General features: G+C 38.1%; 1 protein-coding gene across 2 annotated transcripts; it reads left to right on the top strand.

Moving 5' to 3' along the window:
- Window positions 1-2,272: 2,272 nt before the first annotated feature.
- Window positions 2,273-14,565, top strand: PCDH18 (protocadherin 18). 2 transcript variants are annotated; one of them, XM_059698024.1, is made up of 4 exons: window positions 2,273-5,246; window positions 5,973-6,061; window positions 6,152-6,315; window positions 12,586-14,565. In XM_059698024.1, exons 1-4 carry the CDS (start codon window positions 2,772-2,774, stop codon window positions 13,251-13,253), a joined length of 3,396 nt encoding a protein of 1,131 aa, XP_059554007.1. In that variant the 5' UTR covers window positions 2,273-2,771; the 3' UTR covers window positions 13,254-14,565. The 2 variants fall into 2 exon arrangements, with proteins under 2 accessions (XP_059554007.1, XP_059554008.1); XM_059698025.1 differs by having other exon boundaries at window positions 2,274-5,246; window positions 5,976-6,061.
- Window positions 14,566-72,089: the final 57,524 nt, after the last annotated feature.

Here is a 72,089-nt window from a genome sequence, read left to right on the forward strand (position 1 = left end):
GCCCCTAATGGCTCACTGAGGGGTGGCCGGCTGGGGTGAGAGGCCGTAGTTGTTCTGGTCTCTAGTTGTTCTGGTCGTTCTGCCATTTCAGTCGCTGGGCTTTTATTCTATAGGATAATAATTTACAACCTATTTTAAATATTTCAGTAAGTTAATTGGAAGCTCTTTTGCATTAATTCTGTTCAAGCTCATTGTCAGAAATAAAATAAAAAATTAAATTATTTTTACTTTTTAAACATTAGGAAAAATGTCCTCTGCATTAAGGCAATCATGTCCATTTGTGCGGGGGTGGGGGGGGGTGGGGGGGGAGGTAGACTTATCAAATCCACAAAGAAAACTTTCCTAGAACCAATGGAATTAGATTACCTTTGAATTCTCACCCCAACCTTGAATAGTCACTAATTCCTTTCTTTGTTCTTTTGGTGTTTGCAAAGAGGTTCACTAAAGCCTGAATTGATATAATTATTGGCTCAAATTGTTCGAGATCTGGGCCAGATGGCTGTGGGTTTCTGAAGTCCCAGTAGCTTGTGGTAGTTTTCCTAGTTTGCCTATAGGGTTTGGGGATCAGCAGTTTGAACGGGCTACAAACTTGTAAAACAGTATTATTCATGGGGGCAGAATGTTCGTCAGCGTGACCCAGTACTAAATGCATTCACTATAGGCATTTCTATTCTGCACAATTTGCCACACAGCACTGGTTTCTGGAGGGGGGAAGACAATGGCTTATAAAATGCCTCTGAATGCCTACAAACGAAGGCGAGTTCATGCTGAGACTCCTCTGCTTTCTTTTGGGGAAAGAACCTTCTTAGTGACTTTAGCTGAGCTCTGCTGAGAGTAAGCAAAGTGGAAAAATCAGAAAATTACTTTTTTTATACATGTTTCTGGGGGGCAAAATAGAGGGTGGGAGAAAATAAGTGGGGAAAAGTGGCAGTGAGATTATGTGAAACAGCAAATATGCAAGTGGATCAAGACAGCTGAGGAATAATGCAAGAGGTATGGGGGAAAAAGCAGCAAGAATAGCGCCCCGATGATAAACTTAAAAGGAATTGCAGAGCAGAAAGAACATCATAAATAATCATATTTTCAAATAAGAATACCATCTCAGTTCCTGTGACCTGGATAGAGCACAGCCTCCCGTGATATTGCCTAGCATTTTGATGCACACAAAATGCAATTTTCAGCTCAGGCATTTTATTTTTCTCAATGTAAACAAGCTTTGGGTTTTAAAAAAAAAACCCACATATCTGAAAAGTGTTTTCATAAATAATGCATATTATTATAACAATTTGACTTTTAAACTATGGAGCCCCTGTGTCATCCCCCGCCCCACCCCCCCCCCAGGATTGTGAAGACTCACCATGTATACATAACACCTTGGTAGGCATTGGCATGCTAAAGCATGAAATGTCTTTAACCCAACATAAGAAGGAGGATTTTTTTAAAGTACAGGACAAAGAAATATCATAGCCAATTTTGCCCAAACTCAAAGAAATAAGTGATATAAGGTAGAAGTGCATTGTTAATTAATTTGAAATCCTAAGGTGCTCCTTTACGTCTTGCTAAGCAAGAGTAAAAAATAACCCTTTTCTTATCTTCAAAGCATAAAGATGAAAGAAACACAGAGAATGAAACATCTTGATTGGTTCTGTTCCTTAAAACACAGCCCCAAGACACTCTGCCTGTGTGCCTGTGCTCACAGAGAAGATCCAAGTATTTGGGGGGGGGGGGGGGCGGGGGGGAGGGGGGTGGAGAGGAGGGAGGCCGGCTGAGAAGCATAATTAGAAGCAAGTTTTCAAATGTTATTAAATCCCTCCACCAACAAAATGCACTTAGAGGTACTGTAAGTTAAACCAGTACTTAACGACTATGACTATGAAAAGCAAGATGATTACATGTTGGTGGAAGTAGAAAGCCAATTAAAAAAAAACCAAACAACAGAACCAGAACCATTTAAAATGCCATAGAAATACTGGCGACCAGAAGTTGATTTAAAGTTTTTTGTTTTTTTCTTCTGTAATTTGTCTCCCCTTTGTCGTGGCACGCTCAGAGAAAGTGAATGCAGGGCATGGAAGGGAGGAGGGAGCGGGAGGGCAGGGGAGGCGCAGTCTAGGAGCTGCTTCCCACCCTTCTCTCCTTCCCGCGCCCCCGGCCTTCGCCTTCCCCCTCCGCGCCCCCCTCCCTCCCCCTCCCTCCCCCTCCCTCCCCCTCCCTCCCCCGCCGCCGCCCTGGCTTTGGGGACTCCATCAGCTTTGGATTTGGAAAGCACGCTGATTGGCTGGAAGCGGTTCAACACACGCCGGGCAGGAGCGCTTTGTCTGAGTTGAAGTGAAGTTGTACAGATTTGAGACCGGAGCCGGCAATCACGGCTGTTTAGTCTGCAGCCGAGCGGGGAACGGGCGGCCGGATCGCCGGGTAGGACCCGCCGCGGACGCTGCCGCCACCCGCCCTGGATGGATTCCGAAGACGCGCCGGGAACACCGCGGAGGTGACACTCGGATCCGCCGGCCAAGCGGACGGCCAGCCAGCCAGCCAGCCAGCCAAGCAGATGCGAGCGCCGGCCTCCATGCCGACCGTATCTGGAAGCCGCGACACGGTGTGTATAAAACAAAAGTTTGCGAGCTGTTCATTGCTGCTGTGTTATTAAGAGCCGCTTGCAAGTCTCAAGTACCAGATGTAGCTTAGCTGTAAGTTGCCAGAGGAAGTTGGGGGAATTGCTTTGCTGTTTTAACTTGCTTGGTGAAAGGAACCTCGTAAACCGATCTGTGTGCCAAATGAATGCTAAGATGCACTCTAGACTCGTTTTTGCACTCCTGGTGGTGTCGTTCAGCCCCGATGTATGGGGCAAGAACTTGAAATACAGGATTTATGAGGAGCAGAGGGTTGGCTCCGTAATTGCAAGACTATCCGAGGATGTGGCGGATGTTTTAGCGAAGCTACCGTATCCTTACGTGCGTTTTCGAGCCATGCAGAGGGGGAATTCTCCTCTGCTGGTAGTAAACGAGGATACCGGGGAGATCAGCATAGGCGCGAAAATTGACCGGGAACAGCTATGCCAGAAAAACTTGAATTGTTCCATAGAGTTTGATGTGATCACCCTACCCACTGAGCATCTGCAGCTTTTCCATATTGAAGTTGAGGTGCTGGATATTAATGACAATGCTCCCCAGTTCTCAAGACCTCTCATCCCCATTGAGATATCAGAGAGTGCAGCGGTTGGCACTCGGATCCCCCTGGACAGTGCATTTGATCCAGATGTTGGGGAAAATTCCCTCCACACATACTCTCTCTCGGCCAATGAATTTTTCAGCATTGAGGTCCGGACCAGGACAGATGGAGCCAAGTACGCAGAACTCATAGTGGTCAGAGAGCTGGATCGGGAGCTGAAATCCAGCTATGAGCTCCAGCTCACTGCCTCAGACATGGGGGTGCCTCCGAGGTCCGGCTCGTCCATCCTAAAAATCAGCATTTCGGACTCCAATGACAACAGCCCTGTTTTTGAGCAGCAGTCTTACATAATACAACTCTTAGAAAACTCCCCCGTTGGCACTTTGCTCCTAGATCTGAACGCCACTGATCCAGATGAGGGCGCCAATGGGAAAATTGTATATTCCTTCAGCAGTCATGTGTCTCCCAAAATTATAGAGACTTTTAAAATTGATTCAGAAAGAGGACATTTGACTCTTTTCAAGCAAGTGGATTATGAAATTACCAAATCCTATGAGATTGATGTTCAGGCTCAAGATCTGGGTCCAAATTCAATTCCAGCTCATTGCAAAATTGTAATTAAGGTTGTGGATGTTAATGACAATAAGCCTGAAATTAACATAAATCTCATGTCCCCTGGGAAAGAAGAAATATCTTATATTTTTGAAGGGGATCCTGTTGATTCATTTGTTGCATTGGTCAGGGTTCAGGACAAGGATTCTGGGCTGAACGGAGAAGTAGTTTGCAAGCTTCACGGACATGGCCACTTTAAACTTCAGCAGAGTTATGAAAACAACTATTTAATCTTGACCAATGCCACACTGGATAGAGAAAAGAGATCTGAATACAGTTTGACTGTAATTGCTGAGGACAAGGGGACGCCCAGTCTCTCTACAGTAAAACATTTTACTGTTCAAATCAGTGATATTAATGACAATCCACCTCACTTCCAGAGAAGTCGATATGAATTAGCAATCTCAGAGAATAACTCTCCAGGGGCATTTATCACCACTGTTACAGCCACAGATCCTGACCTTGGAGAAAATGGGCAAGTTACATATACTATTTTGGAGAGTTTTATACTGGGAAGCTCCATAACTACATATGTTACCATTGACCCATCCAATGGAGGCATCTACGCCCTCAGAAACTTTGATCACGAAGAAGTGAGTCAGATAACTTTTGTGGTTGAAGCAAGAGATGGAGGAAGTCCGAAGCAACTTGTGAGCAATACTACAGTTGTGCTCACCATCATTGATGAAAATGACAATGTCCCTGTGGTCATAGGGCCCACACTGCGCAATAATACTGCAGAAATCTCCATCCCCAAAGGGGCTGAAAGTGGCTTTCATGTCACAAGAATAAGGGCAATTGACCGAGATTCTGGTGTGAATGCTGAACTCAGCTGCTCCATAGTAGCAGGTAATGAGGAGAATATCTTTGTAATTGATCCACGGTCATGTGACATCCATACCAATGTGAGCATGGAATCCGTTCCCTCCACGGAATGGGAGCTCTCAGTTATCATCCAGGACAAAGGCAATCCTCAGCTGCACACCAAAGTCCTTCTGAAGTGTATGATCTTTAAATACGCAGAGTCAGTGACAAGTACAGCAAAGACCCCAGCAAGCCAGGAGTCTTTGGATGTCTCCATGATTATAATTATTTCCTTAGGAGCAATTTGTGCAGTGTTGTTGGTTATTATGGTGCTGTTTGCAACCAGGTGCAACCGAGAAAAGAAAGACACGAGATCCTACAACTGCAGGGTAGCAGAATCAACTTACCAGCACCACCCCAAAAGACCATCCAGGCAGATTCACAAAGGGGACATTACACTGGTGCCTACCATCAATGGCACTCTACCTATCAGATCTCATCACAGGTCGTCTCCATCCTCATCTCCTACCTTAGAAAGAGGGCAAATGGGCAGCCGGCAGAGTCACAACAGTCATCAGTCCCTCAACAGTTTGGTGACAATCTCATCGAACCACGTGCCAGAAAATTTCTCATTAGAGCTCACCCATGCCACTCCGGCTGTTGAGGTAAGATCATACACTGCACCAATTCACTGACTAAGTAGCTGCTAGTGCACAGAAGTTATGTAAGTGTTAGTTCTGGAGTGTTTCCTTTAAGAAGTAACAATACTAACAATATGCAAATTAAGTAGGATACAAAGTTACATTATGCATATGTAGGAAGTACACACACCTGAGCATACTGTTTCAGGTTTTTCTTAAAGAATTTACTTGCATGTATAATATTGAAAAATAAATGAAGCTCACAAAGGACTGATTAGAATCCCCAAACTTCCAAGATTAAGATACTGGAAGCAAAAAATAAAGGGACTTGCTTTATTGTCATAGGTGTGGTCTCTACTAAAAAGACAAAAAAGGAACCCAAACAAACAAAAACCTGAGTTGAAATTTTTCTGACATTATTTTAACTGCATGTGTTACAATGTTGTATGTTAGAGTATTTTCTCTGCATTTTTATAACTGGTTACTTTAAGCTGAACTATAAAGGAAATAGACCTGTAATCTGTAAAGGAGTCTTCTTTCAAAAAGAAAAAGAAACCTGTTGTATTAGGTCATTCAAATCTCTCTGGGATATAGTCAGTTATATCCAGTGGCTAGCTGCATAGTCTGCCACAGCTCAGCACATGTAAGTGTTTAAAAGGGAGAGGACATGTTCATTGTTTTTCCTTGCTGAAAGCTTGTGAGTATTGGGGGTTTGTTTCCAGGAATCAGTTCTGTCTGTTTGGTTTCCAGCAGGTCTCCCAGCTTCTTTCAATGCTTCACCAGGGGCAATATCAGCCAAGGCCAAGTTTTCGAGGAAACAAATATTCTAGGAGCTATAGGTATGAATTACCCTTGTGTTGCCTATTAAGTGTCAAATAACATGGATGCTAAAGAATAAGCACTGTACCTTCCCTGACTTATCTTTCTAGATATGCCCTTCAAGACATGGACAAATTTAGCTTGAAAGACAGTGGCCGTGGTGACAGTGAAGCGGGAGACAGTGATTATGATTTAGGGCGAGATTCTCCAATAGACAGGCTGCTGGGCGAAGGATTCAGCGACCTGTTTCTCACAGATGGAAGGATCCCAGCAGGTAAGGGGATAGTGAGACATCAATCCTTATTTTCACATCTATTGTACCAGTGAGGTGAACAATTTCTCCCACTCTTATATTCTCTTTGTCCTTTGCACTGAGTCTCTGCAATCTGCACACTATTAGCAATGAACACAGACTGAAACACTTTCAAGTTATTTTCTTAAAATTCATGTGAAGCAGTTGGTAGAGAAGGAGTAAGTATGAAAGCTTAACAAGACAAGAAGAAAGGCGTGGGCAGAGAGGGATAGAAAACCACACTGCTTTCCTCCTTTTCCTACCCCATCCAATCCTGTCAGAGGACACTCTTGAGCAACTCTCTATAAAATTATGGGGTGGCTGTTTTCATTGAGACAGCCTGTTTTGGTGCATGGTGGTGAAAACTGGACTATAATTTGGAGGACACATTTCCTGTGATGGAAACCAACTCACAAAAATCAGAGATGAAAATATACTAGGAAATGGCATACTTTACTCACTAAAAATAGGAGAGAGAATACATCTTTGTAGGTGGTATGCATAGAATATTTTTCACCACCTTTCATTTTATGTCTACACTGGAGTGCAAGAGAAACAGGAATCCAAGAGAGGAATGTATAAGTATACAGCTGAATGGAGGAAATCCTAGTCAGTTATGAGCCACTTTCTCCTGAGCACCCCTTCTCTCTAATTGTGCAGTAGCAACTCTCTGAGCCAACCGGGTAAATACTGACTGTCATTGAAGCAACCCTGTGACTAAAGACTGTAATGTTAAATCAACTCTTAGGAACATACAGATGCTCCTTTGGCTACGTATGTTTCTAAACTCTACTGAGTGTTGATGTAGTGACTGCCATTTGGTAAATGAAAGGCAAAAGAAAACTATATTACCCGCCTGAGTTCCATAAAACATCTATTTTCTAAATATAGTTCAGTAAGAGAGGTTTGGGACTAGACATGTGGGCGCTTCAGAGAGCCACAGAAATTCAAGCAAAATTAGTAAATAGAAACTCTAGCTCTCATGGTTATAGTAGCAGTGGTAGCAGTAGCTACAGGAGCATTAGTCACAGCAGTCACAGTAGTAGTTGCCAGTGATGTCCCAATGCTTACACCAGATCCACAGGTGTTCTACACTTGCACTGCTGCTCCCACTTGGACATAGGAACTAGTAACAGTAGTTCATTGTCATTACATTAGTAGATACTGCATTTCTGGCAGGATGGGTGTATGGAAAGGACTTCTAGTTACATACGGGGCTACATGAGAGCCCGTTTGCCCAGGTGTCTTTGTTTTTTTTTGTGTGTTTTTTTTTTAATTCATAGATTTCCTTGACCACTTTAAAGAGAAAGCTCTGGAAATATAGTGGGATATATATGGCTTCATACAACTTGGTAAAAGAGAATCAGTTTTATTATTCTTACCCATGAAATGGATGTATGTGTGTGTGTGTGTGTGTGTGTGTATATATATATATATATATATATATATATATATATATATATATATATAAAATGGCTGAATTTCCATGATTTTATGACACTGACAGAACTCTAATTTTGAATACTGTTCTCTAATTTTGAATAGTTTGATTTACCAAATTATATTATTTCATAAGGCATAAAAGTAACTTCATGGGCACAATGTCAATATTTCCTTATGTGTTATTTTTTAATTATATGAAGTCTATTCATTGAAATTTTAATTTAGCAGCATAGTTAAAAAGAGAATAACTACCTCTACTTATATAACCTAGCCATTTGGGGGCCTAAATGCTGCCTAAAGTCTTTTTAAATCTGAAATTGTATAATTTCTAATACCTAACCATGGTCTAACTTTAAAAAAAAAAAGATCAAGACTTCTCTTTCACTCTTTTCTGTATTTTCCAAGTTACCAACATCAGATATGTTCATGACAGAAGTGTTATCTGGCACTTGAGTTAAAAAAAATAAAATTAAAATAAAAGTTAAAGAATAAAGACATTGAGGAACAATAGGTAGATATAAAGCCTAGATATTAGTGAGTCTTATATAGTGACTGACTTTAGATCTCTTCTAAGTTTACATTTCTTTTCAAAGTTAATAGCTCACTTTTATATTATCATTAATAATACCACTTAATATATAGGCAGCCTTTAAGAAACAACTCCATATTTACACAATCATACTAATCCAGGTGTGTAGTGGAAGAGCTATATTGCTGGTGTATGGCGTTGTATGACAACTGATTGTGTTACAGTAGATACATTTCTGCATGACTAGCTACCTGCCTCCCTGTGGGGTGTGATGGCAGGTATAGAGTGCCAGGATTTCACCAATGATACATAAATCTGTTTTAAGCTTTACTCATGTTTGGCTAGTAGGGAAAGAAATATGCATATTAAGTATCATACAGAGATAACCATCCTTTCATTATGACCATCTTCCTGATGACACTTCACCAACTTTCTGGTTAATTATTCACCCCAGAAGCTTCTGCCAGCACATTGGGGTATAAAACTTGTGTCTTGTGAACTTATATTCCCAGGAAATATCCGAAGTAGGAAAAAAGTAAGTCCACATCTGAATGCCATTAATAGAAATCAGTGCAGTTTCGAAAGCATGTGTATTTTTAGGCCTGAAGTGTCTTATTTCAACGTTTTTTTCTGCATTAAACTGTGATCAAATATAGATCATGTTGTGTTGCATTGCCTGCCAATAAGGTCGTTTCTGGTCATTCTTTCTGTTAATTCCCACAGACATATCCTGCATTCTGAGCAGGAAAATCAGCATGCATTTTTGTCTGTTAGCTCATGTTTGTCAACGTATTTTCTTCCTGATTCATTCAACTTTGAACTGCCGTACTATTCACATTCCTGCAAAATCTCCATTTTCCCAGTGTCTTAGCTGCACCAGGGTGATTTATAAAGGCTTTTGATTTTGTGATGCTCCTTCCTGGTTGAGCTCATTCCACTTTTCACCAATCTGCCCTCAATGATTATTTAATTCAAACAATCCTTTTTAATTCTGAGTTCTCTTCATTTTCATGGCTGCTATCCTAGTTCTGACCTTTCTGCATGGCTGAATTACTGTGCAAGCATATGAACTGATATTCTCTTTCTAGTAACTCCTCCCTTTGCTAAATCTTTCATAGAGTTTGATCACCTTTTTCATAGCATTTTAATTTATATTTTGGGTTCAAAATCAATAAATGACTTTTTTGGCCGAGCAACATCTATGAAACCTACTTATCTTGGCATTTTAAGGCCAGTGAAACCCACTCCTAGTTTAACTCTCAATTTTGGCTTTTTGGGATGTCTTTTGCAATAGGTAGGGTTACTGCTTAGTATAACACACCAATCCTTCGCTCATGGGCTTTTCTACCTAAAACACTGGCTTCTCTTCACTTTGTCTATCATCTCTCAAATTTCGTTTCATGCTTCTCTTTAACGACTTTAACCTCCATGTCCACTATTTTTTCTTTTCTTGACATGCTCTCAGCATCGTATTTTGGCATTCTAATTGGACATTTAGGGCCCTGTTTGCTACCGTTGACTCAGAACTACATCTGAAACCATGTAAGGACACATGGGAGAGGCCCTTAATGAAGAACTGATTGATCACTCACTGACTAATGGCGTGGAAGAAGTTAGGCACACATTCTTTCTTCTACTATTTGAATGCTTACCTCCTGCCCTACCTATAAGGTTCATATAGTTCAGTGATAAAATTGATAGTCATGTAGTGGGAAAGAAGAATTCTGTTTGCCTCATGTCCTCCCCTCCCCAGGGGAAATTGCACCACCTGGCAAAGCTTTAAAGGAAGGACAGAGAGATCAGCCACTTACACCACTTGCCAACAAGTCCTATTCATTGGACATGGTATGGAACCTCTATAGCACTGAGTTACATGTGCACTGGGAATGTTTCAAATAACTGAGTCCCCAGGGAAACTATTGAAAATGTCAGGGAAACTGAAAAATGCCCTCTTCTGCAACCCTGCCCTTCCATCTCCTTTTTATTTTATTTTTTTTTTTGCCATCTCTCCCTCCATGAAATTTTCTTTATCAATTTTTCATATTTTCTGAATTTTTAAATTTGTGTTAATTTACTATTTTAGAATTAAAGCCCCATTTATTGTGAGGTTGTAAAATAGCATTCCCTGTTTAAAAAACACACCCTATGACCAAAGTAAGTTGTAAACATGAACTATCATTTTAATCACCCAGGTTGTATTCAGGTTTCTAGAAATTTGCTCATGCTCAGGATTCTTAGAAGCCTGTGTAATTTTTGTCTCCGTTGTCATTAAACATTAAAATAAAATAAAGTCAGTCAAACAACTAAGCCCTTCCCACAGAGTTAAAGGCCAGAAAATGAATGAAAGGTGTCATCAGGTCTGTCTCCCTTCTTTGTAACAGGCTGTGAATAAGACAACATAGACAAGTCTCCTTTCCATTTTCAGAGACCTGGGGAATGAAGAAAAACTTTCATTACCACTTTGCTAGCTATTTCACTGCTTGTACAACCTCATTGCTATTAAAGTATTCCAGTTACTTTCAACTCCTTTTGGTTTTGTACACATTCATTGCTGAACAATCATTGGTATTGTCAAGTTGCAATAATGCATGAGGTCAGCACATCTAAACATGCTTTTATTCTTAAATCATCCTTCCTCATTTAAGCAACTTTTCTTCATAGCAAAATTACACAAGGACTCTCAATGTTCGCCCTCTTTCTCTTGGCCCACATTGATTCCTATGGAATCAGTATTCATACTATCTCTTCATTTTCTTTACTTCCTTTGTATTTTCAGCTTTTTTTAAAAAAAATTTTTTTAGCAATCACACATTTTTTCTCATTCACAAAACTTGCTCTTATTTCCTGGGTAAATATCCACAAGTGGGGTTGCTGGATTAATTGTAGTCCTATTTTAAATTTTTTTGACCTACCTCCTTACGGTTTCTCATAGTGACTGTACCATTTTTGCATTTCCAACCCAGTGTACAAGCATTCAATCCCCCCTCATCCTCACCAATACTTGCTATTTTTGTTTTTTATAGCAGCCATCATTACAGGTTTGAGGTGAAATGTCATTGTGGTTTTGAGTTGTATTTCCATGATGATTAGAACATATGTAGTGAATGCTTATTCTCTGCAGACAGTTTACCCCGTGCTGAGGATACAGCAATAAACACAATAGGCAATTTGCTTCTACTGACAAGGTATTTGGCATTGTTTAAGAGTCATCCTTTCTAGAAAAAATTTCACAGGAAGAGAAATATTTCTTAAGTAGCCAAATCTATAGAATCATTTCTAAATATGTAAGTATGGCTGATAATGGTTCAGTTTTCATTCAAATCTAAGAAAATTACTTTAGACCCTCTGCATTCTGTCATTTGCTCTAAAATGAAAATTGTGATATTAAAGAGACCTTATTGTCACTGAAAGAGGTAGATGACTTTTGGACTATAATTGACATCTTCATATTTCCTGGTTGTTATGTAGTTTAGTTATTGTATTTTCCAAATTTAGAGATTTTTCTCCTCTTTATTTTTCTGCTTTTCTCATCATCTATTCTTTCTATGAGCGTGGTCACTCACATTCCAATAGGACATCATAGCAACTGGAAGAACTAATCAGTGGAGTTTTCATAATCTTCATCTTTTGATGACTTTTCCATCTATTTGATTTTCAAACCAGATGCCTGGTAGTTGCAGATAATTTGCACTGCTAGTTTAAATAACAAGTCAATAAATAATCCAGAATACCTTTAAGAGAGATCAATAATATAATGACCTGATAACTCACTATCTTCACGATGCTTGCATTAAAAGTAAAGTAGGTCAGATAGACTTCACTACCTAGAAAGCTACTCAAAGGTATTACTTGAGGATTATTGGGTTGCATTCTGAAGTTATGGATTTCACCTTACAGCTCTGGTGTTCTTTAGAATTTATGTTCAGCAAATATTTCGTCACCCACACTTTAACTCCTTTTCAGTCATTCTCATGTATAAGTTATTAATCCATTGTCTCATTACTTGAGTAGCAGAAATGATATTCCTGAGAAATATGAGTCATAATCTTCCTTTTCTTATTTGATGAGCAAGAAAGAAAATATATATGCTGGGTCCATAAAACTAGCATTCAAATCAAAGCCATAATTATAGTTCATCTAATGTGTAAAATAATGGGTTGATATCAGGGTAGGATTTTAAACTATCTCATTCTATTTTTTTTTGAATAAAATACATTTTTCCAACATTTTAAGTCATAGTAACTGTACTCATGAGTCCCCATTGTTTTCCTTGAGAGCAGCCATGAGGCTGTGCACGGAGGAGTGCAGGGTCCTGGGACACTCTGACCAGTGCTGGATGCCACCTCTGCCCTCACCATCCTCTGACTATAGGAGCAACATGTTCATTCCAGGGGAAGAATTCCCAGCGCAGCCCCAGCAGCAGCATCCACACCAGGGTCTTGAGGATGACACCCAGCCTGCCGATTCCGGTGAGAAGAAGAAGAGTTTTTCCACCTTTGGGAAGGACTCCCCGAAAGAGGAGGACCCCGGGGACAAAGGCACGTCATCTCTGCTCTCAGAAATGAGCAGCGTGTTCCAGCGTCTCTTACCCCCTTCCCTGGACACCTATTCTGAGGCCAGTGAGGTGGATCGGTCCAACTCTCTGGAACGCCGGAAGGGACCCCTGCCAGCCAAGACTGGGGGCTACCCACAGGGCGTGGCAGCCTGGGCGGCCAGTACGCATTTTCAGAATCCCACCACCAACTCTGGGCCCTCCCTGGGAACCCACTCCAGTGTGCAGCCATCTGCTAAATGGCTGCCGGCCATGGAGGAGATCCCCGAAAACTATGAAGAAGATGATTTTGACAACGTGCTCAACCACCTCAACGATGGGAAGCATGAACTCATGGATGCCAGTGAGCTAGTGGCTGAGATTAACAAACTGCTTCAGGATGTCCGCCAGAGCTAGGGGATTTGGGCCAAGCGTTTTGGTTTCCAGATACATGGAAGTCGGGGGCAGAGAAAACCCTGAGAGAACTGGCATTGCCAAATTGTTGCATTTATCATAAATGTGTCTGTGTATATTGAATATTAAATACTGTATTTTCGTATGTACACAATGCAAGTGTGATGATTTCAATCTGTATTTTAAAAATACATTTGTACCTTATATTTATGTGTAATTTAACAGACAAATTTTATTTTTTTACTCCCATGACAAACATGTCTTTCCTAATCACGTAGAAAGTAGCCACTGTTCAATTCTGATATACTATTCAACCATCAAGTATAAAGGCACTGCTTAGATTAGTTATGTTGGGGGAGAAATTGTTATCCTATAGGAACAGCCCCCCTAAAGCATTATAGAATTCTTTCTTCTATTAAGTGATCCAACTTTTTCTTCAATACTTTTTATAATTAAGCATCAATAAAAATGCTAAACTATTTTATTATTGTTGTTGTTATTATTTTTACTGCTCTCTGCTAGTTCTGGTAGTTCAATTCTCACAGCCAAATTGAAACATGAGGTGAAATGTTATTTCAGAACTAGGCAGTCTCTTTCACAGTCCATGGTGAAAATAGAACCAGAGTCCATTTTTCCTGACTCCCAGGCCCCTGCTATTCCAGGAGATCACACCGGCTTGTTCTTGAGAATATTTCTCCTAAAGTATTATTGTCTGTTCATAATCAAGGGAAACAATGAATTTCATGCCGTCCTCATAACAGGAGATGTGCTCCAAGGAAATGGACTCTGTCCTTTAATGGATACAGTATGTATTCTAACAGCATGAGGTATTAATGGACAACGGCAGTTATGTCAGTGTCTCCCCTGGGGTAGTAAATATAATCGATTTATGCTGAAACTGCTCTATTTGAATCTTCCCCTCTCCGTTCACAATACTTGAACATTTTTATCTTTGCAGTGTTGTTGTTGTTGTTGTTTTGCTATAGTATTCACTTTTAGCTTTTGTCTCCAGTGCATGATCTCACATTTTTGCTTTTATATTTAGTAAAAGAACGTTTATAAAATTACATTTTTGCTATTGCAGTTCTGTTTTATTTGTTGTGTGACAAATGGCAAATTATTTATTGTGCTGTTATCTCTCTGTGTGGAATGCTTTGGTAAAAGAGATCGTGATTATGATTGTTCTCATTTATGACCAGGCTTCTATTAGTGCTTTTTCTATGAATACAACATCTTGATTGTACTCTCCAGAAAATATTACTGTCAATGAAAATAAAAGAAAAAATTAAAGTAAAGCTAAATAACTGTCCATAAATCAGAGTCTTATTCCTATGTATATGTTCATAAGCTTTGCATGAAGCATATCCTTCATGAGATTATAATTCAATGTTAGGTTTTGAATGGTAGGCAGGGGACATTCAGCCCAGCCAGTGTGTCACAGTGGTTGAGCTTCAACCCATGAACCAGGAGGCCAGGGCACATGCCTAGGTTGCGGGCTCAATCCCCAGTACAAGAGGCAGCTATCCATTATTCTCACCCTTGATGTTTCTATCTCTCTCCCTTCCTCTCTGAAATCAATTTAAAAAACCCCACACATTTAATTAAAAAAAAAAAAAAGAGGGAACATTCAGCTGGCTTGGCTAACTAGAAAAACACAAGGGAAAAGGATTGAATTTGAGACCTGTAATGGGAATGAAAAGAGTCTATAATATTCCCAGTAGATTAAATAATTTAAATGCACTTGAAGTATAAAGAACATGGAGTAATCAAATAGTAATTGCTTGACCACTTTTTAAATTAAAAAAAAAGTTCTCAGAGCATTTTGTATTAAGTTGTGTTGGAAAAAAAATGTGCACTTACAATGTTTCTGTGTGGAAGAAAGAAAATTTACCCTCTAAGTTCTTTCAGCTGGTCTAATGATTAAATCTATATGAGGTTGATTAACAGGAGAAAATGATCAGATTTAATTACATATGTGTGCATGGGAACCTCATATACATTATAGGTTCAGGGACAGAAAGGGAAAATGAGGCATATGTGACATTCTGAGCTACACATGAGGGAAAGCGCGTTGGGGCTTCAGAGGGTCCTTATAGGACGATAAGCAGAACAGATGTGCTGTAATTAGTAGTCTGCCCTGCCCCATAGATAGGTCCCCCAATAGGTTATATCTAATAATCTCTTACTATGGTTTGGGAAAGCCCCTAATTCAAATTCTCCTAGTGGTTGGGGTTGGTTGCGGGTGGGAAAACAGAAGTTTCTCTTGAGCACGCTGCGTCTCAGTTGCCTTTAGCTGAAGATAACCCACAATCTGAAACTTCTCATTTCTAAGAGATGCAAATATTATCCTCATTGCCTTACGAGAGGGAATTGAAATACCAGGAAAGCAGAATAACCTAGAAGTGGTTAGTTAATTCAGATATTTTAATTTTCAAGTGATTACCAACCACATCAAATAGATGTGTTAGGTCTTTCAAAAGGCACATTTTTACCTTTATAGGAGGGATTGCAATTTCAAGTGAAATTTTCGTTTATTTTTCAGTAGATTACACACACACATGCTAACCACATTTAAAGACATTCTGCCTTTCAAATTCACTCTTTTAGCACATATTATCATCTAAAAAAGACTTTCATAATTGTTCTATTCTTAAAGCACCAACAAGAATTTAGGAAGCAAAACGGGAAATCAATGTTTATGTGAAGCACATTAAATGCAGTGTTATTTCAACACAAAAGCTTTGTATACTGTCCATATAGTAAGCACTCCATGTCTCACACTAGCTGCTTCTCTACCCTTCTCCACTTCTACTTATTGCTGTCCATGCCCACAGGTTAAGGGATATTAGTGTAAGGTTTTTGCTTTTCACTCCTGTTCCTTTCACAGGTAATATTATCTCAGTGAAAGCTGGAATGTTTTCACTGTCATAGCAACCTAACTTCTCTTCACATTTACATGACCTCTTCTTTGATATCACACCCCTCCTCAGATTCAAACAACCAAAAAGCACTAAATCAAAGAGATTCTTTTCTCTGTTCATTAGCTCTTAATCCCCTTGGCCCCATTCAATTCCTTTAAATGTTCTTCAATGATAATCATTTATTAAGGGAATAATTTTCTAAAAATGTAATTCAACACTAAATCTTTTGCTTAGCCAAACTTCCCTTTAAGCGATTGTTTATAGTATGATTAGATTGTTTATAGGATAATTAGAATTATTACAAGTTATTAACTTTGTTATTCTCTTTTACATTTCTTTCCTTCTTGGTATTTAGCAGATAGGGCCTATAACTTTATTGATCATTTAAATTATTCTACTTTCTGTCACAAATATATAAAATTTACCACTTACCAATAGATAACTATTAAGGCAAAAGATGGGTTACTGTTCTGTTGGCGTCATGAAGAAGTCTCATTGGTGGAACTAAGCTTTTAAAGTTGAAAAAACTGTGAATCTATTTAAAAATTAGTTGTGTGGGTGGAAAAATGCATTGCCTGACATAGCATCTTTCAATCATGAATGAACTCATAGGACTTAACCAAGACAGTTACGGAGACCTAACCGGTTTGGCTCAGTGGTTTGGCTCAGTGGATAGAGCGTTGGCCTGTGGACTGAAAGGTCCCAAGTTCGATTCCGGTCAAGGGCATATACCTTGGTTGCTGGCACATCCCCAGTAGGGGGTGTGCAGGAGGCAGCTGACTGATGTTTCTCTCTTATCAATGTTTCTAACTCTCTATTCCTCTCCCGCTCTGTAAAAAATAAATAAATAAATAAAATATATATATTTTTTAAAAAGAGAGTTCAGGAAATTTGCCAACTATTGAAAAGATTTCGATGTTTCCGTTCCAATTCAATATATCTGGAATTAGCAGTGTCGCATCACAGTATCAAAGATTAGACACACATGAACTCTGGACAGGCAATAAATATTGCCTTGTAAAATTAAATTCAAACCATACAAAAGTCTTAAAAATTTATGTTGAGTTTTAAAAATAATAAAAACAGTGTAGGCCTTTCAAAAGAACCAACAGATCTACTTCCTTAATTGTAGGTTCAATTTATAAAACAAAGCAATTTTATATGCATATGTTGTCTTATATATTGTAAAAGCATAAGATGCCATACTGATTGTAATTATTTAATATATTAGGATGTCTCTAACTGTGAATGATAGAAATAATTCTCTATGGCTACATACAGTTTTAATTTAATAAATTAGGTTATTTGGGCCACTAAAAATCCATATCATTCATTTTAGTTTATAGCACAAACAGTAAGTCACTTTTTTGAAATAACTGAATAATATCTAAAGTGCTGCAGTGCAATTGTAGAAACATTATTGGCTAAACTGTGCTTCCATTGTTCATGCGTGTAACTGAGCTCATCACAAAGTATACATACACATATTGTATGCCAGAAATAATAGGACCTTTAATGTAATCTAAATGAAAAAAATATTGAATAGATACATGCAGTATAATAGATCTGAATGTGAGTGTATATACTTCTCATTAATTTATATTTTCATTATATTCTAGCTTATACAATTTGTGGAGCTATTAAAAGAATTATATGGGGAGCTGGCATTGCAAAAATTGCTGCCAAAATTTACATACTTCCTGACTTTTAAAATTGCAATACCACATACTACCCTGCTACTTTAAAATAATAGTTTTCTATTTCCTTTTATGACTTCTGCAAGTTGCTCCTAATTCTTGTTTGCTTTTTCAGGTTTTATCTATTCAATTTATTTATTTTATGGTACTCCTCCTTGGTCATTTATCCTACTGTCCACATTCTATAGCAATCTCCTCCACGTTTTTGCATGTGTGCAGTACTTTATATACCGCCTAGATGTTATCATTTTTTGGGGTATGTTTTCTTTGTTAGTATGACAGGGATCATGATTTTGAGATATGAAGCTAATAACTTTTCAATCTTAATTTATTTTGTTCTATGTTTTAAATCAAAAGTTTTTGAGTGCTTAGGGAGACACCACTGTAGAGAACTTAACTTACTGAGGGAGGAAATTGTGTTGTTCTTTTTTAAATATGTGTATTTCTAAATTAATTTATTAAGGGTTGGATTGGGAAAGGTGAGGTTGAAATTTTACTATAAGCCAATGTGAAGTGCCAGAAAATGAATATTAAGTAAAAAAGGGCTATTGCCACAAAAATGAAGATACCTTTGGTAACTGCTGAGAGCATAAAGCACCAGAGATAAGTAAATCAGGAAGGGTAAAATATCGAATGTCAGTGTCTTCGTTATTCCCACTACCAATGCTCTTTAGAAGAAGTTGCAGAAGAAAGCAATGCTTTTGTGCAGAGGAGCACACACCTAAAAGGAAGAGGTGCCTAGGTGTGGGACTCTGGGGTAGCATGTCACCTCCTCACTGCCTTGGGATGGCCTGTAGAAGATTCAAACGTTTTTCCTCCCCCAAATGGGGAGGAGCTGATATTATAAACTGTACTAGAGGCCCGGTACACAAAAATGTGTGTACTTGTGGGGGGGGGGGGATCCCTCAGCCCTACTGTGCCCTCTCACAGTCTGGGACCCCTCGGGGGATGTCCACCTGCTGGCTTAGGCCCACTCCCTGGGGGATATAGCCTAAGCTGGCAGTCAGACACCCCTCTGGCAGCACGGGAGCCCTTGGGGGATGTCCACTTACCAGTGGGGAGCCGGCCTAAGCTGCAGTTGGACATCCTCAGCACTGCTGAGGAAGCGGGAGAGGCTCCCACCACCACCACTGTGCTGGCAGCCATCAGCCTGGCTTGTGGCTGAGCAGAGCTCCCCCTGTGGGAGCGCAATGATCACCATGGGGCAGTTCCTGCATTGAGCGTCTGCCCCCTGGTGGTCAGTGTGTGTCATAGTGACCAGTCATTCCCTGTCGTTCTGCTGTTAGGGTCAACTTGCATATTTTATTATGTAGGATTACGTTTTAGAGTGCTTTTATCTAAATAAAGATAGGCTTTCTAAAAAGCTCTATTCTTATTCAGGTCAGTGTTAGATTCATAGCAAAATTGAAAGGAAGGCACATTCTTGTTTCATTCAAAGGTACATTCTGCAACTTAAAGTACAAACCACAAAATGCTCTAGACAGGGGAAGCCTGGACTTTTCCTTTGCAAGTAGACCTTTGGTGTTAGACAGAGTTTTAGGTTCCAAATAATCTACACAACTTCCAGTAAATCTTCTTATATGCCATGTAACATATCCCAAAAAATGCAATTAGGGATGCTTCGTGAATTCTAACCAGAAAACATATTTTGCCAGTCCATGCCTTATGATTTGGATCTCTTCTGCAAAGTCATGCCTGGGGGCTGTCAGTGTGGATTTTGTGAGCTGCCTGTACAGACTTTCAGTAATTGCTGAGAGTGTATGGTTGCAAATATAAGAGAATGTCACTTGGAAATGAACAAAGTATCATTATAGGAACAGTCTACAAAGAACCAACCATTATAACTAACTTAGTCCTTCACTACTTTTTCTCTTTCTTCCTTTTCTCCTTTCTCCTTGGTGACATCTGAGTAGAGGGACAACATATAAAACATTCCCCACCCTAGCTGGTTTGGCTCAGTGGATAGAGAATCGGCCTGAAGACTGAAGGGTTCTGGGTTTGATTCCAATCAAGGGCACATGCCTGGGTTGCAGGCTTGATCCCCAGTAGGGGGCATACAGGAGGGAGCCGATCAATGATTCTCTCTCATCATTGATGTTTCTATCCCTCTCCCTTCTTCTCTGAAATCAATAAAAATAAATTTTAAAACAACATTCCTTAATTCAACAAATATATGTTGTGCACTTGTTATATTGTGTGTGTGTGTGTGTGTGTATATATATATATATATATATATATATATATATATATATATACACACACATATATATACACATATATATACATATATAACAATTGTGTATATATATATATACACAATATATATAATAACACACACACACACACACACATATATATATATATATATGCATATGCATATACATAAAATGCACTATAGCAAGCACTGTTTTAGATGTTTGAGATACACTGATGAACAAAACAGACAAAATGAGATGAAGACTACTACATACCTATTAGAATGGCCAAAATCCTGAACACTGACAATACTAAATACTTATAAGGATGTGGAGCAACAGGAGCTCTCACACATTGCTGGTGAGAATCTAAAATGGTACAGCCATTCTGAAAGACAGTTTGGCAGTTTCTTATAAAACTAAACATACCACCCAGCAATTGTGCTCCTTGGCCTTTACCAAAATGAGCTGAAAACTTATGTCCATACAAAACCCCTGTACACAGATGTTTACAGCAGCATTATTCATAGTTGCCAAAGCTTGGAGCAACCAAGATCCAAATGTCACCCAGTAAGTGAAAGGATAAATAAATCTTTTTTTAAAATATATTTTATTGATTTTTTACAGATAGGAAGAGTGAGGGATAGAGAGTTAGAAACATCAATGAGACAGAAACATCGATCAGCTGCCTCCTGCACACCCCCCACTGGGGATGTGCCCACAACCAAGGTACATGCCCTTGACCGGATTCAAACCTGGGACCCTTCAGTCCACAGGCCGACGCTCTATCCACTGAGCCAAACCAGTCAGGGTGGATAAATAAATCTTTAACATCATCTTTGGTCTATCCAGACAATGGAATGTTATTGCCCCCTAAAAAGAAATCAGCTATCGAGCCATGAAAAGACATGGAAGAAAATTAAATGTATATTACTAAGTGAAAAAAGCCAATCTGAAGAAGCTACATACTCTATGATTGCAACTACATGTCATTCTGAAAAATGTGAAACTATGGAAATAGTAAAAAGTTCAGTGGTTGTAAGGGGTCAGACAGTAGAGAAGAATAGACAGAGTGCAGAGAATTTTAATGGCAGTGAAAATACTCTGTATAACACTTTAGAGATGGTTACATATCACTATACACTTGTCCAAGCCTGTAGCATGAATGACACTGAAAGAACCCTCATGCAAACTATGGACTTTGAGTGATTATGATGTGTCAATATAAATTCATCAAATGTAACATTCTGATGAGGCATATTGTTAATAGGGGAAGTGTTGCATGTGTGGGAAATCTCTGTAACTTCCTTTCAATTTTGCTGTGAATCTAACACTGCTCTAAAGTAGTAAAGGAGAGAGAGAGAGAGAGAGAGAGAGAGAGAGAGAGAGAGAGAGAGAGAGAGAGAGAGAAAGAACCAGCAGGGAGAAAGCACCAGGCCTTAACTGTCAGGACAGAAGAGGCCACACAGAATAACATCAGGGCAGGCACACAATTCACATCAGGTGTAAAGAGCAACAGCAGAACAGAAATGACAGAGGCCAGCTTTATTTACCAATACACCCTTAGAGCCAAAAACAGTAGCTGGCCCATTATAGATGCTCAATAAATTGTTGTTGAATGTATGATTACATGTTTTTTCTTGAACCCATATGCTTCCAGGGAGAAGTATTGAAAAAAACAAAACAAAAAAACACACCTACATTCTAAAAAACTGAGTTATTACCCAAACATGCTTAGTATTAACCCTCAAGGAACTAAGATAGCATAAAATAAAATAAAATTTAATGTATTTTTATCAGCAATTGGAAATGGAAATTGAGAAAAACTGAGAGCAGAAATGAGTGCATTGAGTCTATTTTGCCCTTTTCCTTGGATATTATTTTTCTAGATCAGCAATCAAAATCTCAATGTTAATGATCCAGAGCCACCCCTTTCCAGAAGTCTAACTTTAAATAAGCCACATAACAAGTGAACATCGATTTCTCCACATCCATACTACAATGTTCGTAATAGTAGCAACACTATTCTCCTCAAGCGAAACAAATAATGAAACATTTAAATTATAAGAGGAAAATGGGACAATTTATAACAGGAACAATCTGTTTTCTTTTGTCATTTTCCTGCAGAAGTGTGCATCAGCTCAGGTGCAGATATGGAAAATTAAATAGTAAGTTTCTTCCTGAACTGAGCTTTTTATCAGATGGATTGAAAGCAAAAATGAAAAAGAGAAATTATAGTTTACATTGGTATTCGTGGGGAAGGCTAACAGTTGCAAAAAAAAAAAAAAAAGCTCAAAATGATAACTTCTTCAGTATGGTGGAAGTTCTTACTGATGTCATAGTCAGGCTTAGGTGAAGGTCATTTGAGGATCGGTCTCATGGAGACTCACCATTAGTAACCTATCATTTCCCGGGTTACTTTGGGAGGGATCTCCTTTCTAGCCAGACACAGGGGCAATGGCCATGAAGTAATACAATTAGAAGGTTATTAGGGACCAGGCCTGAAAGTGTCTTATGTTAATTCCACTAAGAGCTCAGTGGCTACAAACAGTCATACAGCACAAAGGGAGGCTGTGAAATGCTGGTTGCTGTGCTTTGGTGAGCAGCGCCTTCTCCACCACACAATCGTTAGGAGTTCCACACTCTCAAAAAGTCAGTACCAGTCATTTGGATAACTTCTACAGTAATTCTCAGTTTACTCCTCCAAGTCCCACACGAGAATCTGGGTACCATGACAGAGGGAAGGTATATTCTTATATTTGATTTATTTTTGTATCTCCAGAAGCAAGTACAGTTTTGACCTGTCACACTGTGAATATGTAAAAGAGGGGGGGAAAGGAATAACATTCAAGTCCTACACAAGTTATTCTTAATGGCTGGGGGTGCAGCTGATCAAGAAATGTGATGGGGAGGAGAAACCAAGATGGCGGCATAGGTTAACGCCGGAGATTGCTGCCTCGAACAACCACTTCGAAAAACAACTAAAAGACGGAACAGACATCATCCAGAACCACAGGAAGGCTGGCTGAGTGGAAATTCTACAACTAGGAGGAAAGAGAATATCATACCCAGACTCAGAGGAGGCGCAGTGCTGAAGTGAAATACTCAGGTGCGGAGTGCACGCGGAGCAGGCTGGAGGCGGAGAGCGCGGTTGTTGTTTTCAATCGGGAGGGAGTTTCAGACTCTGAGCTCCAGATCCGGGCAAGTCTCTAGGGACCCAGACTCAAACGGGAGAAGCGGGACTGTCTGGCTTCGGTCGGAAATCGAAGGCAGCTTTCTCTCCGAGGTTTGCAGCGGTTGCTGGGACCTTGTGAGGCAGAGCCCCTAGGGACGGAACTGAGAGCAGCCATAACTGCTCGCTCTGGCCCGCCCTGTAGATCCCTGGGGACCCGCCCCGCCCAAGCCCTGCGCAGAGCCATTTGTCGGATAGCCTCAGGCAAATGCTAGATTAGCACTGCCCTAGAGATCCAGCACAGAAGCTCTCCCACTGCAGACACAGCGGACTCTCATTGCCAGTTAGCCTGGAGGTCAAATCACCCCCTGTATTGCCGACATCAATCAAGGCTTAACTACAACAAGACTGCGCACAAAGACCACTAGGGGGTGCACCAAGAAAGCATAAAAAATGCAGAGACAAAGAAACAGGACAAAACTGTCAATGGAGGATATTGAGTTCAGAACCACACTTTTAAGGTCTCTTAAGAACTGTCTAGAAGCCGCCGATAAATGTAGTGAGATCCTCAAGAAATCTAATGTGACCCTCGATGTTATGATAAAGAACCAACTAGAAATTAAGCATACACAGACTGAAATAACAAATACTATACAGACTCCCAACAGCAGACCAGAGAAGCGCAAGAATCAAGGCAAAGATTTGAAATGCGAAGAAGCAAAAAGCACGCAACCAGAAAAGCAAAATGAAAAAAGAATCCAAAAATGCGAGGATAGTGTAAGGAGCCTCTGGGACAGCTTCAAGCGTACCAACATCAGAATTATAGGGGTGCCAGAAGATGAGAGAGAGCAAGATATTGAAAACCTATTTGAAGAAATAATGACAGAAAACTTCCCCCACCTGGTGAAAGAAATAAACTTACAGGTCCAGAAAGTGCAGAGAACCCCAAACAAAAGGAATCCAAAGAGGACCACACCAAGACACATCATAATTAAAATGCCAAGAGCAAAAGACAAAGAGAGAATCTTAAAAGCAGCAAGAGAAAGAAACTCAGTTACCTACAAGGGAATACCCATACGACTGTCAGCTGATTTCTCAACAGAAACTTTGCAGGCCAGAAGGGAATGGCAAGAAATATTCAAAGTGATGAATACCAAGAACCTACAACCAAGATTACTTTATCCAGCAAAGCTATCATTCAGAAGGAAGGTCAGATAAAGAGCTTCACAGATAAGGAAAAGCTAAAGGAGTTCACCACCACCAAACCAGTATTATATGAAATGCTGAAAGGTATCCTTTAAGAAGAGGAAGAAGAAGAAAAAGGTAAAGATACAAATTATGAACAACAAACATGCATCTATCAACAAGTGAATCTAAGAATCAAGTGAATAAATAATCTGGTGATCATAATAGAATCAGGAACATAGAAAGGGAATGGACTGACTATTCTTGGGGGGAAAGGGGTGTGGGAGATGCGGGAAGAGACTGGACAAAAATCGTGCACCTATGGATGAGGACAGTGGGTGGGGAGTGAGGGCAGAGGGTGGGGCAGGAACTGGGAGGAGGGGAGTTATGGGGGGAAAAAAGAGGAACAAATGTAATAATCTGAACAATAAAGATTTAATTTAAAAAAAAAAAGAAATGTGATGGGGGGGAGGGATGGTAGTTATTATTATGATTGACCTTTTTTCAAAATAAATAAGACTACTCTCAAATTCTGAAAAATATCATAAAAGTGTTTCCCAGAGACATAGAAGCATGGAAGACTGTGGAATCTCAGTGGCAAGGTGGGGATGAGTGGGTGGGAGGGAAGGGATTGACCAAAGAACTTGTATGCATATATGCATAACCCAGGGACACAGACAATAGTGTAGTGGAGGCCTGGGGCCATAGGTGGGGCGGGTGTGACTAGAAGGGGTCAATGGGGGAAGAAAGGGACATCTGTACTGTTTTCAACAATAAAGACAAATTTAAAAAAAAAGAAAGAAAAGTGTTTCCCTGACAATGGGAGTGGGGAGTGGAGAAGGTGGACACTGCCTACAAAGCAGAGTGAAGCAAGATTTTAGGGCTTGATTGGGGGTGGTCCATTGTATTTGTCAAAACTCACCAGATGTATATTTGACATCAACATGTTATTGTTTGTAAATTACACCTCAATAAAATTTTAAAAAATTCACAATTTTAAAACATGGCTAAGAAGCAAATATAGAGAAGAACATGAGGACTTCTCACTGAATCGAGTCAAATATCTGATTCAACAAGTCAATTCAGAGAAGTCCCCAGCAGAATATCCTATAGGATGTTGCATTGGCAGTGACTCAGTTCTGTGGTCTAGCTGTTGTCTTCCTGTTACAACTTTAGGTCTTTTGGGGAAGAAAGGATCTAATTAGACCTCATCCTCTAAATTTCTACACCATCCGCTGTGACCAAGGCAGCAGTGTGAAGCAACCATTGTGAACACTGGAGACCAAACTTATTTAAGGAACTTTCCCATATTTAGAAGAAAAAAACAAAAACGAAAAACAACCCTGTGATTTTGTTTTGTTTTGACAGAAACCCAAATAGTCACACGGGGGAGAAATCTGTGTGCGTTATCAGGGTAGAAAATATTACGGGAAAGTATGTATGTGTGTATACTGTAATATAGTATATAATGTATGTAACAGAAATCTTACCAAATTTCCTGAAAGTACTTTTGGAGTATTTAATATCAGCTATAATAATAATAAAAAAAATCTGAGACTTACCCAGAACTATCACAGGAAGATTTTGAGCAGCAACAAGATTGTTGCTCCAAAATTACAATAATGAAACAGCCAGAAAAGCTTGCAGAATGAGCAATAGACCCCAGGCCACCAGTACAGAGCTTACACTATGAGTTAGGCATCCAACTGGCCCACAGAGTATTAGGGGATACACATGAAATTAACAGAGATGCCCCTCACCACTGGAAAGTGTTTGCAAATCCTTCCTTGCCTGTTTGAGTGAATCATTGGTAAAAGATTTGTGATTCACAACATTAGCTCTCTTATGAAAACAAACAAGCAAATAAATGGCAAAGCCAAACATAAAAAAACAAACACAAAAATCACAATCTCCTCCTACATATCCCTCACTTTTATTACAATGCATCCAATCTTATAAAAGCAAAGACATGCCATACATTAAACTAATGTCCCAGATGAAGGAATGCATATTGCAAATGATGAACAGACTATCTGCCCTTCCATAGAATCTCTCAACTCCATCATTTATTTTAATGTAAAGGGATGCCATCTACTCATTTAGCATGAAAAATCTCCATATTTAACTCTCAGAGTGTCAATGAAAATATTCAAATTCAAAAGAACACACTATTTAGTCGCTCATAGTTTTGATGTTTAGATTTTGACTCTGAATAATCCATTTTATTCCATGATAGAACAGCTTTTCTTAAAGAAAATAATTTTTATTCTGAGTGTTTTTCAATTTTCTTTTTTCTGTTCACATGCCTTCCAAAATTTAACCTCTCTTCAGGATATCATATCCTGAATATCACTCCCTCATATGAGAAGAAAATCTGATTTAATCTCATCTTTCCTTGACTTTTCACACTTGCCTCATTTTTATTTGGTTCTAGTTCAGGCAAAGAGCTACTGCTGATAAATATTCTCCTTCAGCCCTAGCCAGTTAGGTTGCAGGCTCAGACTCCAGCCCAGGACACGTGTGGCAGGCAACCAATAGATATGTCTCTCTCACACGGATGTTTCTCCCCCTCTGTCTCTCCCCTTCCCTTCCACTCTCTCTAAAAATCAATAGAAAACTATCCTCAGGTGATTAACAACAACAAAAATATATTCTCCTTCAATTTGTATAATATACATATTTTTCTCTAGAGCTCTCAACTCTGGTTTTCATTTAAAAAATCTTTTAACTAAAACAAAAATAAAATAATCATAAGATGTCAAGCCATTGATTAGTTTCAGATTAAAAAATAAATAACAATAACATAAAAATATCAATGCTTATAGTGCTTAAGAGTACATAAATTGCCTTTCCTTTCTTTATAGTATCATGCTGTTTTAATTATTGTAAGTTTAAAATGATAGGGCTAGAGGAACATAATTCTCTCTTTTTTATCTCTCTATTTTTAGGATATTTCTGACTATTTCATTCCTATTTTAACTTTGAAAATAGTTTGTATAATTTCCAAAAATATGTTGTTGCTATTTTTACCAGGGTCACATTATATTTATAGATTAATTTCAGGGAGAACTAACATTCCCATGCTGTTGCATTTTCCTGGCCAAGAGCGCCTCTCTCCTTATGATGAAAGCCTATTTTTGTGTCTCTCAGTGGCATGTACAGTTTTCTTCAAAGAAGATTTCATATGTTTCTTGTTAAGTTTTACATTTTATCTTTTGGTGTTGTATTCTAATACTTCTTATCCGTATTAGAAATTTCAAATCACAATAAGAGAGGCTAGATTCTACTTGTTAATTTTTATCGTCTGTTTTTAAAAATGAGACATGGACTAGCGTAGTTTGAAAAGCACTGACTTAAAAAATGTTGTTTTCCAAGGCTAATTGCTTTTTGAAAACATTACACATTATGTAAGCAGCAGTATGTTGAAGAAATTAATAACAAATATTATGCATAGTCCTATTTTTTTGCCTAAAGAAAATGGGTAGCAGTTAATGAATTTAGCCTTTAGAATTGGACAGGAAATGTCTGAAGAATACAAATCGCCTAATAGTAGAGAAAAGGGTGGTTGGCAATTATTGTCAAAACCTTTGCCTCCCTGCTCTCATATTTTAATGCTAAGCCATCTGGAAAATTTAACCTTTTCTCTGAGGGCAATATTTTGTCTTAATATTCTGGGTCCCTGAAACTTTGTGAAAAGATCACTATCCATTTATCTCTTTTTCATGAGTTTCCAAAGAACAAATGCCTCAAATTTATACTCCACTCCAGCCCTAGGTCATCAGGTCTTTTAGTTTCGCATGTCAAGGCTGCTGTACTTATCACTCAATCCATAGGCCCCATGTTACTTATCTGAACATTTGTTTCCCAAGTGGGTTTGTTTTCTTCTGACATCAATACCAAAGCAAAAGGCTCACTAATCATTACTTTTAACTTTCTCCAGTTAAAAGAAATAGTCAAAGATATATGCCAAAGTAGCTCTAGCAAAAAAATAAAAATAAAAAAAATCCTAACTTTTCTTTAGTTCGTGTCATGATATATAGTTAATGCATTTTCTTCCCATTTGCAAGATCCACCATGGAAATCTTAGTTGTTGTTGTTGTTTCTTGCAGGCATAGAATAAAAATGGCAAGAGGTTATTTCAGGACAGAATTTTGGAGAATAATTTGGATTAGCATAAAGTTAACATTTGCTAAATGGTTATTTCAGAAACTAGACTATTAACCTTTAGAAAAGACAAAAAAAGAAAAAGAAAAGAAACAAAAATATACTGGAATTTTTCTTTAGTATTATTGGCTTCAGACAGAACTTGGAATAGGAAGTATATTTCTTGGACTTACTGAAAACAGTACTGTTTATCAGAAACTAATGAAACTTCAGAATAAAACACTCCTATCTATAAGTTAACTCCGCTCACTACAATATATTAAAAAAGCATTTTCTAGAGTTATGAAATAAAATGGAATAAAAAGTTAGAGAGAGGTATTTTTCAAGTTAAATTAGAACACTTCTAGAAGAATTGCGGAGTCTGATAAAAGGGATAGAATGTAAAGAAAAAGCATAAAATTTAGGTAATTAATAAGTTTATAGAGAATGATAAAAACTTCTAAAATAAAAATATTCTTCCATAAAAGAAGAGATATAGAAGAAATATAGATCATATGGTACCTTCTAAACATGACCTAAATAATCTGCTTTTAAACTGAACTCAGACTCATGTATATCAATGAGTAAGTACAGCATTGCCATGTTAGCAAATAACAAACACAGGTTGAAATGGTAAGGGTTGCTGATGGGATGGGAAACATGGAGGTCAGCCTTTGGCATCTGGGGTGTTGGCTGAGAGTTAGGGATTAACATGTTCAAAAGGGAATTGGCCTCTCGCAGAATATTTGGGAACTGAAATCTGTTCTATTGAAACCAACTGTAGACCGAAGTGCTAATATACTCCATTCTAGTTAAGTGCTGAGGAGATGGGTCAGGGCTGGAAGCCACTGTACAGCACATCACAGAGCTGCAAGCTCAAGGCTTGGATGCCACTCCCGATCAGGCCTGTGGAATTGTCGGTGCTTCCTCTCACATGAAGCTGTGTAAGACCATGGGACTGAATCTCTCTGCCAGAATCTGAGTTCTAGTTCCACCGTTTCACACAGCCTTAGCTTATGATGGGCAACAGGAAAACCATGTAATTGCGGCTCCTCTCTCTTGATTTTCCCCAACAATACTGTTCCAGGCCTCAGGTACTTAGTGCTAATCAGCCTTCTTTGCTTGGATAAGTCAGGTGGTTTGCTTGTACTGCTCAGTCCCTCAGAAGTTATGCATGTATGTATACCTCATAAGAGAAATGAGAATGTGTCCGTATATGAGTTATTATTACGAAGGTGTTGCAATAGTTACTGCTTATGGTACTGCTAATGTTTTCATTACTAGGTTTTATGCTCTTAGAACAGAAAAACGGCTTTATTCACTGAAGGAAGTTATTCATTCTTACATTATGTCGCCATGTAAACTGATGTGGTGGACAGACCTCAAGGTGGCTCCCAGTGATCTCTGCTTTCTGTTGTGTGTTTGCTTCTGTATGGTCCCCTCTCCCTAAGGGTAGGTGGGATCTGTGATTTGTTGCTAACCAGTGGACTATGTTAAAGATCATGGAGTATTATTTCCACAATAAGTTACCTAAGACTGTATCTTCCGTCTTGCTAGTGGACACTTACTCTCAGCTCTTGCTGGCTTTGGTGAAGGAGCAAGCAATAGGGAGAAGCATAAGAGGCAGCGAACGGAGGAGGCCTCCAGGTGACAGCAAGGAAGGAGCTGAGGTGTTCAACTGCTCAGCACACATCGGACTGAATCCTACTGAAAAGCACTTAACGCTTAGATATGGACCCTCCTCAACTGAGCGTCAGGTGAGACGCAGTCCTGGCTGCACTCTGAGTGTAAAGCAGAGCTCCCAGGAAAGCCATGCTACACTCCTGCCCCACAAACACCATGGCCATCCTTTGTGCAGCCATAGCTAACTCACACAACTATGTGTATTTAGTCACACTGAGCTCCAGCTGTTGTGCTTTGATTTATGAACTGACTGACTTTTATTGATACATTCTTTTTAATTTGGATGCAAATGAATAGTCAAATAAAACTCTTTGTCATCCAATAAAGTCAGACACAAAGATTTTTTTTCATTCATTAAAGCAAGAAAAGATCATGGGTAAGGTCATTGGTTGGAAATTCAAATGAATTCCTAATATTAGTATTGAGCCTTATTCTTACCATACTGCAGGAACAGTTGGAAACCAATGAAGCTAGTTATAGGTCATTTCTCAATATTCTATACTCAGTTACTACTTCTCAATTCAAATTTGCCTTGGATTTAAAAAACAACAACTACTCCCCATTAAAATAAGTAAATAAATGTATAACACACTTTCGGAGGTCCCCTTCCTTATCCCGGGTATGTAGAACAAAAGAGGAGCCGGTTTTGCTCGCACATAGATTATGGAGAGGTAAAAAATTTTGGTGTAGAAAGGAATTGATGTGTAGCAGAAGCAGAAGTTAAACTAACCATAATCAGAACTACCTATGCCTAGTCCAAACTGGAAAAAGAACGAACAATATCCCTAGCACACAGGAGCGTGGATGTACTCCTTGCCTTGCCCCTGCATCTATCTATATTATTTTTGACTCAACTTGAAAATTAAGGCCATAGCATATCATTAAATAAATTTAAGTAAAAAATAAAGGAACAGAATTATCCATGGAGCAATAGATATACTTTGGGTCTCAAATTATGTCTTCCTTATGAAGGTGCAAAATATTTTACTTTCTGGCAGATTGATGCGGTATTTATATTCCTCATTCTCAATTTTATTTCTACAGGTTTTATTCTGTAAATATATTTCCTTTTCTGTCCTTCAAATTTACACTCAATTAATTAAGGAGACAATATCCATGCTCATTCCAGATCCCTTGAGATCAACTTCTATCATTTCTGTGTATCTTTTTTTCTGGCTTCATTGTGCTATAGTCTCTTCCAAAAACTCCTCTTGCATTGCTGTAATTACATTGTTCAAATACAGAAAAATCCAGAAGTCCCTGGAAGTTTACACCCCTTTAAGATGAGTGATTGATGAAAGAGCATGAAGGCCCAGATCTTACGCTTCTGAGAAAGATAAGTTCTTTAGTGCAAGTGTACCCAGAGAGCTTCTCTGCAGAATCAAGCTGAGGCTGAGGCTGAGGCTGAGGCATGGTCTGAAACCTGAACCGTTGCTTGGCTTCTTCTGCCTCCCTTTCCTGTTTCTTCATCTCCGTTTGTGGGTCTTCCTGGGAAGATTTCCTTAATAAATTACACACAAATATACCTCTTGGGCTCTGCTATTTGGAAGTTTGACCTAGGACACAAACATGACTAGAATATTCTAGTTGGTGGCAGAATCTGCACAATGTTTCTGGATTTAGGTATGTACTACTGTAGAGTCAAAGGAGGAACTGTATTTCTACCAACAAGAATGGAAGCTCTGTCATAGCAGGGGTTTTGTCTTCTTTATCACCATGTCATAAGAGGCTACCACAGGCCTGGTACATAGAAAATGCTAAATAAATATTTCTTGAATGCATTAAAGGCTATACATAATAGAAACCTGATTTTTTTTAAAATATATTTTATTGATTTTTTACAGAGAGGAAGGGAGAGAGATAGAGAGTTAGAAACATTGATGAGAGAGAAACATCGATCAGCTGCCTCCTGCACATCTCCTACTGGGGATGTGCCCGCAACCCAGGTACATGCCCTTGACCGGAATTGAACCTGGGACCTTTCAGTCCGCAGGCCGACGCTCTATCCACTGAGCCAAACCGGTTTCGGCGAAACCTGATTTTTTAAAAAAGTAAACTGATAAGTGAAAGATAAAGACTAATATGTAATACCAGAGGCCTGGTGCACAAAATTCGTGCTGGGTAGCATCCCTAGGCCTGGCCGGCAATCAGGGTCAATCAGGTTCCCCGCCTCCCCGCCTCTCCACCTCCTCCTTTCCTTGCCACTGCCCATGAGCCTCCACCTCACAGTTCCCCTCACCTCCCTGCCTCCTCCTTCCCTCACTCCCTTAGCACCCCGCTGCAGCTGCTGGTCACCTGCCATGTTCTGCGCCACCCCCTGGTGGTCAGCACATATCATAACAAGTGATTAAATTTCCATTCTCCCAGTCAAACTCCTGAGGGGACACTGAATATTATCCTTTTATATAGAGAGATGGGGAAAATGGCATGGTTATATATTTCTCTATGTTAATTATCTAATGTTGTGTAATAACTTATCCCAAAAGTTAGTAGCTTAAAACAACAATGATCCTTTTATTACTTCTTATGGTTCTGTGGTCCAAGAACTTTTAGCAGTAGGAATGGCTTATCTGTCTGGGAGAAAACTGGAAGACTTGGGGCTGGTATTATCTGAAGGCTCTTTAGATAATATGTCTAACAGTAGATGGCCACCTGAAAGGAAAAGAAGGGGGGGAGAAGGGGGTGGGTGGAAAGAGAGAGAGAGAGCAAGAACTGATAGTAGAAGCGGTATTGCCTTTAATACTTATCTTCAAAACGCACAGAGCATCACTTCTGCCACATTGGTTGAGATAGAAGTTCCACCCAGGCTCAGGGGAGGTAACACTGACTCCGCCTCTTGATGGGAACTGTTAATGTCACATTGTACATTTGAGGCTATGCAATGAGGTGCATATTGGTTAAGTCGTAGGGGCAAAAAGTCTGCCACATTCCCTCTGACTATAAAAAGTAAGTGTTATTTCCCTTCCCTTTATTTTTTTAAAGAAAATACGAAGAGAAGGAATACTGGCTTCTACATCAGGCCAGAGACTGATTTATTTCTCCAGAATTTCTCATTTACTCTGCAACTTTTATTAACTTAAGGCTCTGCTTTTGTAAAAGTTTCTTTCTCCATATATAATAAAATGACACATCTAGCTATGGGTTCTAATATATTTCAATATTATCCATAGTTGAAATATAGTGGCTAATTCTCAAGGTAAAGTTTAATAAAGGTATTGTGGTCTCAAACTTTATGAATTTTAGAGATCTGAGTATATGAAGAGGAATACAAATTTTCCCCCTAGAAACCTTCAAGTTACATGACCTAAAAGGCTACAGAATGTAGATGTGAAGAGTAAGGGTTGTGAAGTCAGCTTGCTTGGATTCAAATCACATCTCCTCCTCCATGTAAATTGAACAAATCACTTTACATCTGTATGTCTTTATTTCCTGAATCTGGAAAATTGGCATAATAATACTTAATTGATGGAGCTGTGAGGAGAAAATATGTTTAAAAAAAACAGTGTTCTGTACATAATGAAATTCAATATATATTAACTGCTGCAGCTATCATTATTATTATTTAATAATTTAGTTGCGCGTACCACACTGTCTTGGAGAAGACAGGCAGGCAGCCATTATAAAAGACAATGTAGCATGACTATTAAATTCATATACTGCCCAATGTAACAGCCTGGGTAGTGATAGTAGTTGCCTTAGATTCCCCAAAAGATATGGCCACATCCTGACCCCTAGAACCTGTAACGGTGAACTTACCGAAGAGTCTTGACAGATGCAAGTAAGTAAAGAACTTTGATGGATCATCTTGGATTATTTGTATCACTAAATCCAATGACAAGTGTCCTTAGAAGAGACAGTAGAAAAGAAGACACGGAGGAGAGGAAAAGGCCTTGTGAAGACAGAGGCAGAGACTGGGGCCCCGCAGCTAAAAGCTCAGGAGCGCCTGGAGTCACCAGAACTAGGAAGATGGAAGAAAGGACTCTCCCTGGAGCCTCTGCGGGGAGCACCGCCTGTGGACACATTGATTCCGGACTTCCAGCTTCCAAAACGATAAGCAGTGTTTGGTTATTTAAGATAGGAAGTTTGTGTGATTTGTTAGTTACCCTAGGAAATGAATACAGGAATAGATCTGGCGGTTCTTCGTTTAGTATACAGGGTACATTACTTTTTGTTCTCTCCTTTCTGCCCTAGATAAAACTGATGGCAGTCAACAGCTAACATTCAATTTCACAGACTAGTAGCTGTATCTGCTAAATGTTTTTGATTAAACTGCTATGTGTGGCTATCATTAGACCCAATTTAAAAACTCGAAGGTGGGGTATTTGTTTGGCCCACAACACAGTCTCTAAATTGTTCTTGGTTCAGTAAGTCAACAATTATAGGCATTGAAGCAGGTATATAGCGGTGAGAAATGCAGGCTGCTGTGAATGTAATCTACTTAAGACTTTCATACCCCCAGAGAACTGGTGCTTTTATTCAAAGATTTTTATTTTCCTATAAGAAAGCCAAACATTTGTAAATATTTTTTAAACTGTTCTTAATCATTCTTTCCTTCCCAAAATAAAATTTTCTGTTAAGAATATATGACATCTTTAGTTTGAAATTGGCTATTAATGTTGCTAGAAAAAGCCCAGTTGGATGGACTGTCATTCATATTAATATTCTTAATACATGTATATTACTCCCTGAATGTTCAAATTTAGAAGAAAAATCAATGTATGTCTGTCCTATACTCCCACAACTCACATTTTAATTTACCTAGATGCATTATTTACAGAGGTTATTTGGAGAGTTAGGAACTCTGTTTTCTATAGCTCTGACCAATTTGCCTTTGCATAAAAATAAAGTTACAAAGCTAATGTAATTGCAGAAAGACTATCTGTAAAAACGAATGCTGAGGCATCACAGTAGTTCCCTGAAGCTTATATCTTAAAAGCTATTCTCTGGCACATGCTCTAGAAGAGCAAATTTCCAAATCATTTTCCTGACCAACCTTAATTGCGGGAAGTGTCCACGTGCAATCCTGTGAAAGCATTCTAAATCATATTTAGAAATAAATACGCTGCCATAAGTCCTCGGGGTGGCTTTCAATTCATTATCATAAATTGTCAACTAATGCTTGATCTGTTCTCTTTACATCCATATTTTCTGTGCTCTATAAACAATAAAGAGAGTGGGGATGTTTTCTGTAGTTATTACAGTAGAAGGACACATTATGTGTTTTAATAAATATTTGTTAAATAAATGAAGAAAAACAGTTTGTGTAGCTGTGTCCATAGCACACTTTAAAATAATTTAACATCAATGTGTGAATATGAATTTTAAATTTTGACTTAAAATATGAGGTTTAAGCAGACAAGTTAAGAGATAATTTTTACAAAAAATATCATTTTTAAAAATTGTAACAATGTTACCTAAAAGTAAGTACACTTTTACATAGTGTGGACAGGCTTATGGCTTTTACCCTTACTTTCCACTTTTATTTATATTTTACATTTTTTGTAATTACAGTATTTTTGTTAGTAAAAAAAGACTTTTTTTGTTTTTAAATAAGAATCCATGTGTAATTCAATCAGATTAGATATTAAGACTTTATAGACTTATAAAATTTTAATATAGAGTAAAGATGTAGGATACCAAATAATGCTAATTGAAGACATGTAAGTCTCTTAGACTTTCAAATTAATATACTCTCATCTTTGTCTTTGTTTTTTAATCAAAGAATTAACTTTTCTTAAAACCATAGTTATATTCTGACTTTTAAAATTATTAGAAAAAAAATCCATGCTTAGTGTTAGTTTAAACTGAGCTCAATTTAAACATTTTTTAAAAATAAGTGTTCATATTGGGCCATCTATAATACAATCTCAGAAATAATTTATACATAAGAATAAACTTTATTTGGCAGAAGAACAAACACTAAAATCAGTTAGGAAATCATGATTTTAACCAAAATAACAAGGTTCATTTATTTCATACTTAAAACTTGGAATGCTATCAAAGTGTTGGGTTTTTTTTTTAATAATCTCTTGTGATGATATTTTGGAGATGGATGGTGGTGATGTTTGCAGAACAATGTGAATATACTTAATACCACTGAATTGGACACTTTAAATGCTTAAAATAGAAAGATGTTATGTACATCTTATCACAGTAAAAAAATAGAGAAAGCATATCCATCTCCTTTTATTCATCAGTAAAAAAAGAAAAATCACTATTAACAATAACTGCAGTCTCTTCTTAATGGACCACCATTAGACTGCCCTCAAGGGGGTTATAATGTATTAGTAACACAGAATAAATGGTTAAGAGCAGAGTTTTACAAAATTACTGCATTAGGTTTTTTTACTTTTTGAAACATATGTTCTCTGAAAATATTATGCAATTTATAGATCATGTTCTCAGAAAAATGCACAAGTACATAAGATCTAAGCTTCATATTCAATTTCAATTAATAGGTGATTTGAACAGGGAACTTTGAGTTCTTTCCATGAATGCTTGTGTTAAGAATTCTTTTGAAAGGAGCCAAAATGTGTCAGATCAGTAAGACATGATCACTGTATGATTGGATATGATGTATTTACAACTCTAAAACGAATGTGTCAATCAAAGGGGGTTAATCAACCATTAGATGGTAATGAAAGGTGAAATACTAACACCAGAAGAAATCACTCCAACTCAAGAATTCCGTCTCCCTTTAGTTGTGAGGGATGTACGGTGTATTCCTAACCTAAAATCACAAAACATTTGTATTATGTGAGCAACTTTACTTTTGCTCTGGGGATGTACATTCAACAAGCAAATTCCTGGCTTTGAGCAGATTCCTCATGTAGAATGCCTGTGTGGCACGAATGGACTTCCAGAGGATGTGACCAATTTCATCCCCTTGGACATTCACAGTTCTAGAAGTCTGCATACAAATCTCATCCTCATAGTTCTTGCCAGCCTTATAACACAGAAATTAATCAAGATTTATATCGGATTGAAAGTTGAACTAATGTGTTCACCAAACCACCTTTATGCTTTATTTCACTCAAGGCCACTTCCTGTTCCTGAACCATAGGTTCTAGAACACACAGAAAAATGAGAAAATTATTAGGTTTTCTTTAAGAATTGTTATTAGGAAAGATATTATGAACTCTCTAGCAAGATTATATTCTACATTATGAACTAGAGGTTCTATGTAAAGTCATGTGGGAAACATAATTTGGCTTACGAAATTAACTTCTTACTCAACTTGCTTTCTTTAAAAAAATCTTTATTGTAAACGACTTATATATTTAGTGTAAAAATTCAAAATATTAATATTGAGGTCCAGAAATCTAATAAGTTACTATCTAGAGGCAGGAGAGTGTTATAGATGAGCCTACAGGTTCTAGAATTAGAACAAATTACTTATCCTCTCTGTGCCTGTTTCCTTATGGAGATAATAACATTATTTGCCACATACTGCATATATAAAGTGCTTAGAATAGCTTTCATAATGTAAATGCACCAGCATCAATAGTTGCCTATTAACTAGTTGTCATGTAGTTTTGGAATTTATCCAAAAGTATGCTACTATACAGAATAAAAACCATAACACCTACTAGAGACTTTACAACTGTAATTTTAGTTATGTTTTTCAACTTCTTTACTACATCAATGACTATACACTTACGAAATCTAGCAAAATTCCAAAGTAAGAAATAAAAATTGCTTTTCTATGAGATGTCAGATTAACCATAAATTTGAAAATATTAAAGTTTTAAATTATTTTTTCAAATTCAGCCACACTATCTATATAGATAAAAGCCTAAGTGACCAGCCAACCAGCCAACCTTCTGACCATCCAACTGGTAGTTATGATGCACACTGACCACCAGGGGGCAGACACTAATGCAGGAGCTGCTGAGCTGTGGTTTCTTGGCAACTGTGGTTCTCGGGTGATTCACTCAGAACCAGAGAGGAGGGAGCCTGCGTCACCAGAAAACTGCCCTCTTGCAATCCAAGACCTCTCGGGGGATGTCAGAGACCCTGTTTCAGCCCATTCCCACAGGCCAGGCCAAGAGACCCCACCAGTGCATGAATCCGTGCACCAGGCCTCTTGCCCATTGTCTCCCCACTGTGGGTCTGGCTCCCCACCGGGCCTCTAGCCCATTGCAGAGGTCATGGACCTAGCCCTTACAGAAACTTTTTTACTCAATTAGCTAAATTATGAGACATGCAGGACCTACTGGCTGCAGCCCCGATGTCTGGCACCCCGCACCAGCCCATCCACTTAATATTGATTTCCACTGGAGGCAGCGAATTTTCCCGCTAACACTCTTGGCTGGGAAACTGGCCATGGCTTCCCTCCTTCTGGGTGGACAGTAGCGCCAGCAGGCAACCTCCAGGGAGGGGAGGAGGCGAAGAAGCAGCTCAGGTGGGAAGAAGGAGGTTCCCACCTCCACAGGATTCTACCTGGGCAGAGGGGTCTGCGCAGGAGCCTGACATTGAGCAGGGTCTTGCCCAAGGACGACTAAATTCTAGGCTAAGTAAATCCTGTTTGCTAAAGAATTGCATTTTTCATCTAAATGCCCACAAGTCCTCAGTTACCACCAAACTTAGGGTAAAGTGAGATGAAAGAAGCGAGACAGATACAGAGGGAGTGTGACATAATATTGGGAGAAGAGAGGAGGGAACCCAATTCTGGAGTATGTCACCAGAGAACCGCCATCTCGCAATCTGGGACCCCCTCAGGGGATGTCAGGGAGCCAGTTTTGGCCCTACCCCCACAGGCCAGGCTGAGGGACCCCACCAGTACATGAATCCATGCACCGGGCCTCTAGTAAAATATAAAGTCTCTAATAGACCAATATCTTTTTTTTTTTTTTTTTTTTTTTTTTTTTTTTTTTTTTTTAAATATATTTTATTGATTTTTTACAGAGAAGAAGGGAGAGAGATAGAGAGTTAGAAACATCGATGAGAGAGAAACATCGATCAGCTGCCTCCTGCACATCTCCTACTGGAGATATGCCCGCAACCCAGGTACATGCCCTTGACCGGAATCGAACCTGGGACCTTTCAGTCCGCAGGCCGACGCTCTATCCACTGAGCCAAACCGGTTTCGGCTCTAATAGACCAATATCTTAAGAGTTGTTTATGTTCTCAGAACTTTTTGATGATATTATCTGCCATCATTAAATTTTGAAATGAGAGTGGGATGGAGAATTTGCTTCTCCTCCTCCTCCCATTCCATCTTGGAACCAGATGACACAGTTTGTATATCCTGTTTTAAAATCTTTTAAAAACAAAAATCCTTTTGCCAAGTCCTGTGCGACATGGTTGTTTAGCACTGTAAACCCTCTATTGTTGCTGGAATACTTTATCATAAAGGAGAGAGAGAGGGAGGGAGAGAGGGAGAGAGAGAGAGAGAGAGAGAGAGAGACAGAGACAGAGAGAGAGAGACAGAGAGAGAGAGAGGAAAAGAGGAGGAGGAAGGGGAAGAGAGCTAGAGTTTAAGGAGGCACTGCTATTAGGTGTATTTCCTAATATGCAAACACAGCTGATTTGGGCCCCCTTGCCTGGTGGGATCAGTCCTATCCGTCCATTTACTTGCCTTCTCTTGTGATTTCTGTATCCCACAACCTTTTGCATGAAAATGAACCCTAAGGCAGTCAAAACACCTGCTTTACTGGCAAGAGCGATTAATGCTTTGATTTATCCTCTAAGTGTGAGCTAGTCTGCTGCTACAACGGCCTTGGGTTGGCATATAATTCATCAGACTTTGAAAGTCTTCTATGTCCCAAGGTTTCAGCTGTGAATGTCTTTTGCATAAGCCAGAAAGTTCTGTTAACCCCCAGAACACTCAGTACAGCAGGAAGCCAGTGTTTTTAATCAATATTGGTTCAGGTGTCCTAAGTTATTATATGACTGTGAATTATTGGACAGATTTGAAAGGCTTCTGGTATACCTTAGTCTGCATTTTCAGCACCCCACTTAGCTCAATAACCCAGAAAAAGAAAGAAGAGAGGCTTTCTATAGCTTACTTTAAATTCTTTCCTCTGTAGTCTTCCAAAGTTGACGCTTGCCATTTGTTATGTGTGCTATATAACAGGTAGGCTTGAGGGGGATGTTGACATCGCTGACGCAAGACATGGTACCCTCTCTATTTCTGGACTCAGGGCAATGACTTGGCCATTAAACTGGGAAGCATATTGAAATTACAGGCCATAGTTGTAGAAGTCAGTGAGATAAGCTAATCTTAAACAAAAATCCATAAATATGCCTCAATTCAGAAGACACCACATGGCAAGAGACCTCTTTCCACCTTCATGCCTGAAAGAACAAATCTATTATGTCTTTCCCAATTGAACTGTTTATATACATTTCTTTTCATAGACTTAGGAACTCCCCCCCCCCCACACACACACACATTTAACACCAAAACTTTTCCAGTCTTTTTAGGAATTTGGTACTTGAGGCAATATCACTCCAGCTTGACTAAATTTGAAAGATTATTTCATTGATACTCTACAAACTAGAGTGCTTTATTTGCTGTAAAAGACGAGCCATCGATACAGTGACGGTCACAACGATACAGCCATTGAAATGACAGCTATGGTGAAGGATATTTCTCACTGGAAGAGGCAAGAAAGCTATAGAAGGAGAAATAACTTTAAAACTGATTAAAGAAATGAATATCCAGAAGGATATCCTTCTGAACACTGTAATGCAAAGTCAAGATAACAAGAACAAAACTATGTATGTTGATATTCTGCTCTATTCCAGGAACACATAACACCCATTAAGGTTTGATAAAACTGAGGATAAACATCATCGATCGGCCACAACTAAACGGCAGACCAGGACTGCAAAGCCCGCCAAGCTCCAAAGCTAACTTTCTTTCCAGCATCCCCATAGCAGTGCGTAGTGTAGGCATACACATGAGCCTTTGGAGATGTCAGGAAATTATAGCTCAGAGACCATCTGTGTTTTTCAGCTTTTATATGGTGCTAGCGTTCATAGTTTCAAAACCTTTGCAGCTGGTCCTATTCCTGCAAATGTGTGTTTCTGCTGAGAATCTGGCTCCACTCCAAGAACATGCACAGATAAAACCAAAGGCCTGGGTACAATCTTAGATTCAAGTCAGTTCAAAGGCCTGAGGGGACATCCAATTTGTTCTGTATTTATGTTTAGTTAAAATGACCTGGTTTAAAGTACTCTGCAGTGTCCTAGCAGGACATGCTTTGTGAGGATTAATGAGTCGAAAAAATAAAAGTTTCCTTCTTTTTTGCTTTCTTTCAAATTGAATTATCAGCAGACAAATAAGAGAGGCTTGTTACAAATTCATTTGTGGGATTTCTTTGTAGCTAAGTCAAGGAGAAATACTTATAACTGAAAGCAGAAGTTTGGCTGAATTTATGAATCACTTTGCATTTGAAAATCTAAAGAATTTTTTTGATAGAAAAGAAACTAGAGTTAATCAAGATCTGGCAACATTAATGAAAGCAAAGTATGAGTATTAGCACATCAGTCAAGATAAAAAAGAGCCAAATAGAATTTCTTTGGGAGTAGGAAGATGTAGCCATGGTTGTTATGAACTTGAACTCAAATGCTAAACAGTCTGGGTGTGATTCCTAACTACACTCCTACTCTTACTTATAAAACCTTGACCTAATTTTTGAACTACTCTAACCCTCAATATTCTCTTCCATAAACAAGAATTCTAATATGACCCACTTTAATTAATTTTAATAGATGCCAGGTGACTGTCTCACAAGAAACAGCAAAATTTAGCTATTAATGTGACAAATACAAATTAATATTCAATGTTTAAGATATTTTAATCTCATTTTTAAAGGTGAACAGAGTTATCTTTCTCTGATGCTAAACAACATGTACAACATCCAAGTAAGGTACTCACTTCTAGCCTTACCAAGCCACAGAATTATTAATGTCACTAAGTAACACAGCCCAAAAAACAACTGGGCAACCCTGGAACTACTGACATTTACTGAAAGCTTTTCTAGCTAATCCATCACCACTCTATTATATCTTTTAAAGTGCTCTTCATCACCTTAATCAAGTTACCATTACATTTCACCTGGATAACACGTGAAACAAATGTCCACTGCCTCATCCATATCTGATGGTGTCCTTTTTAATCAACTCCCCACTGTGCTATTACAGTCCACTCCCCAGTAGTCTTTACAAACTCCACCAGCTGCTCACCCTGGCTGGTGTGGTTCGGTTGGTTAGAGCATTCATTCTCCTATGAACCAAAGGGTCGTGAGTTCAATTCCTGGTCAGGGAACATACCCAGGTTGCAGTTTCCATCCCTGCGATAGAAGGCAGCTGACTGATATTTGTGTCTCACACCATTATTCATCTATCTTTCTCTTTCCCTTCCTCTCTCTCTCAAATCAAGAAAAACAGATCCTTGGGTTAGGATTTAAAAAATTCTATTTGCTGATCAAATATTCAGGGTCTTGCAATTATTCCTAGTATGAAAGCAACATTGTTAACCTAGCCTGAGACACCTTACATGGTCCATGTTTAACAACCTCTTTGGCTTGATTTTCGCCTTCCCTCTTTCTTTGCTTCCCTCTTTCTTAGAACCAGTGCCATGAAGGTATGAACAATGTTTGTTCTGTTTGCTGTTGCATCTCCAGAGCCTAATGGAGGACCTGACAGATAGTACATGCTCAGGAGATATTTGTTGAAAAAATTTGATGAAATAGCAGGCTCCATTGCCTAACCCCCCAAACACAAACAAACTATAAATGAAGAAATTCAGAATTAGAAAATGTGGGAAAAGGATGAGAAAGAAGTGAAAAAAATATATCCCAAGTAACACTTTTAACAACTGATACAGAAGGTATTTCTCTCATTATGTGTTTTTATCATTGTAAAGTGAAGTACTTTGTACTATGTTGCTATCCTCTGAGTACAAATGTGAATTTTTAAAAAAATATATAACACTCAAGATTTTAGTATTTATCATACTAGATAAGCAAGTTGATATTATTTGGATGTTCCATTTCTAATTATACAAGTTCTACACCTATAGTGTATGGGCATAAATATTAGCATACTTTCACATGAGGACAGGTTTTAATATGTTCTTGATCTTAGTTTTCATTGTTTTATAAAGTAAACTTCAGAAGAGCTCTGCTCAGGATCAGTCAATTAGAAACTAACCTGTAGGGCTGTGTTAATTTGAGTTAATGTCTGTCACAATATATGTGGCAGCAACTTCTTTGGTACAACAACAACAAAAACAACAACAAAAGCACCAGTTTCTGCAATACTTGAAAAGCTGAGGAGGAGATATACCATAAAACCAAAAGATAAGGAAGAGCAACAATTGTAGAAATATCATTCAGTTCACGAAGAATGAGACAGTTTAGTTCCTCAAGGCACTAAATTGTCTGACTGATTAAGTTCATATCCTCTCTTTTAGCTGTTTCTTTTCTACTTGAGCAGTTTATTCTTTACCATGTGACATGATGTAGGGTCTTCAAGAAGAAACTAGTTTGAAATGGGAAACCTCTTGCCATGCAATTCAACATACCTTTGCTTGCTCATGAATACTAATAACTACTACTGGCCTATAGGAAGGTTACTGCTATGAGAACATATTCAAAACATGAGAAGTACAGTTCAGATGTTAAGAGGTCATTCCAAAGAGAATTTGAATTTATGATTTAATTCTTTAGAGACTTAAAATGGGGAACAATCCTGGTTTTGTTAAGAAATTGTACAAACAAGGAAAACAAGTTTTAAAGACTCATAAGATGTTACTACTTTGATTAATTAGTAACTCAGAGAGAAGTAAGTGATATTTTCTATAGATAACAGGTATGGGTTGTTTTTTTTTTCATAAAATAATATTTCTTGGGATCAAATAATAGAATCAAGTGAAACATGGATATCAATCTGAATTCAACTTTGTCCATTTTTTCATAGGACTGTATTTCATATTTCATAGTTATAATCTGGAAGCCAATTTAGAAATAAATGAGACAAATCAACTTTGCTGTGCTTACTCTTCTTGGCCTAAATTCTGGAATTAAACCTCAGTCTTATTTCACATATTGAAAGTTTTGGTGTCATCTTTATAAGTAATATCTAGTCATCCTTGAAAACTGTAACCTTACAACCCATCTGCAAACCACAGGAAAAATCCAAACTCTCAGTAGAAATTGATTTGCTTTTGTTGATACCAAATGCCTTCTATTTTCATTATTTCTAGTAAGGCTTACACATTCAAAAAAAAAAATGCCCTTATAAATTGCTCCAAAGTTCAATGGTGGCACTCAATTGTTATTTAACAAGAAAAAAGTGTTCCTTCCTCACTTACATTCTAATGGAAGGGTAGAAGAACAATCAGCTATAAACAGCCCACTGGCTTTCCCTAAACATGCAACCCCCTAAATTATAGTCAAACTAATCTCATGGCTTTTGCCTCTGCATCTTCTCTATAAAAGCCTTGCCCTTCTCTCCTGACAGTGGAATGTGCCTGAGCACTTCCGGCCCAGTGTTGACTCACTGGTGTCAATGTTTGCTGAAATAAACCCTTAAAATTTTTAATATGCCTCAGTTTCTCTTGTAATAAAACCCGGAGCTAAATCCTTAGAAACAATAAAAACAGAAATAATTTTCCATTATAATTAGTTTCATGGGCCTAAATCCAATGGCATTTTTTTTTTTTAATTTCCAATCATACTTGACATTTAAACTTGCGCTTAGCAATATTAACCTCTCCTTTCTGGAAACCTTGCCCTTGGCTTGGCCACAGGGCCCAGCCTTGGTTTTCTTTCACCTGTCTAGCTGCTCTTCGGCAAGGTGCTTGTTTGGCTCATTCTTCTCATCTAACATATGAATGTTGGAAATCCTCAGAGTTTAGTCTTAATCTAATCTGATTGTATCTCTTACTATTCCCCCTGCATTTGCTATTAGATATCCCTGTATCCAAACCTCTCCCGCAGTTCCTCAATTCTTATTAAACCCAAATCTGACTAGACACCTTCTCTACTCAAAATTCTCTCTCATCATTTCTCTTAAGCAAAAAATCAACATCCTTAAGAATCTAAAGGACTCCGTTGTATCAGATTCTCTATTACCATTTCATGCAGCTCCCTAAAAAACATCACTTATTTGCCATTCCTGCTTCATGGTCTTATATATGCTGCCCTCTGCCAGAATTAATAAACTTTCTATTTATTAATTCTCTATTTATCATTAGGATACTAGCTAATGCAGCTCTTCCTCAGGGAGGAATTAGCTACCCCTGAACTATTTAACACCCCTACCACCACCACCACCACCACCACCACCACCACCACCAACATACACACACTCTATTTTTCTTTCAGAGAACTTAACACATTTGTTAATTGTGCATTGATTACATAAGTATTTTTATTAATTTTCTTTGCTCTTCCTACACTGATTCGATGTTTTTTAGATCTCTAAGCCCTCACTGAAGGCTTGGTAAAAAGTAGCTGTTTCATAAATATTAGCTGAATGAATGGAGGGAATTACAAGTTCTATATCTTTAAACATCACAACAACCTTTTGCAACAAAGGGCATTCCTTTTATTTTCATTTTACCAAGAGGGTTCTGAAACAGGCAGAAGTAAAAAACCTTGCCTAAGCTTACATAGAACAACTTGAACCTGACAACACAACTTATACTTGTAAAGACTAGGATCTCCATCTCCCAATATAAGCAGGTTTCCTTTGGAGTAAATGAAAAACTGGATCATTTTCTTATTGAGATGATACAGTATGGGGATTAAAGTCAAAGGCTTTGGGGCTAAATAGAGCAGGTTTTCTTTCGATTAGGCCACTTGTTTACTTGTTTTGCCATATCAGGCAAGTCATTTAGTTTCTTTAGGAACTGGTTTCCTCATCTATAAAAGACAGTTGATAAAAAATAACAATCATATAACATAGTTGTGACAACTAAGTGACATAATAAGTAATCTGGCATAGTGCAGCGTGCCTATAGGCTCAATAATAGTATCACTATTATTTACCCAAGTGTTTCTGGTTCCGTTTTTTTGTTTTTTGGTTTTTTTAGTATATACATTTTTAATTGATTTCAGAGAGTAAGGGACTGGGGAAGGGAGATAGAATCATCAATGATGAGAGAGGATCATTGATTGGCTGTCTCCTGCACGCCCCCTACTAGTAATGAAGCCCCACAACCCTGGCACATGTCCTGATCAGGAATGAAACCTGAGACCTCCTGGTTCATAGGTCAATGCTCAGCCAACCACTGAGCAACACCAGCCAGGCCTGGCTCAGTTTTTAATAGAATGTCATTGTTTATTTCTTTTTAGACTCATTTCTCTCTCTATGTATATAGAACCTATTTCCTAGTCTATATGTGCAATACTTCCCTTGAAGAGAGGAAAGTTAAACATACATATGGCTCTATCACTTTTATTAGACATGCTCAGAACATGTGTAGTTTTCTGATAGAGCTGGGATTCTGCTGTTTCTGTCTTATTGCAAATCACATGATTGGAATGACTTTGTTTTATGCAATATATGGACGTTTTTCAACATTAGTACAGAGCATTTTTAAAGAAAAAATATTTATTATCACAAAAATCCTCTGAAGACTTTGAATCAATGAATTCCTCATGCTTTTTTCTTATAGTATTGAAATCATATTGTGCTTTAATCAGTTCACATTATTTCATAAATATCTTTATTATTATCATAAAATTATCTATATAAATATAATTTTTGGTTGAAATATTTACCCAAATAGATGTTTTAAAATCTTTAAATATTTCTCTGTCATTGAACATTTAGGATTTTTACAATGGTTTCCAATTACAAATAATACTCTAATTAATATCTGTAAATCTAATTTTCTCCTGTTTAATTGTTTTATTTAAATTCCCCAGAGTGGATAATTAGTGGAATTCTTACCACTATGTGCTTGTTAGGCATTAGCTGTCTTTATCTCAAAAGGTTAAATAATAGGTTATGCAGTTTTCCATAGTGACTATACCAATTTGCAGTCCCAACAACAGAATAGAAGGGTTCACTTTTCTCTACATCCTTGCCAACGCCTGTTATTTGTTGGCTTTTGGATGATTAGCCATTCTGACTAATGTGAGGTGCTATCTCATTGTGGTTTAGACTTACATCTCCCTGATGATTAATGAGGTTGAGAATTTTTATATGTCTGTTGGCCATCGGTATGTCTCCTTTGGAGAAATTTCTTTTCACGTATTGAGATTCCTCAAAAAACTAAAAACAGAGCTACTATAGTACCCAGAAATTTCACTTCTGGGTATTTCTCTGAAGAAAACAAAAACACAAATTCAAAAAGATATTTTCACCCCTATGTTCATTGCAGCATTATTTGCAATAGCCAAGATTTGGAAACAACCTACGTGTCCATCAATAGATGGATGGATAAAAACGATGTGATATATATTTGAAATCTTGTCATGTGAAATACTATAGATGACCTAGAGGGTATTATAATGAGCGAAATAAGTCAGACAAAGAAAGACTAATACCATGTGGTTTCATTTGAAAGTGGAATCAACAAAAAAAGTACAAAAGAACAAACAGAACAAACAAAAAACAGACTCATAGAAAAAAAGACTAGAGGGATGATTGCCAGAGGAGATTGAGATGGGGGATGTGTGAAAACATGAAAGGAAATATGGTCTACAATATTGTAATAAGTTTGCAGGATGACAGATAATTACTAGAATTAGGTATACAAAGATTGAATCAGCATACTGTACACCTGAAACTAATACAATATTATACATTAATTTTACTTAAATTAAAAAATGGCTTATGTAAAATTCTAATGACCTAATGCATAGATAAGTACAAAAGTTGCAAACTGCACATTCACACCTGCTCAAGGAGCATGGCGTATTAGTGAGACGGGTTTCTGGGCTATACTTATAGATCATGAGAACAACTTTGAATGATTCTCTTGAAAGGCCATTCTGCACTGAATAAGAACAGCAAAAGCCATATTGCACTTCTGAAAATACCAAATTTAGTGTCATGCTCAGTCAGCCAGAATGGCATAGCAAATAGATAATGACTAGTAAAGAATTATCAATCAATTCAATATCAGATGTAGAGTAAGTTTTAAAAAAAATCCTTTTACTTTTTGTCTCAATTGTGCCTTCCTAGAGTATAAATAGGAGCTTTGATCTGTAATTCCAAGATATGCAACTGAATTATTTATCTCTTTCTAGGTGCCCAGACATAAACTAAAATAAAATGCTCCCCCAGGTCTCATGAAGGCCCTAGATTAAATTTAGGGATTGTTTGCAAGTTGCATGTGATAGTTGCCTGAAGTACAGTATCCCATCATCTTTGAGTTGGTAACATTAGAGTTTGTCCATTTCACTTGGGTATTATAGCAAACGATGTAAAAAACATCCATCAACTTTAGCTTGGTTTAACTGAAAATCTTCTAAAGTAAGCAATGCCTAAATTCTTGCAAAATTATTGCTATACTGTGTCAGATAAATGTAAGCACACAGGATAAAACTTAGGATTTCTGGACAAAATGTTATATAAAAAGCCAAAGTTTTATTATTAATGCAAGATGTAAAACTTCTCTCAGTAAAATACACACTTTCCCTTTAAAAGTAAGTTTTAAATGGAATAGAAGATTGCTTTCTGATGCAAGACAGGGTTTCACTATGAATTTTAAATCACTGTTCCCTGGTATATAATAAAACTGGGAAATGAAAACAACTGGTTTGCATAACATGTTTGCCTTTTCTCTCATTCTAAATATATTACTTGAATTATGGGGCATTTTCATAAATCCATAAAACATGTACTTCAAAATGGAAAATTATTAGAGTGCCTATTTCTCTTTCCATAATTTATGATTCACCTACATTAACTTTATTCAAATAGAACATGTCCTCTGCCCAAGCCCCACCAACATCAGTGCTAGCAGCAATTCAGCAATTTCATTCACATTGATTTTTGGTATTTGCATGTAATTTTTGTAAAAATTAACTTGGCTAGACTATGAGTTATTTCAACTTTCAAAAGAAATATGTTTCCCTTTTCTTTTTTCTTTTGGTTATAATCATTCTTCACCTTCTACCTCTAACCCCCACATATAGTTGAGAAGCCCCCACTATTATGCTGCTCCGGTTATAAAACAATAACCTGAAGTCCTGAATGGCATTCTTTGTGACATCCTCTCCTAAATCTCTATCCCCATAGTTACACAATCTACAGGTAAGATTCCCCTAAGAATGAGTGAAGACAGCAGATATACAGCTATCCATTTGGAGATAAGTTGTTGAGGAAAGATTTTCTTATTACTATCCTTGACAAGATATGTGCTTCAATTCTCACAAATTAAACGGGAGAGAATCATTTCATGTTGAATTTCATTTGGAACTTTGAGCAATATGTTTAATGAGGTTCATTTCCTGCAGTGGGCACAGGGGTGGATCTTGGCCCATCCTCCAAGCCCCTGCTCAGCCCCTCCCCCTGCGGCCCCGATCCCCTTTCTGCTGGCATCCCCATTCCTATTACCGCGGCTCCCATGCGCTGACAGTGCCAGCCCCACTCACACCTGCTGATGGCTGGAGCGATTGGGGCCAGTGCCAGCAGTGGGTGCGAGTGGTAACTGCTGTCCCAATTGCCCCTCAGGAGCAGGGGGAGGTGAAGAAGCCCTCGGGGGCAATCGGGGCTGACACTGGGAGCTGGCAGTGGGTGTGAGTGGCAGCTCCAGCTCTGGCTGTGGGTGCAAGTGGGGCCGTCTCTGGCAGTGGGTGAGGGCGGCAGCTGCCAGCCCTGATTGCCCCTCAGGAGCAGGGGGAGGTGGAGAAGCCCTGAGGGGCAATTGGGGCTGGCAGCCGCTGCTCGCACCCGCTGCCGGCTCCAAGCAATTGGGGCCGGTTCTGGGCACCAGCAGTGGGTGTGAGCAGGGCCAGTGCTGGCAGAAGGTGCGAGCACCAGGCGGGATCGCAGCGCCTGGGAGCAAAGAATTTTTAGTAACCACCAGAGGCTCACCCCAATGACAGCGACCAGTGCCCTGCCTTGGTCTGGCACCCCTGCTAACCTGCTCTACCATTCCACTGTGGCCTGCGCCTGCCATGTTCCATGCTCTGCCACCTATTGTGGATGCCCACCATGTTCGGGCGTGCCCCCTGGTGGTCAGCACACATCATAGCGACAGGTTGACATTTGATATAGTACTTTGTGTAGCATACATTTTTCTAAGCACTTTACACAATTAAGCACATTTATTCTTTAAATAATTTCAAGAGAAATATTGTCCCAACTTACAGATGAGAAAATTGAGGCACTAAGAGGTAAAGTGACCTAATGAAGGTTATTTGGATAGGAAGGAGCAACCTTGAATTTGGAGTGATAGGCAGCCTGGTCACAGTCTGCATTCTGAACTATAACACTAGTCTGCCTCTCCAAATTGAGGAGTTTCTGTATGTGCCCTGACTGGGGGATCAAACTCACAACCTGGGAATGTGCCCTGACCAGGAATCAAACCTGCCACCTTTTGGTGTATAGAAGGATGCTCCAACCAACTGAGCCACCTGACCAGGGTGAGCATAGGGTTGTTAAGGTGGGCTCTGAAATCTTCTCTTGACTCTAAAAGTTGGGAGACATAACACAGAATATGGAAAGAGTAATAGTGCTGACAAAAAAAGAGAAGTCAATTGAGAGAGGAGAAAGAGGTATATTATAGAAGGTTCTAGAGAGGACAAGGAAGGCCTTGCAAGGTCAAGGTCAGCAAGAGTAGAAGTAGTAGCTGTAGCTTTCAGGGAGTGGGTTACAGTTCCTTATTACAGTAGACAACTAATGAGCAGAAGGAGATGAGGCTCCTTTGGTCAGTTATCCAGAATAAATAGGGAATCCAAGATGACTCATGGCTTAGAATAGGAGATAAGAATAAAGAAAAACGCAGGCATAGCCACCATTGAACATGGCATCAGGGAAATCAATGCTTGGTGATGTAAGCTAGGTAGTGAAACACTTGTGATTTTTGTTTCGTTTGTTTATTTTTGTTACTATTTTTTGTTATTTGGATTGTTTTGCACATTTGTGTTTAGACTTTTTTTGTTTTGTTTAGTTTTATACTGCTTACTGAGTGTTATATTCTTAATCACCTCAACTAATTCTTCTGTGACTTTTAAAGGGCCTCTAAAGTACTAAACTTGAAATAACCCCCAGGGATTATAGGCAAGCATTCAGCATTTCATTTATTAGCATACAGTTAGAAAGGAGCCTTTGATAAAATGAAAAATAGGTGAATAAATGTAAATTGTGCTTCAGTAGAGAATATTGTGCTTGAATATGGGCTATGAGCTTAGCCTTTAATACTGTTGCCAGAATGACCAATTCCATGAAGACTTCACAGTTCTAAAGTATTTTCAATCCATACCCTTGCCCCTCCCCTTGTCTATTATTTTTCCAGAAACTTGGCTTTATGTAGAGATTGCAGGAATTTTTTTGTTTAGTTTGGATTCTATATTAACTGAAGACCTATATTTATAGTATTGGCTCAGGGGCTATTCATTTGAATTATCACCGAAAAGGTTGCCATCAGAGAGGGGGAAACCTTTGAGAATGATTCAGTACAACATGCCCTTTTGTCTAACGAGAATTTGCTTCCACATAACTCTTAAGTTTGTTGCTCAAAGAGAGCAGCAGCACGTTCAATTATTCATGTTTTTTAATTAAGCCCTGCTGATTGTGCCTAAATGGAAACTTTATTTTGGAGAGAATGTGTTCTTAATGTTTTTCACTGCAACAATAATTTGTCTGACAGTGACATCAGTCTCTTTGGGGTCCTGAGTAACCTGTTTGTTAGGTTTAGAACTCACATATTGATATTATCTGTCATGTTGAAGGTCGCCAAAGTGTTTATATCATGTCTTGTTTAGAGATGACACAACATCGGACCTTTTCCTAATGACCTTTTAGTTATTGTCAGTGTTGAAAATACCAGGAAATTACAAAGCGAGATTCTGTTGCTGTGCTGTTATTTAGCAATTGCGGTCTGATTCACTAAGGGTGCATTCCTTTGAAAGCTGAGTGGAATGATTTGAATGTTACATTTAAGTACCGGTGTCTTCCTTCTGCTTCCTGTGTGGATGAAAAGTGTGTCATATGTAAAAACCTGGAGAGCCATCAATAGTTTGAGCAATTATTCATCCTGAAAAAAAGTTTAATTTTAAACATGAACATTTCCTTATTGTCTCTCCTCATTGCACTCTCCCAAAGTAAATTTTCCAAAAGTTTAATTGATATAGGACTCTTCAAATCACTGAAATTTAGATTATTTGAGCCCCAGGTCCTTAAAATGATTATATTCATTTCTTATAATTCTATTCTTATATTTCCTTAATGTTTGTGCTCTTCTTAGTATATTTCCTTTATCAAATGTCTTATTTAATTAGTGAAAATATAAACTATGTAAATCTACTTAAAGTACTTGTATACATTTTTGTATATCAAACATTGAGAAGTTTGAAATATTCTAGTTAGTCTGAACAATAAAACAGTAACAATAGGATGAAGTTCTGAATTATCCATTTTGGCTAACACTATTAATCAGATTATGAAGAGAAATTGCCACTCTGTTACTTTATGAGAAAACATCCCAGCTTTAGTATTTAAGAAGTAAATTCTCATTTATAGACTATGTTTTTGCTATTAGATAAAGAACATACTTTTCTTATTTTCCTCTATAAATTTCATGGTATTAAGATGTATATTAAATGAAGTGATAGATCTTATGAAAAATAAACTTGTATTATATTTGACATGAAATACCTATTATAATTACTTCATTCTATCAGATTTATATCTTTATAAGTAGATATAACATAGAGCATTGGTATTGAATAGAAAAATGTATTTAGAAATTATTCAGATTTTATTTAACCTGGGAACTGAAATTTAAGTTGGCTTGGATATTCTCTGCACACATTATTTTTCTACACAATTTAACATTTATTTTTCAAGAAATATATCAATCATTTCATTTGTTATGATAGAAACACAGTGTGAAAAACACAATTTCAAGTTTTGGGCAGGTCTTTATATATAACTTTAACCAGCTTAACAGATGTTTTTAAATAATTATGATATTATACCCCACTTTTTAAGAAAGGAATCAAATGTTATGTATGTAATGAAGACGAAACTAAAATAGTAGAGTAAAAGTTAAATATGGGAGCAGAGAGAATTATAGTTGGAAATTGAGTAGTTTCAAGAAGACAGGATAGATATTCTGATAATATATTTATCTCACACTTCATGCATATAACGACCATTTTATAAAGTTCTTCAAATTAGTCCTTGGGTAACACATAATGCTACTTAAGTAGGAATTGACTCTCTAAGTGCTATTTGACAAAGAAATTTTTTTTCAGCAGAATCATTTTTTAGAATTTCCAAGATGTTATTAATTCATTAAGCAGAGATTGTGTTATGGATGATTCTGAAGTAGATGAATCTCTTTACAATATAATAATTATAGTGCTGAGTGGCACTTTTAGAAATCCTTGAGTTTGTGTTTAGTTTTCTTGTATATTACAGTGCTATTTACAAACAATACTGACTGATTGAAATAAGGCTATATGATGACAATTATTCACACTATTTTAGAATGTCTATAAGGAATAAAATACCTAGAATTTAATTTGAACTTGAATGATGTTTATAGTAGTTGTTTATACTATCATAGATGAGGAAGTTTATAAAGCAGATTTTCAGAATTCTGTTGATATTTTCACATAGATTTTTGCCAAGAATATGGAGTATTTTTTTGTATTGCACTTGTAAATTTTCTGTTAAGTATTTAAATATGTGTAGGATATTACTGTTAGGTTAGTGCTGGGCCAGCATTTTTACCTCTCTTAACTCTAAACTATTAAAATAGATTTAGCTTCCATACAAATATCTACTGTAGACCAAATGATGAAATAACTATCTTCACTTATATTTTATTTAAACCTTATATCTCTGGAAAATAGGTATCATTACCTGGAATGAATATGTGTGGAACCTGAACAAAATATAATCAAAGTCATGCTTGGAAAATATAAAGCCCTGTGATCTTCCTAGTGCACATTCATTATATCTTAGCTATCTCCCAAGTCTATGTGATCTCATCCTCACATTTAATAAAGCCCAGTGATTAATAGATGAGCTGAATTTTTTCTCTTTTCTAATAGGAAAGTGCTGTATTAGAGAGGAAGGGAGAGTGAGAGAGGAAAAACATCAATGATGAGAGGGAATCATTGATTAGCTGCCTCCTGCACGCCCCCTACTGGGGATTAAGCCCGCAACTCGGACATGTGCCCTTGACTGGAATCAAACCTGGGACCCTTCAGTCTGTAGGCTGATGCTCTATCCACTGAGCCAAACTGGCTAGGGAAGGAAAGTTAGACATCTTAATTATATCCAACTAGAATATACAACCTTGTTTATCTCCATCTATCTATTCTTTGAAATACGTAAGGCACAAGTGAGTTGGGTTAGGCTTAGAGCACTCTAGTGTCCATTGGTGGAGTTTCCTTCTTAAATGAAACTGGTTCTCCTACTGTTCCTACATACTCTTCCCATTGTTATGTTGGTACCATCTAATCTCTTTCATACACCACTCATACACTGTCATTCCATTACAGTTACTACTCAGGGTGCCATTCTTAGACTTCTCACTTCATTGGATATATTCTTGGGTTATCTCATTAACGACAACGAGGGATTCAAAGTGCCTATCATGAACTCAGACTTTTGTTCTCATCTCCAGATTCGCATTCTAACTGCTTAAGCATATAAAAAAAAGTATGTCAAAAGCAAATCTAATCATGTATCCCATATTTCCTTATGCTTTTGTGTTTCCTACTTGATTAACATAACTGTGCGCTCATTGCTAAGCCCATAAATCCTAGAGACATCCTCTCCCATTAATTAATAAATCAATTAGTTCATTATTTATTAAATTAGTATTAGTGCTATTGAATGTGTCTGCAACTCTTCTGTGCACTGAAGATTCAGAAGTAACATTCCCTGCCTTTCTGGAATTTTTGCTGTAGCTGATGACAGATATTAAACAAATAATCAACAAAAAAATCCAACGAAAGTCCAGCTATATTAAAAACTTAGAATGAGAGACTTGGTTCCAAGATAGCATATAATGAAACACTTGACCTATTCAGGGAGATCAGGGAAGGCTTTTCAGAGGAAGAAAAACTTGAACCTAGATCTGAAGTGTAAGCATTGAGTTAACTTCCTTATGAGATAGAAAGGAGAGAGTTCCAGGTAGGTCACGGCTGTTGGGTCAGAGGAAGCACAGCAAGTGAAAGCAGCTAGAAGAAGGTCAGGGTCGCCACAGGGAAAGGAATCTGGGCCAGTGTGATGACAGATGAGCAGGAGGAGAATAAAGGAGTAGAACACATGTGTTCTTTTGGAACTTTTACAAATCCTTTGACAAACAACTATTTCTGAGTTTTAGACAAGGGGTGATTTAATTGATATGTCTTTTAAAATTTCCTCACATGTAGTTAACAAATCCTGTCTCTATTAACTCTTACATAACTTCTGAATATTTTTCCATTCTTTCTTTGCCATTGCCTTAATATAGGCCCTTCTTAATTTTACCTGAATTACTGCAACAGTATCTGACCTCATTTTCTTCCCCCTGTTCTTCCTGTGCCAATACATCTCGTTGGGACTGGGGGGAAATAACTAAGCGTTGTTCTGTTACACAGAGTAGTGTTTCCTAGATTTCCTAAAGTATATCAGTCCCTGCAGATGTTTCGAGAAGAAAATATTTCATATGCAACATAAGTTTGGAAAGTATTCCACAATCTATCCCCATTTGGTGGTTAGCAGAGTGAATTCCACAGAAAATACTTTAATTACTTTTGCCTAATCAAGTATTTCCGAAGGTTAATTGATAATAGTTTCTTTTTTCCTTTTAAGAATTAGCAATATATTTCTATACCAGTGATCTTTGGAACTTGCTTTGGAGTAATTGCGTACAGAGTGAAATCTAAACTCTCCAATAAAGCATTTTGGGCTCTACTTTTAGGATTGTTTCCTTCTTCCCCTTTATAGCAGCAACTTTTTTTTTTTTTTTTAATCTTCACCTGAGGATATGTTCATTGATTTTAGAGAGAGAATGGGGGAGACAGAGAGAGAAACATGGATGTGAGAGAGAAATGTGGATTGGTTGCCTTTCTTACTCATCCCAACCAGGACTGAAACCACAACCTGGGTATGTGCCCTGATCTGGAATTGAACCCATGACTTTTCTGTGTACACTCATGATGCTCCAACCAACTGAGCCACATCAGCCATGGTTACAGCATGAACTCTCACAACACGCACTCAACTATAGATTTGTACGACTCTTCACACTTTCCCAGACTTCTCCCACACTATTTTACAATATGTTTCTGTTTGCTTTGAATGCTTCTCTATCATTTTGCACTTGGCCAGTCTTTATACAGGACAACTCAATTGCCAGCTCCAAAGGGACTCCTTCCCTTATCTTTCAATCAGACTTATGTAGAAGTTTTGCTTCTTTGGGGGGCATACCCTTACTTTAAACTCATTACACTTTACTATTTATTTTTATAATCTAATACTAAAGAGTAAAGTCCTTGAGAAAAGAGACTACCTTCCTTTTCTTTGCATCCTCCTTTACTAGCATTGTGCTTGCAATATAGAAAATTGCAAAAACAGTTGCCTGTTATGTAAATAAACAAATCTGAGGAACCAAACTACTAGTATTACCAATAGAAGATAAAGGAAAAGTAGGGCAAAGTTCCATCCCTCAATAAGCCTGCGATTTAGTGAGAGTGGAAGACAATAGACTATAGTACAAAGATGATTAAGAAAAATCCTCTGAGGGAAGTATGCAAGTTTCCATGTGGCTGGATGAACTGGGAGAAGATTCCTGGAGTAGGTATTATTTTAGATGGGCTTGTGACATTCTACAGCAGTGGTTCTCAACCTTCCTAATGCTGCGACCCTTTAATACAGTTCCTCATGTTGTGGTGACCCCCAAACCATAAAATTATTTTTGTTGCTACTTCATAACTTTAATTTTGCTACTGTTATGAATCATAATGTAAATATCTGATATGCAGGATGTATTTTCATTGTTACAAATTAAACATAATTAAAGCATAGTGATTAATCACAAAAACAATATGTAATTATATATTCAATATGTGTTTTCTGATGGTCTTAGGCAACCCCTGTGAAAGGGTCGTTCAACCCCCAAAGGGGTCGCGACCCACAGGTTGAGAACCTCTGTTCTACAGTATTTCTACAGGAGAAAGATGGGTATTCCAAGTAAAATCAAGAAATGCAGGGGCATAAATCTCCAGGAGGCAAAGTCTATAACAGAATATGTGATGCATATGTATGGCTTTTAATAGACTCAGACTTAGATGTTTTGTCTATGAGTACAGAGGAAGCTTTGAGGGATGGGGGCATGAGTTGGTCATGAATGTTGATGTTTTAAAAAGATTCAATTGATAAGGATTAACTTTAGGAGAGTCTGAGTGTGAGGAGACTAGTTAGAATCCATATCACAATATTTTAGGTCAGGGGATGACAAATTTCTATAAAAGGCCAGATAGTAAATATTTATAATTTAGGAGGCCATATGGTCTCTATCACAACTACTCAACTCTATTGGTGAAGAATGAAAGCAGCCATAGACAATATAAAATGAGTGAGCATGGCTGTTTTCCAATAAAATTTATTTGCAAAACAGGTAACAGCCTGGATTTTGTCCAGGGACCATAGTTTGATAGGTGAAAGTTAATGAAAGTCTAAACTGGACTGGAAGCAATGATATTTGAAAAAAAAAAGGGGTACCTATAAGAAAATTATATAAATGGGATATACAGCACTTATCTCATTGCATGTGGGTGTCAAAGGAGGAAATGGAGTTCAAAATGATACCACGAGTTGAAAACCAGTCACTGGAAGGCTGATAGAGCCATTAATGGAAATAGGCATGTTAAGAAAGAGGTTGTTTGGGGAGTGAAGGTGATAAACTGTGTAAGGGAGAAGCCAGTTAATAGAGAAAGGCTGTGTAGTGTAAGCAGGAGTCCCATTAGACTGGGAACAGCACTGAAAATTCCAAAAGCCTGTACCACTTGGCAATGACTTTTAATAAATTTGCTCTAAGTTTTCAGTTTTTACATGATAAATAATAAAGAGGCATATGTGTTTTCTTAATATTATTGCATGCCCAGTGTGGTTTTATTAGTATTCTATTAAGAAGGCATTGCTCTTTTACCCACCCATCTGGGATATAAAACAAATTGTGCTCTAATAAAAAGCATTTATTTTGCACATAATAATCTATTCCTTGCCATAAATAATTCAACAATGTATCTTGCTTGACAAATGTGACTTTATTCTTTATTTTTTGTTCACACTTCAAGAGGATTTAACTTTGATTTTAAGCAATCAAACTGAAATAAGATGAACTATAAACTACTTTTCTCCATTACTTTTCCCGAGCAGGCAAATGTTACTATGCATTTCAATTATAAATATATTTGTCATGTAGAAAGGAAGAAGCAATAAAGTGAGCCAGCAATGGAATAGGACAGGCATCTTTGCTGAGACTGCTTCCTTTAATAAATAAATCAATAAATCAATCAATCAATAAATAAATAAATAAATAATAAATAAAAAGGAAAAAGAAAGAAAAGAGGAAAAAAAAACCCAAAGATCTAGAAATGAATTATTCAAAGCCATGCTGAATCTAGTCAGTAACATTGAAATAGGGCTCAATACACCTGAAACCTGTTTGGAAGAATTATTTTAACTTCTACTTCTTGGATTTCTATAAAATGGCCTTGTTAAAGCAAGAGCCAGTAAGACTTTCTCGAAAATTCCACTTCATCATAAGGGGCTTGCAAACATAGCTATTACTATTCTCTACAGCATGGAGAGCTTTACCAGCGTTAAAAACTGTGCTCCTAGCTATAACCTTTCATAACCGGACTCAGCTGCTCATAACTTTTTAAAGTTTTCTGTATCTTTTTTTCTTCATTACCATTCTATCCCATTTTTAGTAACCTGTAGCAAAGATCTATTTGGACTTTAGAATCTATACTCCTATTCCAAGTAGGTCTATTAATCTAGAATATTTTATTCCTATTGTGAGGCAAACTAAATCCTTCTTCAGAAAGACCTATTATATTTTAAATACTAATGGAAATGTGTTCTTTTTTGGACCTTTTAAAGAAAAAAAAAGGATAAAACAGCTGTTTGTTGTGCATTTGAAAATCTACTGCAGAGCATACTAGTATATAGTGAGATGCAAAACACTTTTTAATTATACCTACTTCTCCTCTTGTTTTTTTTTTTTTTTTATATATGAACTACAACTGATCATTTATCAGATTTGGAGTGATGGTAGGTTATAACCTGTCCTTGTACTCTGTAAACAGATCTGAATATATTTGGTATATTAACTACACTAAGGAAATATTCAAACTGAAAAAGACCATGAAAAATGCCTGTCTGTGCAGGGGAAGAGAGGACTGTGGCTAATGTCTAATAGATTTCTCACGTAGGTAACTGTAAATGTCTTCTAGGCTGTACTACACTTGGATGACATTTTTAGGATAACTGAAAATACAGTGAGTCAACTTTAAACAATAAGTGAAAAAATATCCCCAGGTGATAGGGTGTGTTGTTGAAGATTTCCCCCATAACAATTAGATTGATGATAAAAATGACTCAAAAGAGTTTAGGTGTAAATAAGTGGTACAAAATATCTTTCTAGTTATGATTCTCAAATTGGGATATGAGTAACCTGGGTGGGGCGGGTCAGGAAGATTTTCAAAATGGTAGGAGAGTGTAAGGAAATCAGTTTCCAGATTTTCAATCTCCATATGTAGTCTTTCCATAGATGAATGATTGATCATGTGTCTTCTCTGTCCACACCTCCCTTTTCACAATTGCCATGCTCTCTACTTTACAAAAGAAAGGTAAATCTCTCACCAATTCTGCATTTTGCTGCAATGATTTTCATTTAATGACTTCACCTTTTCCAGAGCTCAATTCTAGTCAAATAGCCCATTATCCTTGAGGAAGAACACAGCAGAGCATTATACCACTAGGCACCAAACTCACAATAGGTCCCATGCTTTATCTATCCATTATCTTTGGGTCTTATTTGAACATATATAATGTGCTCCTATTTCCAGCTAGAAAGAAGTATGCAGTGGCACTATCATGCCCCTCCCTGAGGAAAAACAAACAAACCAGAAGATGTGGGTAAAGTATCACAATATTCTGTTTGAAGGAATTTGGAAGCTGTTGAGACAAGTAAGCCCGAGAGGCTAAGATTCCAGAGAGAAGGAAACTATGGAGAAATTAGTCATCATTTTTCAAGTTCCTTTTCTTCTTAGGGCATTTGCCAATGCTTGCCTCTGTGTGAGAATAAAACATAGGCAAAGGGCCATAGGCAAGAAGCAGATAACCAGCAGAATAAATGGAAATACCAAAAGGCTGGAGAGACCAACATTTGAATTCAGTGCTGCCAAGGCAGAAGAGATTTGGGGGGGGGGGGGCAAATCCTAGGGAAGTAAACCCTAAAATCCTGTCATATTTACTGAATTTTAAAGCTGGCAGAAAGAGACTAAGAAACTGTACAGAGAGCCACTTACCTGTGAGGTTCTACATTCATAAATCTGGCATTCCATTAGCTCCCAGGTTGTGGGCTAGATGAGGCTCTATAGGCAAGAATATAAAACTCATACCCAGCCCTAGTTCAGTTGGTTAGAGCTTCATCCTAATACACCAAGCGTGTGAGTTCTATCCCTGAGAAGGGCACGTACAGGAATCAACCAATGAATGCATAAATAAGTGGAACAACAAATCAATGTTCTCTCTCTCTCTCTCTCTCTCTCTCTCTCTCTCTCTCTCTCTCTCTCTCTCTCTCATCAATTTAAAAAATAAATAAAACCTAAAACCTATACCCAGGGAGGATGGATCACTGATTCTTCCAAGACAGAAGGGATTCATCTAGTCAACTTGCCACTGAGTGGCCAGTTGGTTTCCTTGAGAAATAAAAGCCTGTGGGGGTTCTGTTTTGGTTTCTGTTACTGGCAGATGGGAAATTCAAAGTTGGTAGTGGTCAAACTGGCCTGGGTAGGTAGGAGAACATACTTTTGGGCCATGGGTAAACTTCATTTCTGTCACCATGTCCACTCTGCACATGCACCCATTGAGCTAGTTCTGGAGTTGGCCGCTGAGAAAAATCTGGCTAACATCTACTGACAAATTATTTTTCTCCTTGGTTTTTTAGTACCTCTTTCATGAAGGTTACATTCTGATAGGTGTTAATGTGTGAAACAAAAGTATTCCCACTTTGAGACTATATCTATATATAGGTACAACTTTGTGCCTACATATGGATAAATCCACCAATTTGTTTCTATGCCAGACTTCCTTATTCAATCTTAGAGTGTTTTCCTTTCAGGACCCTGAACAACTGACTAGGTCATTGGCGACACTGCACAAGCATCTTTATATAGTATCACCTAAGGCTACCTCTGCTTCCACCAAAAGTTTGTCAGAAGATTTTAACTGTCCTCTGTCTTTCAACTCACTCCCTGAAGATAGCCACCGTCCATTTTTGCTTGCATCTACAGTGGAGATGACACATCCATAAACTGGGTAGGGCTTTTCCCTCCTCCTTCAGCTGGTCATAAGTACAACCCACATGATCATACATACAAGGTAGAGAATGGGTGTGACTATAGTCTGGGAAGGTGGTATGGAGGTCTCGACTACCTGCTCATCTGCTTATTCATGCCCTCTCATGTTTCTTGGATTGATCCTTGATATCCCATTTAGACCTAAACTAGCAATAGACTAGTAATAGATTGTGGCTGGCCCTATCTGACTTTATGAGTGGGGCCATCTGATAAACATAGCTCATAATGGCTACTTATGAATGCATGTTCAATTGTTGCTTCTCTTTCTGTCAGGGCTCAACATCACTCAGAGAGCTGTGTCTTGAAAGGTGTATAATTTCCTAGTGCAGATCACATGGCTTTGCACTCAAGGCTCAAAGAACTGCATTATGATTCTCTCATTGGATCATGTAAATACTATACTTGTATCTTCTCACCCCTGAAATCTCCAACTTCATAGAGTCTGCCAGATACTATGATCCAAGCCAAGAGCTCGTGCACTGCAGCCAGGATTGGCTATAAAGCCGTTTCCTGTTCAGAACCCCACTGAAGCCAAACAGCTTTCTGAGTCTCCTAGTATGTGGGCCAAAGTAGTAATTCTAAATGTGAAATGTGTTGCTTTTGGAATCCTAAGAGGCTCTTTAGGCACTGCGCCTCTGTTTTTGTGATAGGGGATGCAAAATAAAGCAATCTAACTTCTATGGTTCATACTACACATGCCCAAATTAACTTTCTTTTGTTCAGCAGTACAGCACATCAATATTACTTAAGAATAGCCATTTAAATCCATTGTCCTTAGAGCATTGCCCCGATTCAATCTCCACTCCCCTACTCCCATCATTCAAATAACTGGATCATCACACCGGCAATAGTATTCCCTTCCACTAAGACATTTCCCTAAGTTATTACCAGTGAAATATTAAGCAACTGAGTCACCACTTTTTCCCCCCATATTTTTCTCAGGATTAGATTCTCCATGACAGCCAGGCAGCAAGTGAGCCAGTCCCTAATCGATCTCTGTTCCTTTTCTTGAACCATTCTCAGTAGCAATACTTTCTGTTCACAACATCTGAGAAGCAGATATCAAGATATGATTAGACAAATGAGATTTATGTGGTAAATGCCAACCAAGGTTAAAGAGGGAGGGCTCATGCCTGGTGGAAAGAGTCCTCACAATATGACATGGGTGTGATACCTATGAGAGTGCAGAGGAAAGGAGGAGGATGAGATAAGAAGGCTCAGGTTGTAGAATTGCTCTGAGACTGTTGATGGGGAGATCCTGAGAATGGTTTCTCATGAAAGGAGTGACATATTGGGCAGAAATGGCCCATCTTTAGTAGCCCTGACATGCTCAGTCATTGCCTGGCAGCAGCCTGGAGGAAGTATACTCTCAGTTTGAGCAAAGGAGAATCTGAAGGCGGACTGTTTTCCTGAAACAGTAGGTCCCCTTGAGTGGCGCACACCAAAAGCAGACCGCAATTGAACTTTTAAAAATCCCAGAAAAATCTAGTGATTTGATGATATATTATGTGTTGTTTTGTTATTTTTTATATAAGCTATTTTAATAGGGGATATAAGCTAAAGAAGACAAAGAAAAAAGAAGTGTGGCATTAAACTTTGGTAGGAAAGAAGCAAAAAGGTGAAGTTATAAAAATTTTAAACTGGATGAAATAATAGAAGTAACCTAAAATCTTTAACTTATTAAAAGAGAAAGTTGAAAATGGCAAAATTAAGATTGCATTCCTGATATATATCTATATATAATCTATCTATATCTATATCTATATCTATATCTATATCTATATCTATATCTATATCTATACATATATATATACCATTCATGTTTCAAAAGGATTTTATATGAAATACACCTAGTTATTTTACAGAGTTGGAAATAGATAGTGTAAAACATATTAAGTTTGTGGCTCTATGCAGTCATTCTATTTCGTTGTATGCCTATCTTTTTTTCTATGCTCTATGTTCTATATCAAGAATTATGACAGAAAACAAACTTGAATGGTTTTTAATAGAAGAGTATAACTAGCTATGAAAATGAATGAGACATAAAAAAACATACTGAACAGAAATAACAAAGAACTGTAAAAGTAAAAAGAAACTGAGACTACTTTATGTGAAATCATTTTGGTAGCAAATCTTGGATCTGTCAAAAACTGTGAGGCCTAAAGGAATTTTCCCACAATAAGCTGGAATGTGGCACAGTGTATTGAATGTGTGTGACAGGGTGATGGAAAGGAAGATTCAAAATAAATATGGGATCCTCTTCCAGGAATGACAGCATAGCCTCCATTGGACTACACTTATCTGGATGGTAGTTATACGTATTAGACAACATTTAATAAACAACTTGGCTTTGGAAAGCAATGAAAGGCAGGCAGAAACTGGAGCGGGTCCATGATGCAAGCTCCTGGGATAGGTCTCATCCTCAGTTATAATCTCAAAGGATCTCTCATTATATCTAAAGTGGCAGTAGTAATCATGGTAGTGAGCACTCTGGTCATGGTGGCCAGATACAGTTATCATGGAAAAATCCCCATCAGGAGTATTTGTTGAAGGACATCTTAGCTGGCTACAGTAGAGAGGGTAAAACTCACAGAACTCCCCACTGTCTGTTTCTGAGTCTTAAAGAGCCTCATTATGAGATTTCTCCCTTCCTGCATTGTGGATAATGACACTGCTCTCATTTCAAAAGAATGATTAAGTGGAATGCCAACTGCAACAGCCATTGCAGGGATAGCCATAGAGTCAGGCGTGAAACTGCCATCTCAAGGCAGCATCTTGGTGAGCTGTGTGGCTTGAGCTGTGTAGTCCCAATGGAGCAGCAGCAAAACTGAGCCATAAATGGGCCAGGTCTGTGGACAATGAAATTGCCTCCTGGATGTTTGGAAATATTTAGGAAGGAGTTTGTTGTGTAGTATACTGGACTTTCTGGAGCTGTGCAGTGGAACTTTTAGAGCATTACAATTCAGAAATAGAGGTTATATGATCTGCTTACTCACAAACTGAAAACGTCCATGATATATAAAGCTCGGTTACTGTGTATTATTTGTGGATGCTCTTCATATTGTTGATTAAGTCTCTGAGAAGAGTTCCTGAATATTACAATTGTGAATATTTATAGTGATGTATGAGTTTTCAATTGAGTTTTATTGGTCAAAAGAGAGAAAAAATATTTTAAAGGCAATGTTATCTTTCTTGCTATGTAGGTTTAAAGAAAGCAAACATGGTCAGGAACATGTTCAAGTGCCAGTTAATAAAAAAAAAAAAAAAGTGTTAAGTCTAGGGAGTCTGTATCTACTGTCAAAAACTGTGAGGCCTAAAGGAATTTTCTCACAATAAGCGAATTGCAAGGACAAGAGGTGAATTGCAAGGACAAGATCTACAGAGCAAAGTGTTTATTTTTAAAGTCAGTTTCCCAAATGAGAACTTAATTTAAAAAAAAGGAAGAAAGTTTAGAACTGGAGGTAAATAAGGGCATACACAGAAAAGAATAAAATAAACAGAATAGATCATACAAAAAGTTAAAAGTACTATCAGTATTTGAGTAAGTTGAATATATGACGGCAAAGGGACCCAGATAAAATTCCAAAGATGAGAGAATTCCAGGTATCCATATGTTTATTTCATAAGAGTTCCCATTTCTTGGGCAAAAGTCTGTTTCATGAATATGCGATGTGTGACTTCAGAGAGTATGAAACTATTAATTGCAGAAATGATCAATTATGCTAGCTCTATTTGCTCTATTTCCTTTAATTCTGTCAACGTAAGAAATGTCAAAACCTGTAGAGAATTTTTATAAGAATTTATTTGAGCCAAACTGAGGGCAGTTGCTGGGACACAAGCCCTTAAATGCTCTGGCCAGTGATAATTTTACAGTTTCTTTATACATTTGAAATTAAAGAAAGAATTAAAGAATATAGGAAGATGGGAGAAAGTAAGGTGGGGATAGGATTATAAAAATGGTTAACAAGATCAGGTGCATTCTTGAGGGTGGCTACACTTAATTCAAAGGTATGTTAACCTAAATGCACAAAAACAATGGATAGGGCTTGCTTAAGGCAAAAATAAAACTTTATGTCTTTGATGTGACTACCCACCATGACCTGTCCAGGCAGGAATCTATAATCAGATCACCTTGTGAGGTTATTTTCTATAGAACCCCTTTTTCTTCCACAAAAAAAGACTAATACAGACTTTGAAATAAAATTATAAATACAAAGCTTAAATAGCTTTAAGATAAAAATAACTATAATTTCTAAACATTCTATGTATCTTACTTTGTACATTAATTAACAAGAGAATATTTTATTATTCATTATCATAGACCTGAAGTTTCCATACTGATAATTATTTTTTTAAAATATTAATTACATTGCTTGTAATTGGTATCTTTAAAGTATAAATTTTTAATGTGAGAAAAAATAGACATGAATACAAAATATATAAATAAAAATGGGTTAAAAGTGACCAAAAAATATCATTTTGGCTTTTATATTTTTACAAACATAAAAATGAAATCGTCAGATGAGCAGGATATTTTGAAACCTGTTCTGTGATAGGCAATCAAACAGACATGAGCAGAGCCAGGACGATGGGCCAGGTACAGAGGGTCACCAGGGGCCGAAAGCCCTGGGTGCCAAGCAAGGGACAATTGTAGGGTGGGATCTTGCCCCCAGGGTGACCTTTCCTCCCCCAGCATATGGATGGCCATGTGGTTTGGACCCCCTGACCTTTCCTCTCTAGACATAACATCTAGGCCCCAGCTGTATTTCAGCTCCAGGCCTAGAAAAGCAGCAAAACCAGACACACAACGCCAAGGCCAAGACTGGCCTCAGGACCAGCTACTTTGAATAATGACCCCCTGGCCTGGCACTGACCCATCAGTCAGTGGAGACCTAGAGACCCTGAAAGGACACACCAGGAAAGCTACTGCACATTCTATTGAGATCTTCCCCTGGGACCTCCCTAAAACCTTCACCCTTAAACCCCTACAACCAAGGACCCAGGGAGCTCGCCCTCCTGGGAGCACCCCTGGGCCTTTCCCTTTCCCCCCCCCCCCGTCCCCCCAAGCACATCACCTTTACCTTCCTCACTTCTAAGCTCCAAGGGCCCTTCCTTTACCTGTATAACTTGTTTCCTGAGCCCATTTCGTCTACGAATTACTTCTTCCACCTCTGTGATTATCCAAATACATGTTCTCTCGTAGTTTGAGTCTTGGCTCTGAATTCTTTCCTAGCCAGAACTCAAGTACGGAGGTTGCTGAACCCAGGTCAGTCTGACCCCCCTGGTCTAACACCTGGAGCAGTGCCTGCTGCCCCCAACAGTTCCACATTCAGTTCTTCTATATAAGGAAGAAACAGGAAGGTCACATTTCCATGAGAGGAATGTTTCCCTTCATTTGAAAGTATTTTCCTTTTTATGATAGGGAAAACTGATTGTTATGGGGAATAAAAGGGAGGCTAACACATTCATTCAAAATGATGGTACATTTACAGCCACAATTGTTCACTGATGTTTTATTGTTTTGTTAAGGCATTTGTCCCCTATCCCACCCCTATTCTTACTCTGAGAATGTCATTCCATTGTATCAGTAAGAGCACAACAATATACTTAAATGTAAAACCCAAATGGTTTTTATTGTTTGTCTTTCTGTCAAAAGCAAACGGGTTTTTCTGAGTTATCTAGCTATTTGTTTCTCTTTAACTTTTCTGGAGAGTACCAAACTTTGAATACAAATCAATACTTTTGCTATAGTATTAAAAAAGAAATCCATCCAGTGTTTTGAAATGGCTGAAGTTTTAACCAACAGTTGTAAAATTTTTAAAAATAAAACTATGCCTGCCAGACAGTTACACATTTGGGAACTCGGCTTTGCTTCACATATCCTGGCAAGTGAAATAAAGTTTCCACACTCCCAGAAACCTAATGATAATTCCACATTGCTGTTTCTCTCTGGGAGTTCAAGTGTACGTATCAAATAGCAACCTCTCTCTGAGTTCATGTTCATGTAAAAATCTTTCTTCACCTTAAGCTTTATTTGTATTTCTCATTCCATGTTATTTTTCATGAACTCTCTTATTTTCAGGAAAAAGAATGCCTCTCTATACTATTGCTTTGCTAAATATGACAATCTCTGACTTGAATTTCTATGACGCTGGTGTCAGAGAATTTGAGAGACACCTCAAAATGAAGGGACTAATGTAGGGCATTAGATTTAAATGAAAAATCTCTCCACTTCACAAGACCATATTCTGCTTTTAGATTTCTCTTTTTATAAGAGAAGTCTTGTGAAAAGATATAAATGAGAGGTAAATGAAACTTGACACCTTTATTTTATAGGTTAGAGGCTAAATTGTGTTAAGTGTGACACAAATATAGACTTAAATATTTAAAATTTATTTAAATTTGGTTTACATATGTGAGGATAAGTGCTGTGGTCTAAACCAGTGGTTCCCAATGTGGGGCACATGCCCCACAGGGGCAATTTGATTTTTAAGGGGAACAATTCGAGAATGAGTTATTAACAGTAAACTTTTTGCATTTCTTATGGTTCTAGGGGCCTTGTATACAGTACATAAATACATATTGCTGCCGGGAGCCGGTCCATGCTTGCTGTTTCAAGGGACCTGGCATATATGGCATACTGTTCTTAATATGTTTTCTCACCTTCTTGGGACTATGTGTTTTAACCAAGGTCTCTGAGAAAGGTGGTTTCCCCAGGTAGGGATTTTTCCCCTGAGTTAGGGAGGGAATAAAACCTCTTAACTAAGTGCCAGGCGGGTAATTAATCACTTTAACTATAAACAATCATGCTTAAGCTACATAATCTTTACTCCCTGGAATAGAGATAAGAAACGCCCTAACCTTTGTAATAGAGATTGATAGGATTGAATCAACTGGTATAAATACAGATGTAACAAGACAGAAAGAGACAGAACTCAGAAGACAGAACCTATGCAGAACCTGGAGATGGAGGAGCTTCACTGGAGAGAACATGGCAAGGGATCCTGGACTGAACCTGACTGCAGAGGTTGGCAAGAGAGCCTGACTAGAACCTGGTGACTGAACCTGGCTGGAGAACCTAGCAAGAGAACATGGACACAGAACCTGGTTGGAGATCCAAACCAGAACTTGGCTGGAGATCCTGGCTAGAGATCCTGGCTAGGCTGCTGATCAACTGAACACTGTCTCCATGTCATTCCTTCTTCACTGACTCCGTCCACACCTTTGGGGACCCCTGGACCTGCTGGGGTTGTACCCCAGCATATTGCGACAGATTTTGTATTTCAGTTCTCTATTATATGTTTTGAAACTTTATTTGCTATTTTTTCATATCACTTCATATTATTTTTTTTAACAATTTCTTAGTGATTTCTTCCTCAGTACTTCACCTGTTCTTTCATTCTTTTATTTTTCTCTTTCATGGATGCGATGTTCTTTGGAAACTTGTTTAGACCAAGTTAATGGCCTTTTAGCCTTCCTCCACGTGAATAGGAGTTCATTTTTTGAATAACAAGAATTATATGTCACAGCAGGGCATCAGGATTTTAGAGATGCTTAGGTGGGGCATGCCCAAAAAAGGTTGGGAACCACTGGTCTAAACAATCTGCCTCTATAAACCACTGGAAAACTGCAATACAAATTTTTGATTTACTGTACATCATACAGTTTGTCATTAATAGCCCATAGTTATATCTGATCAACTTCTATGTAAGCAACCACAACTAGGTTAAGTGGAAATGCATTTTTATTAAATACTAGTGACCCAGCACGTGAAATCGTGCGAGACCTGGGACCCCAGGGCTCTTCAATGGATTGCCCCAAAGAGGTAGGCTGGAGCCAGGGGTCCTGCCTCTACGGTGCACACAGCTGCAAGACCCCCAGACCCCGCCTACCTGCGCAAGCCTGCTGTGTACACAGCCTCCTTGTGATGGCGTGAGGGCATCATGGCATGAGGGTGTGACGACCACCTAGGCTATTGGTCGGCAAACTCATTAGTCAAAAGAGCCAAATATCAACAGTACTTCTTCAAAATAGACTCGCCCAGGCCAAAAACCAACTTCTGCGGATGGGCCATGAAGTTTCAATCGCACTGTACATGCGCCTGCACGTGGTATTTTGTGGAAGAGCCGCACTCAAGGGGCCAAAAAGCCTCATGTGGCTTGCAAGCGGCAATTTGCTGACCATGGACCTAGGCTATTATTAGTATAGACTAGTGGGCCGGTGCACAAATTTGTGCACTGGTGCGGGTCGGGCTGGCGGTGGGGAGAAGAGGCGGGAGGTTGGCCAGCCGGCCCCGGCCCCTGGTAGAACTCCCAGTCAAACTTCCAGTTGAACTCTGGGTCGAAGGGGCAATTTGCATGTTAGCCTTTTATTATATAGGATTTTTGATAATGATAATGGTGAAATGATGAAACAGTAACTGAATTAACTTTATTTATATTTTAGCAAATTCAAGTTAGTTTAGGCAAATTGATTAGATTAATTAAAGTATTTCTAAGTACAACTATAGATTCCTAGTATACTTTGATGTAAGATAAATGGACCTTCCATTTAATGCTTGAATGTGATATATGAAAAAAGAAACCGGATTAAGGGAAATTTCTATTTCTCTCATAGCCTTTAAATATCAAAGTAAACAGAAAATGAACAAGCACTGAGGAGAGGATTCTGTCTGCTCGATAACAATGACGAAATAGTCCCTTATAGTTAGAGGAAAAGAATTATAGCAACAGTATGATGCAAAGAATTGTGGAACTTGAACAAGAGTTTTTTCTTTCCCCAAGATTATCTCTCCTAGAGAATTTATATTTCAGTAGACGGTACTGGCTATTTATGCACACTTTTATTTGTTTGCTTATTTCTTCCTTGTCACTCTGCTCCTCTATCAGGAGAAGTTGTTGCCAATGTGCATATTATTTTTTATAGCCTGTCTTAAGGTATCAAAATCAGTATTAATAAGCCCAGTGTTACAATTTTTCAGTTCAGTTAAGTAGCTTTGGGTGAACTATTGCAATATGAATCAATATAAAGTGTGTTGTAACTTATTTTCTTAGGTATACTGCTGATGAGCATTCTGGATAATGACATTTATGAGCTACATTTTGTTGTTGTTGTTTTATATGTACTAATAAGTTTTATCAGATTTCTTTTTGGACCATAAAAGTGGGTTTCAATGTAGTGCATTCACTAATATGAGAAAAGTACAGTGTAAACACAGATAGTTTACTTTCTCATTTTAATGGAGAAGATGTACCAAATAATAATCGAGTAAAAATACAATATCAGCCCAAAGGTTTAAAGATGAGAGTCTGAATTTCACATGGGGTTCCTGGGGAGTGAACCCAGTGTATTCCCCTTGTCTGCCTACCACCTACATCTCCACCTGCCACACAGCCATTGACTGATGAGATAAATAAGCTATAGATAGTAAAATCTCTCTGCCCAGTTTAAAGAAAGCAAAGGAGAAAATCTGTTGATAAGCAGTTAGGACTTTTCTTAATAACTGAACATCATGGAAGTCAAATGCCTGCTTCCTCTACAGGGAAAGATTAGAGAAAGAGACTGTCCGCTGCGTGCAGTCGTGAGGGGCTATTTAACTTGCCAAAGCTTTCTAAAACCACACTGTTTGTGTTATGGTGAAAGTATAAACGTTTAAGCATCAGGTATATTCCATCAAGGTTGGTACAATCAGAAAATAAGTATTACAGTATCAAATTCACAACTGATTGCTGAAGCAATAGTTACTGTTACATGGATTGCTCCAACCGCTCCATTATATGAAAATTCCTTGTAATTTTAGAGACTGTAGAAACACTTCTGGCTTGCTGAATTTTCTGAGATTTGATTTTTATGAATTATCATACCTGTATAGAACTGTCCATTGCCATATTCCACACCTAGCTCAAGGAGGAACACTTTGTAAAGACTTTTATACATTATAAACCATTGTCCTGCGCAGTGAAAAATTCATCAATTTTTCACTTTCCATCACCCATCATATATCCTATGACAGTACCAGTGAATTTTATCTAAAGCAATGAAGGAATCCAACCTGAAAGCTCAATGTTCCCTGAAGATTTTGAAATTATTATACTCTGTTTCTGTGAGTTC

The sequence above is a fragment of the Myotis daubentonii genome, chromosome 5 (assembly GCF_963259705.1).
Source record: "Myotis daubentonii chromosome 5, mMyoDau2.1, whole genome shotgun sequence".
NCBI lineage: Eukaryota > Metazoa > Chordata > Mammalia > Chiroptera > Vespertilionidae > Myotis > Myotis daubentonii.

Bases quoted from the DNA above. Each gene is read 5' to 3' on its own strand.
- PCDH18 (XM_059698024.1), top strand. From the start codon at position 2,772: ATGAATGCTAAGATGCACTCTAGACTCGTTTTTGCACTCCTGGTGGTG. The intron at 6,062-6,151 runs GTATGAATTACC...TTATCTTTCTAG, and splicing joins AAATATTCTAGGAGCTATAG to ATATGCCCTTCAAGACATGG. The intron at 6,316-12,585 runs GTAAGGGGATAG...CCTTGAGAGCAG, and splicing joins AGATGGAAGGATCCCAGCAG to CCATGAGGCTGTGCACGGAG.